The sequence below is a fragment of the Oncorhynchus masou genome, chromosome 31, assembly GCF_036934945.1.
Source record: "Oncorhynchus masou masou isolate Uvic2021 chromosome 31, UVic_Omas_1.1, whole genome shotgun sequence".
Classification (NCBI taxonomy): Eukaryota; Metazoa; Chordata; class Actinopteri; order Salmoniformes; family Salmonidae; genus Oncorhynchus; species Oncorhynchus masou.
In genome coordinates this window covers 42,482,892-42,554,980 of record NC_088242.1, presented here as the reverse complement: position 1 = coordinate 42,554,980, position 72,089 = coordinate 42,482,892, and positions in this window count along the sequence as shown.

Sequence of the window (72,089 nt, the reverse complement as noted above, 5' to 3'; positions counted from 1 at the left end):
CTTTTTGTCCTAGACTTGACACTCTGGTACCGCTTGCTATGCGATAGTAGAGAGAACACTCTATGACTGTGGTGGCTGGGGTCGTTGACAATTTTCAGGGCCTTCCTCTGACACCGCCTGGTATAGTGGTCCTGGATGGCAGGCAGCTTTGCCCCAGTGATGTACTGGGCCGTACGCACTACCCTCTGAAGTGCCTTGCGGTCGGAGGCCAAGCAATTGCCGTACCATGCAGTGATGCAACCAGTCAGGATAATCTCGATGTTGCAGCTGTAGAACCTTTTGAGTATCTCAGGACCCGTGCCAAATTTTTTTAGTTTCCTGAGGGGGAATAGGCTTTGTCGTGCCCTTTTCATGACTGTCTTGGTGTGTTTGGACAATTCTACTTTGTTATTGATGTGGACACCAATGAATTTGAAGCTCTCAACCTGCTCCACTACAGCCCCGTCGATGAGAATGGGGGTGTGCTCTGTGCTCCTTTTTCTGTAGTCCACAATTATCTCCTTGGTCTTGGTTACGTTGAGGGATAGGTTGTTATTCTGGCACCACCCGGCCAAGTCTCTGACTTCCTCCCTACAGGCTGTCTCGTCGTTGTCAGTGTGTTGTCAGCAAACTTAATGAAGGTGTTGGAGTCGTGCCTGGCCATGCAGTCATGGGTGAACAGGGAGTTTAGGAGGGAACTGAGCACGCACCCCAGGGGAGCTCCAGTGTTGAGGATGAGTGTGGCAGATGTGTTTCCACCTACCCTCACCATCTGGGGGCGGCCCGTCAGGAAGTCCAGGATCCAGTTGCAGAAGGTAGTGTTTAGTCCTAGGTTCCTTAGCTTAGTGATGATCTTTGAGGGGACTATGGTGTTGAACGCTGAGCTGTAGTCAATGAATAGCATTCTCACAAAGGCGTTCTTTTTGTTCAGGTGTGAAAGGGCAGTGTGGAGTGCAATAGAGATTGCATCATCTGTGGATCTGTTTGGGTGGTATGCAAATTGTAGTGGGTCTAGGGTTTCTGGGATAATGGTGTTGATGTGAGACATTACCAGCCTTTCAAAGCACTTCATGGCTACGGACGTGAGTGCCACGCGTCTGTAGTCATTTAGGCAGGTTGTCTTTGTGTTCTTGGGCACAGGGACTATGGTGGTCTGCTTGAAGCATGTTGGTATTACAGACTCAATCAGGGACATGTTGAAAATGTCAGTGAAGACACCTGCCAGTTGGTCAGCACATGCCTGGAGCACACGTCCTGGTAATACATCTGGCCCCGCAGCCTTGTGAATGTTGACCTGTTTAAAGGTCTTTCGTCGGCTACGGAGAGCGAGATCACACAGTCGTCCGGAACAGCTGATGCTCTCATGCATGCCTCAGTGTTGCTTGCCTCGAAGCGAGCATAGAAGTGATTTAGCCCGTCTGGTAGGCTCGTGTCACTGGGCAGCTCGCGGCTGTTCTTCCCTTTGTAGTCTGTAATAGTTTGCAATCCCTGCCACATCCGACGAGCATTGGAGCCGGTGTAGGATTATTCAATCTTAGCCCTGTATTGACGCTTTGCCTGATTTATTGTAAGCTTCCGGGTTAGAGTCTCGCACCTTGAAAGCGGCAGCTCTACCCTTTAGCTCAGTGCGAATGTTGCCTGTAATCCATGGCTTCTGGTTGGGGTATGTACGTACAGTCACTGTGGGGACGACGTCCTCAATGCACTTATTGATAAATCCAGTGACTGATGTGGTGTATTCCTCAATGTCGTTGAAAGAATCCCGGAACATGTTCCAGTCTGTGATAGCAAAACAGTCCTGTAGTTTAGCAACTGCTTCATCTGACCATTTTTTTTATAGACCGAGTCACTGGTGCTTCCTGCTTTCATTATTGCTTGTAAGTACGAATCAGGAGGATGGAGTTGCGGTCGGATTTACCAAATGGAGGGCGAGGGAGAGCTCTGTATGCATCTCTGTGTGTGGAGTACAAGTGATCTAGAATTTTTTTCCCTCTGGTTGCACATTTAACATGTTGATAGAGATTTGGTAGAACTGATTTAAGTTTCCCTGCATTAAAGTCTCCGACCACTAGGGTGAGTGGTTTCCTGTTTGCTTATTTCCTTATACAGCTGACTGAGTGCGGTCTTAGTGCCAGCATCTGTCTGTGGTGGTAAATAAACAGCCACGAAAAGTATAGCTGATACCTCTCTAGGCAAGTAGTGTGGCCTGCAATTTATCATAATATACTCTACTTCAGGCGAGCAAAATCTAGAGACTTCCTTAGATTTCGTGCACCAGGTGTTGTTTACAAATATGCACAGACTGCCCCCCGTGGTCTTACCAAAGTGTGCTATTCTGTCCTGCCGGTGCAGCGTGTATCCCGCTAGCTGAATATCCATGTCGTCTTTATGCCACGATTCCGTGAAACATAGGATATTATAGTTTTTGATGTCCCGTTGGTCGGATATTTGTGATCGTACCTCATCTAGTCCAATGATTGCACGTTGGCGAGTAATTTTGACGGTAAAGGCAGCTTTCCTGGTTGCCTTCTGCGGATCCGGACGAGGCATCTGGCTCTTCTTTCTCTGCGTCTTTTCCTTTTGCAAATAATTGGGACGTCTGCCCTGTGGGGTGTTTGGAGAATATCGCGTGAGTCCTGCTTGCTGCTGTTGTTGTTGTTGTTGAAAAAATCTTCATCTAATCCAAGGTGAGTGATCACTGTCCTGATATCTAGAAGATCTTTTCTGCCGTAAGATACGGTTGCAGAAACATTACGTACAAAATAATTTACAAATATCGCGAAAAACCCCACATAATATCACAATTTGTTAGGAGCCCGTAAAACGGCAGCCATCTCCTCCGTTGCCATTTTCACTGTCATTGTGACATATGTTTGGAGTGATAAGCAACAGGATGTTAAGTTACTGTGAACTCATGAACCAAATATCATTTTGGTCAACCTAAAAAAGAAACCATGATACAATCAGTGTCTCCTGTGTTATATAATGATGTGGAATAAAATGACAACAGGTGGAATGATATCTGCTGTCTTGCACAACCAGAAACACTACAGAAACTGATACCAGAAATACACAACAGAAACTGACACTTCACTGACATTTTCAACCTCTCCCTTGCTGAGTCTGTAATACCTACATGTTCCAAACAGACCACCATAGTCCCTGTGCCCAAGAAAGTGAAGTTAACCTGCCTAAATTATTATCGCCTTATAGCACTCATGTCGGTAGCCATGAAGTACTTTGAAAGTCTGTTCATGACTCACATTGTTACGACTTCTCCCGAAATCGGTCCCTCTCCTTATTCGGGCGGTGTTCGGAGGTCGACGTCACCGGCCTTCTAGCCATCGCCGAGCCACTTTTCATTTTCCATTTGTTTTGTCTTTGTCTTACACACCTGGTTTCAATTCCCCAATTACTTGTTCATTATTTACCTTTTTGGGATAGGGGGCAGCATTTTCACTTTTGTATGAATAGCGTGCCCAGAATGAACTGACTCCTACTCTGTCCCAGATGCTATTATATGTATATTATTAGTAGCATTGGATAGAAAACCCTCTGAAGTGTCTGTGTCTGTGTCTGTGTCTGTGTCTGTGTCTGTATAACAGAACTCATATAGCAGGCGAAAACCTGAGAAAAATCCAACCAGGAAGTGGGACATCTGAGGTTAGTAGTTTTTCAAAGCTTGGCCTACCGAATACACATTGAGATATGGATGAGGTTGCACTTCCTAGGGCTTCCACTAGATGTCAACCGTCTTTAGACACTGGTTTGAGGATTCTACTATAAAGGAGGGGCTCATGAGACCTCTTTGAGTCAGTGGTCTGGCAGAGAGCCTCGGTCTCATGATGCGCGCTCCCGACAGAGTTACCTCTCGTTACAATGCTTTTCTGAAGACAAAGGAATTCTCCGGTTGGAACATTATTGATGTGTTATGTTAAAAACATCCTAACAATTGATTCCATACATCATTTGACATGTTTCTAAAGGAATGTAACGGAACTTTCCGAGTTTGTCTGGATAAGGTGCCTGCGCCTCATGAAGATGGATTACTGGGCTGAACACTCTAACAACAAGTGGCTATTTGGACATAAATTATGGACTTTATGGAACCAATCAGTAATTTATTGTCGACCTGGGATTCCTGGGAGTGCCTTCTGATGAAGATCATCAAAGGTAAGTGAATATTTATGGTGTTGCTTCTAACTTTGTTGATTCCAAAATGGCGGATATTCCTCTGGCTGTTTTTGGTTCTGAGCGCCATTCTCAGATTATGCTTTTTCCGTAAAGTTTTTTTGAAATATGACACATCGTGGGTGATTGTTCCTGTCTCTGTGTTTGTTGCACCAGATAGGGCTGTTTCGCTTTTTTCACATTTCTTGTTTTGTAGATTGTTCATTGTTCATCTTTATTAAAGATGTTTACAAGTAACCACGCTGCGTTTTAGTCCGCCTCTCTTTCCCCAGAAGAAAACCATTACAAGAATCCTCTAAATACTGTTGAAGCCTTAATCGAAGCCTTAGGAAGTGAAACATAACTAATATCCCACTGTATCTTCAATAGGGGCTGAGTTGAAAAACTACAAACCTCAGATTTCCCACTTCCTGGTTGGATTTTTTCTCAGGTTTTTGCCTGCCACATGAGTTCTGTTATACTCACAGACATCATTCAAACAGTTTTATAAACTCCAGATTGTGTTCTATCCTTATTTACTAATTATATGCATGTTCTAGCAGATCCTGGCTGACTGGCCGTTCTGGATAGAACAGATCCTGGAGTATAACAGAACTCATGTGGCAGATTGGGAAATCTGAGGTTTGTAGTTTTGCCCCTGAAGATACAGCACTGGGCTTCAACAGTATTTAGAGGATTCTGGCGGCACTGGATGAACAATGAACAATCTACAAAACAAGAAATGCGCTGGACTGACTAACACCTGCCTCTGATTGATATATGAATGCGCCTGAATGATGGTCAGAATGACAGTACCCCCCCCCAAGGTGCGGACTCTCTAGCAGACCCACTCCATAATTGTCTCTGGACTGACTGGGCCCCACTGGACGGACTGAGGGGCAGATGAAGCTCTGGCAGGCGGTTGATGAATCTCCTGGCTGGCTGGTGGTTCCGGCAGATCCTGGCTGACTGGTGGTTCCGGCCGATCCTGGCTGACTGGCAGTTCTGGCAGATCCTGGCTGACTGGCAGACCTGGCTGACTGGTGGTTCCGGCAGATCTGGCTGACTGGCAGCTCTGGCAGATCCTGGCTGACTGGGAAGATCCTGGCTGACTGGCGGAGATCCTGGCTGACTGGCAGTTCTGGCAGATCCTGGCGGCGCTGGACCTGAGACTGGCAGATCCTGGTTGACTGACGGCTCTGGCAGCCTGGCTGACTGGCAGTTCTGGCAGATCCTGGGGGATCCTGGCTGAATCTGGCGCCTCTGGATCTGGGCTCCTGGCGCTGGACTGAGGGCGGGAGCGCCCGAACAGGCGGGCTGGGCAGACTCCACTGGCAGTGCTTTGAGAGGAAGGCTGGACTGAGCAATGCTCTGCGCCTCTGGACTGAGGAGCTCTGGCGCCTCTGGAATGAGGGGCGGGAGCTCTGGCTGCGCTGGAGAGGAGGAAGGCTCCGACAGCGCTTGACAGGCGGTAGCACCTGTAGGGATGAGACGGAGAGACAGCCTGGTGCGGGGGGCTGCCACCGGAGGGCTGGTGTGTGGAGGTGGTACCGGATAGACCGGACCGTGCAGGCGCACTGGAGCTCTTGAACACCGAGCCTGCCCAACCTTACCCGGTTGAATGCTCCCGGTCGCCCTGCCAGTGCGGCGAGGTGGAATAGCCCGCACTGGGCTATGCAGGCGAACCGGAGACACCGTGCGCAAGGCTGGTGCCATGTAAGCCGTCCCAAGGAGCCACCAGTGCCGCCAGTCTGCAAGGGGCCGCCAGTGCCGCCAGTCAGCCAGGGGCCGCCAGTGCCGCCAGTGCCGCCAGTCAGCCAGGGGCCGCCAGTCAGCCAGGGGCCGCCAGTGCCCACCAGTCAGCCAGGGGCCGCCAGTGCCGCCAGTCAGCCAGGGCAGGCCAGAGGCGCCAGGGCCCCTCAGCCCAGAGGCGCCAGAGCCCCTCAGCCCAGAGCCCCTGCCCTTCTGTCCAGAGCCTCCGCCCCTCTGTCCAGAGCTTCCGCCCCTCTCTCCAGAGCTTCCGCCCCTCTCTCCAGAGCTTCCGCCCCTCTCTCCAGAGCTTCCGCCCCTCTGTCCCGAGCTGCCCCTCTGTCCTGAGCTGCCCCTCAGTCCAGTGGGGTCATTTAGTAGAGTCACCGTGGTTAGGAGGCCACGGAAGCGGACAAGAAGGCGGACTAAGACGATGGTGAAGTGGGGTCCGCGTCCTGCGCCAGAGCCGCCACCGCGGACAGACGCCCACCCAGACCCTCCCCTATAGGTTAAGGTTTTGCAGCCGGATTTTGTTTTGGGGGGGGGGTACTGTCACTTTCTGACCTTTATTTCCTTTGTTTTGTCATTATTTAGTATGGTCAGGGCGTGAGTTGGGGTGGGCAGTCTATGTTTGTTTTTCTATGATTTGGGTATTTCTATGTTTCGGCCTAGTATGGTTCTCAATCAGAGGCAGGTGTCATTACTTGTCTCTGATTGAGAATCATACTTAGGTAGCCTGGGTTTGACATAAATGATGGACATTATCGAACAAGCATTTATTGTGGACCAAATCAAATAAAATGTATTTGTCACATACACATGTCCACATGGACCTGGGATTCCTGGGAGTGCAATCTGATGAAGATCATCAAAGGTAAGTGAATACTTCTAATACTATTTCTGACATCTGTTGACTCCAACATGCCGGGTACCTGTTTGGCTTGATTTGGTCTCTGAGCGCCGTACTCAGATTATTGCTTTTTCTGTAAAGTTTTTTTGAAATCTGACACAGTGGTTGCATTAAGGAGAAATGTATCTATAATTCCGTGCATAATACTTGTATTTTCATCAACATTTATTACGAGCATTTCTGTAACTTGATATGGCTCTGCAAAAATCACCGGATGTTTTGGAACTACTGAACGTAACGCGCCAATGTAAACTCAGATTTTTGTATATAAATATTAACTTTATCGAAGAAAACGTACATGTATTGTGTAACATGAAGTCCTATGAGTGTCATCGGATGAAGATCATCAAAGGTTAGGGATTCATTTTATCAAAAGTTCTGCTTTTTGTGACTCCACTTTTTGGTTGGAAAATGGCTGAATGCTTTATGTGACTTGGCTCTGACCTAACATAATGATATGTTCTGCTTTCGCCGAAAAGCGTTTTTGAAATCTGACACTGTGATTGGAGGAATTTCATCTTTATAATGGTGTAAAATACTTCTATGTTTGAGGAATTGTAATTATGGGATTTCTGTTGTTTTGAATTTGGCACACTGCAGTTTCACTGGCTGTTGAGAGGTGGGACGCTCACGCCCCGAACGGTCCCAGAGAGGTTAATGTGTGAAAGGTACATATTTCCCAAAAATATTTGTGAATTTTTTTCAGAGGAATGTTGTCGAGGGGTTCCACTAGCGGAGATTGTGCGGTGGACCCCAAGCCCCTGTGCTAGAAAGATTAACCCTCAGTTCCCCCATGTCTGTTTGTGAGTAATTGTTTCTATGTAGTACGGTCCACAGGAGCTTCTATCTGGCTCTGATGCCAAAGTGCCAGAACCTGCTGATACCTCAACACACACCAACACGCACTGGAAGGGAGAGAGGTTAGTGGAGGGGTGGCGGAGTGAGTTTTGGACCATCTCTGCCCAGGGGATGAACGCTGCACACTCCCCCGGGCCGGGCCTGGCAATATGGCCGCAAAAACCTACTCACATCCTGGTTAACGCTCTCCACCTGAAAACCTAAGGCAAGGCTGACCGAGACCCCCAGGCGTTCCATGAATGCCTTCCAGACCCTTGACTTGACGTGAACTGGGAACCCCTTATCAGACAATATATCCTCAGGCACCCCGTAGTGCCGGAAGACGTGTGTTAACAGGGCCTCTGCAGTCTGTAGGGCCGTAGGGAAACCGGGCAAAGGGAGGAGATGACAGGACTTAGAAAAACAATCCACAATGACCAGGATCGTGTTGTTGCCCTGTGAAGGTGGAAGATCGGTTAGGAAATCCACCGACAGGTGCGCCCACTGCCAATGTGGAATGGGTAAGGGTTGTAACTTCCCTCTGGGCAGGTGTCTAGGAGCCTTGCACTGGGCGCACACCGAGCAGGAGGAAACATAAACGCTCAAGTACGTAGCTAAAGTGGGCCACCAGTACTTCCCACTAAGACAGCGCACAGTCCGACCTATCCCAGGAGGATCAGAGGAGGGTGACATGTGGGCCCGATAGATCAGCCTGTCGCGGACAAGAGACGGAACGTACAGACGCCCAGCTGGACACTGAGGGGGAGCGGGCTCTGCACGTGACGCCCGCTCAGTGTCCACGTCCAGCTCTCACACTACAGGCGCCACCAAACAAGAGGCGGGGAGTATGAGAGTGGGATCCATGGGCCGCTCCTCTGTGTCATACAGCCGGGACAGTGCGTCTGCCTTAACATTCTAGGAACCTGGTCTGTAAGAAAGGGTAAACACAAAACGGGTGATAAACATGGCCCACCTTGCCTGGCGAGGTTTCAGTCTCCTCACCGCGCAGATGTACTCCAGATTGCGGTGGTCAGTCCAGATGAGAAAAGGGTGTCTAGCCCCCTCAAGCTAATGTCTCCAAGCCTTCAAAGCCTTGAGGACAGCCAACAACCCTCGATCCACCACTTCATAGTTTCGCTCCTCCGGGCTGAGCTTCTTCGAGAAGAAGGCACAAGTGCGGAGCTTCGATGGCGTACCCGAGCGCTGAGAGAGCACCGCTCCTATCCCAGTCTCGGACGCGTCCACATCCACTATGAACGCCAAAGAGGGATCCGGATGGGCAAGCACGGGAGCCGAGGGAAACAAAGCCCTCAGGTGACTGAAAGACCTGTCTGCCTCAGCTGTCCACTGCAAGTGCACCAGGCCCCCCTTCAGCAGTGAAGTAATGGGAGCCGCTACCTGACCAAAACCCTGGATAAACCTTCGGTAGTAGTTGGCAAACCCTAAGAATCGCTGCACCTCCGTTACAGTGGTGGGAGTCGGCCAATTACGCACGGCAATGCGGTCACTCTCCATCTCCAATCCTGACGTGGAAATGCGATACCCTAGGAAGGAGATGGACTGTAGGAAGAACAGGTATTTCTCAGACTTGACATACAGGTCATGCTCCAACAGGCGACCAAGCACTTTGCGCACCTGGGACACATGCTCGGCACGTGTAGCAGAGTATATCAAAATTTCAACAATATACACCACTACACCCTGCCCATGCAGGTCCCTGAAAATCTCATCAACAAAAGCTTGGAAGACTGATGGTGCATTCATCAACCCGAATGACTAGGTACTCATAATGCCCAGAGGTGATACTGAAAGCCGTCTTCCACTCGTCTCCCTCTCGGATACGCACCAGATTGTAAGCGCTTATGAGATCTAGTTTGGTGATGCGTGCCCCATGCATTGACTCTATCGCTGTGGCTATGAGCGGTAGCAGGTAACTATACTATACAATACATGATTTAGACCCAGGTAGCAGACCTCCCTTCTCCTTCTTCACACAAAATAAACTTGAGGAAACGGGTTAAGTGGAGGACTGAATGTACCCCTGACGCAGGGATTCGGAGACTTATGCTTCCATAGCCTCCGTCTCCGCCTGTGAGAGGGGATACACGTGACTCCTGGGAAGTGCAGCGTCTATCGCACAATCGCCCCTTCGATGAGGTTGTAATTGGGTCGCCTTAATTTTAGAGAAGGCAAGAGACAAATCGGCATATTCAGGGGGAATGCGCAAGGTGATGACCTGGTCTGGACTTTCCACCGTAGTAGCACCAACAGAAATCACTGCACACCTACCTGTGCACTCTCACGACCACCCCGTGAGAGTCCTCTGTGGCCAAGAGTGGGGGTTATGACAAGCTAACTAATTAACCCTGACCCTAATGGTCGACTATCTAAGGCATTAAATTGGAAGGGCACATCCACGGGAACAATGGGGTCCCAAACTATGAGCTAATGCTCTTTCAATTAAATTCCCAGCCGCGCCTGAATCTACAAGCGCCTCATGCTGAGAATGCGGCGAAAACTCAGGAAAAGTGACAGACACAAACATATGTGCAACAGAGGAATCTGTGTGAGAATGGTGCCAGCTCCACTGGAATTACGCCAAAGTGCCCTGCCTGCTGTCTCAATTCCCAGAGGAACCAACCCGGCACCGACCAGCAGTGTGACCTCTGCGGCCACAGATGGTGCACGAGATGAAAACCCCCTCCGGTCTCCCTGTGCACCGCCCCTCTCAGCTCCATGGGTATCAGAGAGGAGGTGCGGGAGGATGGAACCACCAGCAGCCAGCAGGTTGTCCAGCGTGATGGACAGGTCCACCAGCTGGTTGAAAGTGAGGGTGGTGTCTCTGCAGGCTCCCGACGGACCTCCTCGTGCAGACTGCAGCGGTAGTGGTCGATCAGGGCCCTGTTGTTCCGTCCCACACCGGCAGCCAGGGTTCTAAACACCAGGTCAAACTCCTGGGTGCTCCTCGTCTCCTGCCTCAGATGGTAGAGGCGCTCACCCTCCGCTCGAACCTTGGTGGGTGGTTGAAGACTGCCCGTAAACGGTGGTCCAACACCGCATCTCCCTCTCTCCACACGGCGTTGGCCCACTCCAGGGCTTTCCCGGTGAGGCACGAGACCCTCTCATTGTCTGATGGAGCTGGGTGGACCGTGGCCAGATAGAGGTTTAGTTGAAGGTGGAACCCCTGGCAGTTGGCAGCACTCCCGTTGTACTCCTGTGGCAAGGAGAGACAGATCCCACTGGGCTCAGGCGGGAAAGGGGCACTCAGGATAGACCCCGGTTGTGCTGGTGGAGGCGCTGGAAGAACTCCTTGCCTCTCCCAGCGGTCCATTGTCTGGACAACGCGATCCATGGTGACGCCAAGATGGTGAATTACAACCGCATGCTCCTGGATGCGCTCCTTCACCTCCATGGCCGGGGTACCTTCTCCTGCTGACTCCATAGTTGGTCGGAGATTCTGTAATGGGTGCGTGTTGGTGGCAGGGCAGTCAGGCGCAGGAGAATTGAACAAAGAATAAACAGAGTTGTTTAATCAGTGCTTCACAAAACTCCAAAACTCCAAAATTCCAAAACCAAAATGACAAAATAATAAAAAGTGGGTGCAAAACCCATCGCGCACCAACACATAAAATACAAATAAACAATCAAACAATCTCCGACAAGGACATGAGGGGAAACAGAGGGTTAAATACACAACAAGTAATTGATGGGATTGGAACCAGATGTGAAGAAAGACAAAACAAAACGAATGGAAAATTAAAAATGGATCAGTGACGGCTAGAAGATCGGTGACATCAACCGCCGAACACCGCCATAACAAGGAGAGGGACCGACTTCGGTGGAAGTCGTGACAGAATGGGTCTTTCAAATGGACAATGACCCCAGGCATACTTACAAACTTCTTGCAAAATGGCTTAAGGACAACAAATTCAATGTTTTGGAGTGGCCGTCACAAAGCCCTGTCCTCAATCCTAAATACAATTTGTGGGTCGAACTTAAAATGTGCGAGCCACAAGGCCTACAAACCTGACTCAGTTACACCAGCTCTGTTAGGAGGAAGGGGCCAAAATTCACCCAACTTATTGTGGGAAGCTTGTGGAAGGCTACCTGAAACATTTGACCCAAGTTAAACACTTTAAAGGCAATGCTATGAAATACTAATTAAGTGTATGTAAACCTCTGGCCCACTGGGAATGTGATGAAAGAAATAAAAGCTGAAATAAATAATTCTCTCTACTATTATTCTGACATTACCCATTCTTAAAAGAAAGTGGTGATCCTACCTGACCTAAAAAAGGGATTTTTTTACTAGGATTAAAAGTCAGGAATTGTGACAAACTGAGTTTTAATGTATTTGGCTAAGGTGTATGTAAACTTCCGACTTTAACTGTATAAAGATATGGATGAGTGATGGTCGTGCGGCGTAGGCAAGATGCAGTAGATGGTATAGAGTACAGTATAAACATATGAGACGAGTAATGTAGGGTATGTAAACATTATATGAAGTGGTATTGTTTAAAGTGACTAGTGATACATTTATTACATACAAGTTGTAATTATTGAGTAGAGATTGGCTAGAGATTGAGTTAGTATGTTGGCAGGAGCCACTCAATGTTAGTGATGGCTGTTTAACAGTCTGATGGCCTTGAGATAGAAGCAGTTTTTCATTCTCTCGGTCCCTGCTTTGATGCACCTGTACTGACCTCGCCTTCTGGATGATAGCGGGGTGAACAGGCAGTGGCTCGGGTAGTTGTTGTCGTTGATGATTTTTATGGCCTACTTGTGACATCGGGTGGTGTAGGTGTACTGGAGGGCAGGTAGTTTGCCCCCGGTGTTTTGCAGACCTCAGTACCCTCTGGAGAGCCTTACGGTTATGGGCGGAGCAGTTGCCATACCAGGCAGTGATATAGCCGTCAGGATGCTCTCGATATTGCATCTGTAAAAGTTTGTGAGTGTTTTTGGTGACAAGCCAAATTTCTTCAGCCTCCTGAGATCCAAGAGGTGCTGTTGTCTGCAAACTTGACGATTGAGTTGGAGGCGTGCATGGCCACGCAGTCATGGGTGAACAGGGAGTACAGGAGAGGGCTGAGAATGCACCCTTGTGAGGCCCCAGTGATGAGGATCAGCAGGGTGGAGATGTTGTTTCCTACCCTCACCACCTGGGGTCATCCTGTCATAAAGGCCAGGACCCAGTTACACAGGGTGGGGTCGAGACCCAGGGTCTCAAGCTTAATGACAAGTTTGGAGGGTACTATGCTGTTAAATGTGGGCTGTAATCGTTTATACCTGTTTGGGATAGGGGGCTGTATTTTCACGTCCGGATGAAAAGTGTGCCCAAAGTAAACTGCCTGCTACTCAGGCCCAGAAGCTAGTATATGCATATAATTGGAAGATTTGGGTAGAAAACACTCTACATTATGTCTGTGAGTACCTAGTGCTTGCTCCACTTTCATTTTATCCGCTATTGAACACGGTTTATTCCGTCTTAAATTGTATTGATTATTTACTGTATAAAATACCTAAAGTTGTATTAGGAAAGTTGTTTGAAATGTTTGGACCAAGATTACAAGTAACTTATTACATAATGTGTAGTAATGTTGGGCTAGTTGGAACCTGTGTTTTACTGAATCAAACGCGCCAGATAAATTGACATTTGGAGATATAACGACGGAATTAACCAAACAAAAGGACCATTTGTGATGTAACTGGGACCTCTTGGCGTGCTAACAGAAGAAGATCTTCAAAGGTAAGGCATGAATTATATCGCTATTGTCAGGACCTGGTTACGAACCTGGGTCTCCGGAGTGCGAAACAGTCACTTAACCAACTGAGCCACGAATAGACAGCAGTACCCAGAAGATGAGGCAGACACAGCAGTACTTAAGACGGTGTATTTAATAAAGAAAAAATCCTAAAATACAAAAAATGGCAAATCCAAAAGGTGGTAGGTAAAACACAAAAAGACCTCAAAAGAAACTCACCAAAAATAAACAAAAACAAAAAACAGAATACCACAAGAACGTCACCCGGAATCGACAAGAGCACACAGAACACTAGGGCAGGGTGCTAACATACAAACACAGAGCACAGAACTGAGGGAAACAAAGGGTTTAAATACAATCAGGGGAAAACGAGACACAGGTGCAAATAATAATGGGGATCAAGGGAAAAACATAGGGACAAAAAGCACAATGGGGGCATCTACTGACCAAAACCCGGAACAACCCTGGCCAAATCCTGACAGAATCCCCCTAGGAACGGCTCCTGACGTTCCTACCAGCTCTCTCAGGGTGGAGGACCCTGAACTGACGAATGAGGTCAGGGTCCAGGATGTCTTTGGCAGGAACCCAGGAGCGCTCCTCAGGACCGTAGCCTTCCCAGTCCACCAGATACTGCCAGGACCGCTGCACCCGGCGGGAATCCAGTATCCGGTGGACGGTATAAGCCGGCTGGCCTCCAATGACACGAGGCGGAGGGGGAGGTCTGTCTGCCGGGACAAGGGGAGAAAACAACAGGTTTTAACAATGACACATGAAATGTGGGATTAATCTTAAGGGATCTGGGTAAGTGTAGGCGATAAGAAACTGGGTTAACTCTCCTGGCAACCTTGAAGGGACCGATGTATTTTGGGACAGCTTGCGAGACTCCACCCGTAGAGGTAAGTCTCTTGTGGAGAGCCAGACTCTCTGGCCGGGGCGCAGGGTAGGCCCGGGACGGCGACGTCTGTTGGCTTGTTGTTGATACCTCTGTGAGGAACGCATCAGATTAAGACGGGTCTTCCTCCACATAAGCCGACAGCGTCTGACGAACCTCAAGGCTGAAGGCACTCTGACTTCTGCCTCCTGGTCCGGGAACAATGGAGGAGCATAGCCAAACTGACACTCGTGCGGGGACATACCAGTGGAGGAGGAGCGCAAGGTGTTGTGCGCGTATTCGGCCCAAACAATAAAGGATGACCATGTGGACGGGTTGTCACGAGTCATACATCGGAGGGTGGTTTCCAGCTCTTGATTCATCCTCTCTGTTTGGCCGTTGGACTCCGGATGGTACCCTGAAGATAGACTGGCAGAAGCTCCCATGAGTTGGCAGAAGGCCTTCCAAAACCTTGAGGCGAACTGGGGACCTCTGTCAGAAACCACATCTTGAGGAATGCCGAAGACTCGGAACACATGATTAATTACCAACTCAGCCGTTTCCTTGGCAGAAGGTAACTTAGTCAGAGGGACGAACCTGGCCGCCTTTGAAAACCTGTCGATTATGACTAGGATAGTAGTATTGCCATGGGATGGAGGAAGTCCAGTAATAAAGTCCAATGAGATATGGGACCAGGGTCTGTGGGGAACAGGTAAAGGTTGAAGGAGTCCTTGAGGGCGGAGGTGAGAAGATTTGCCCTGGCAGCACACGGGGCAGGCATTGACGAAAGTGGCAACGTCTTCTCTTATGGTAGGCCACCAGAACTTACGCTGGATGAACTCCAAGGTGCGACCTACGCCCGGATGACAGGTGAGGCGAGAGGAGTGCCCCCACAGAAGGACCTGAGTCCTCACTGCCTTGGGGACAAACAACCGATTGGCAGGGCCTCCTTTAGGGTCCGGTTCGCTAGCTTGAGCACGTCTCACGGTATCCTCAACTTGCCACAAGATCGGAGCCACAATCTTAGCAGCAGGAAGGACAGGCATGTCCGTGTCATCTCGAATGGCAGGAGCGTAGTCTCGGGACAGGGCATCCGGTTTGAGATTCTTCGACCCGGGCCGATAGGTGAGGATAAACTGGAATCGATTGAAGAAAAGAGACCATCTAGCTTGTCTAGAGTTCAATCGCTTCGCCTGCTGGATATACTCCAGATTTTTGTGGTCCGTAAGCACTTGAAATGGGTGAGAAGCCCCCTCGAGCCAGTGTCTCCATTCCTTCAATGCCATCTTAACCGCTAGGAGTTCACGATCCCCCACATCGTAGTTCCTCTCAGTCGGGGTAAGCCGGTGTGAGAAGAATGCTCACGGATGAAGCTTCTTGTCTTCACCCCTCTGAGACAGGACAGCTCCAACACCAACCTCTGATGCGTCTACCTCCACCACAAATGGTTCATCCGTAGTCGGTAGTATCAGGATGGGAGCAGAGAGGACGCGCTGCTTGAGTCCTTGGAAGGCCGTCTCAGCTTCTCTTCCCCAAAAAACCTTGCATTGCCACCTTTGGTTAAAGCTGAGAGAGGAGCTGCCACCAAACTGAAGTTCTTGATGAACTTGCGGTAAAAGTTTGTGAAGCCCAGGAAACGCTGAACTTCCTTAACGGATTTGGGGGTGGGCCAATCCGCTACCGCCCCTACCTTCCTAGGGTCCATTTGGACTCGACCGGGTTCCACTACAAATCCCAGGAATTGTACTGGGATGAATGGAATTCACATTTTTCCGGCTTAACGTACAGATGGCTGTCCAGGAGGCGTTTGAGTACTTGTCTGACATGCTTAGTGTGTTCTTGAAGGGAGCTCGAAAAGATGAGGATGTCATCCAAGTAAACGAACACAAATATGTTAAGCATATCCCTAAGCACATCGTTTATGAGCGCTTGGAACACCGCTGGGGCGTTGGTCAGGCAGAAGGGCATCACCAAGTATTCATAGTGACCAGTAGGCGTGTTGAAAGCGGTCTTCCACTCGTCACCAGGTCTGATCCGCACAAGATGGTATGCGTTCCGCAGGTCAAGCTTAGTGAAAACAACTGCTTCCTGGAGCAGCTCGAAGGCTGTGGCCATAAGGGGTAGCGGGTAACGGTTACGGACGGTTATGTCATTGAGTCCCGGTAGTCGATGCAAGGACGTAATCCACCGTCTTTCTTGGCCACAAAGAAAAACCCTGCTCCCGCCGGGGAGGTGGATGGACGCATGAGGCCTGCTTCCAGAGCGTCCTTGATGTAGGTATCCATAGCAGCTCGTTCGGGTGGAGATAGGGAAAAGATCCGACCCCTGGGGGGCAAGTGCCCGGAAACAGGTCGATGGGGCAATCGTAAGGTCTATGGGGTGGTAGCATGGTGGCCCTCTGTTTGCTAAACACCAGTTTGAGGTCATGGTAACACTCGGGAACTCGGGTCAGGTCGATGGATTCTAAAGACTCGGGAGTAGAACTCGGGGAATTCTGGAAAATACAAGTAGCTTGGCACGTAGGACCCCACTGCTTGATAGTGCCCACAGACCAGTCGATGTGAGGGTTATGGCTGTGAAGCCAGGGGTATCCAAGGACGAGAGGGAACTCGGAACAGGAGATCAAATGAAAGTTCATCAATTCCTGGTGTTGTGAAACTGAAAGTCTCAAGGAGGTAGTGACATGAGTGACAAGTCCAGATCCCAAAGGGCTTCCATCCAATGTAGTAACCCTCATGGGGTCACTTAGAGGTTCAGAGGAACGCCATTCTCCTTCGCCCAGACACCATCCATGAAGTTACCTGCGGCTCCAGAGTCTACCAAGGCTTGAAGGTGAAGCTTGTGGTTGTCCCAGGAGAGGGTGACTGGAATGAGCAGACGGGAGTTGGACGGATGGGAGGAGGTTATGTTTCCCGTTACAGTTCCCCCCGGTCTGTACGGGACAGAGCGTTTCCCTGGAGCCCGGGACACGTGGAACGGAAATGGCCCGGTTTGCCGCAATATAGACAGCGTCGCTCCCTCATCCGGCGGTCTCTCTCAGCCTGGGAGATGCGTCCAATCTGCATGGGTTCCGGTGGAGCCAGCGATGATAAAGGTGGGGACTCGGAGCTGGGACTGATAGGGGCTAGAGGTCTACGGTTGAGTTCTCTCTCTCAGACGCTGGTCAATGCGTGAGGCCAACTTGATCAGGGACTCGAGATTGTCCGGTGGTTCCCGAGTGGCCAGTTCATCTTGGATAGTGTCGGAAAGGCCTTTCAGAAAGCACACCGTGAGCGCCTCGTTGTTCCAGCCACTCGCTGCTGCCACCGTGCGGAACTGGATGGCATAGTCCGTCACGCTGCGCCAACCTTGATGGAGAGTCAGGAGCTGTTTGGCTGAGTCAGAACCACTGCTTGGGCCTTGAAACACTCGTTTGAATTCCTCAGCAAAGGCAGAGTAGCTGGCACAGCAGGAACTATGGGCATCCCACACAGCAGTAGCCCAGGCCAGGGCTTTTTCCGACAGCAGGGTGATGATATATGCGATCTTAGACCGGTCGGTGGGAAACGACGAGGGTTGCAGCTCAAAGGAGAGAGAACATTGAGTGAGAAACCCTTTACAAGCACTTGGATCACCTGAGAACCGTTGGGGAGGTGGAAGACGAGGTTCAGCCAGGGGGTTAACTGCCATGGGTACGTGAACTTGAGGTACTGGGACGGGAACTGTTGCCGGGGTAAGTCGATCAGATATTTGCTTAATGGAAGTCAGCATCTCCGACAGAAGATGAGAATGTCTAGCCATTAAGGCCTCTTGCTGAACCAGGGCGGCTTCGTGGCGTTGGACAGTCTCCTGGTGGTGGGACAGCGTGGCAAAAAGGTCCTGGGAACTGGCTGCCTCTGGGTTCATTTTTGGCTCTGTGTTTCTGTCAGGACCCGGTTACGAACCTGGGTCTCCGGAGTGAGAAACAGTCGCTTAACCAACTGAGCCACGAATAGACAGCAGAACCCAGAAGATGAGGCAGACACAGCAGTACTTAAGACGGTGTATTTAATAAAGAAAAATCCTAAAATACAAAAAAAATGGCAAATCCAAAAGGTGGTAGGTAAAACACAAAAAGACCTCAAAAGAAACTCACCAAAAATAAACAAAAACAAAAAACAGAATACCACAAGAACGTCACCCGGAATCGACAAGAGCACACAAACACTAGGGCAGGGTGCTAACATACAAACACAGAGCACAGAACTGAGGGAAACAAAGGGTTTAAATACAATCAGGGGAAAACGAGACACAGGTGCAAATAATAATGGGGATCAAGGGAAAAACATAGGGACAAAAAGCACAATGGGGGCATCTACTGACCAAAACCCGGAACAACCCTGGCCAAATCCTGACAGCTATTTCTGAGTTTTGTGTCACACCTGGCGGGTTGAAATATGATTGTCATGTGTTTGTTTGATCACCAACAATGATGAGACAATGATGAGACAGCTTATAGGGAGGAGGTCAGAGACCTGGCAGTGTGGTGCCAGGACAACAACCTCTCTCTCATTGTGAGCAAGACACAGTAGCTGATCGTGGACTATATGAAAAGGAGGGCCGAACAGGCCCCTGTTAACGTCGATGGGACTGAGGGGGAGAGGGTAGAGAGTTTCAAGTTCCTTGGTGTCCACATCACCAATAAACTATCATGGTCCAAACACACTATGACATAGGACACAAAATGTTTTCCTCTCAGGAGACTGAAAAGGTCCCCAGATCCTCAAAACGTTCTACAGCTGCACCATCAAGAGCATTCTGACCTGTTGCATCACTGCCAGGTATGGCAACAACTCAGCATCTGAACATAAGGCACTACAGAGGGTAGTGCGTATGGCCCAGTACATCACTGGGGCCAAGCTTCCTGACATCCAGGACCTATATACAGGCGGTGTTAGAGAAAGGCCCAAAACATTGTCAAAGACTCCAGTCACCCAAGTCATAGACTGATATCTCTGCTACCGCAATGCAAGTGGTACCAGAGAGCCAGGTCTAGGACCAAAAGGCTCCTTAACAGCTTCTACTCCCAAGCCAAAAGACTGCTGAACAACTAATGAAATGGCCACCCGGACTATTTACGTTGACCCCCTCTATTTTTTTTTTTTTACATTGTTGCAAAACCTGCTGTTTATTATCTATGCATAGTCACTTCACAAATACCTGTATATCCTGTACCTCCGCATATTGACTCGGTACCGGTACCCCCTGTACCCCCTTGTTGTTGTTAGGTACATTTGTGTTACTTTTAGAATTATTTTTTACTTTGTTATATTTAGTAAATATTTTATGAACTATTTATTGAACTGCATTGTTGGTTAAGGGCCTGTAAGTAAGCATTTCAAGGTAATGTCTGCACCAGTTGTATTCGGCTCATGACAAATACAATTTCCCTTGATATGTTTTTATTAACTACTGCTGTTTAAACATTGAAATGCTGATAGTTATTATGGCTCTATAGATCCATTTTATATGTGCTAATGTGTATAAAGTGTGTATGTGTGTGCGCATATGCTTTGTAATTAAGTGATAATGGCTGAGAAGCCATTGTTTTGAGGATATTTTGGCACATTCCAATATATTCTCCAAACCCCAGCTTCAAGGGCATTATCACTTTTATACAATGGGTTACCAACATATTTAAATAATGATTGAAATATTTTCATTGAAAAATGTATTGATAAATGTATTCATACTATTTCATCCTTCCACAAAATATAGTCCCGACACTGGCTGGCAATGTTCTTATCCCTTGCTTGCTAGCTAGCCAACTACGGCTAGCTTAGTCACTTCAAAAAGTGCAGCCAGAATAGCAGTCAGAGTAGCTGCATTTGCATTTGTTTAATCTGTTTTCTAGTTACGTTAATTTGGATACATCCATAACAATGAGCTAATGAGGTGTGATTTTGTCTGGCATAGAAAATGTGCTCACTCGTCAGGACACGGTTGTTCAGAGGAACTAGCCAACAACACAACACAATCACTTCAAGCTGAAGCTGGAAAGACTGCAAACTCGCTGCACTTCATTTCGTTTGGACTTTTTTCAATTGACATTTCTTTCTGTATATCCATAAAAAATTATGCCAGCTGATTCATGATTTCGAATGGTTGGGAAACGTTGCCTGACTATGTCTCGCCCCGACACGTTCATTACTATGGGACAGCTGGAGAGCTGAAGATTGAATTTGAATAATGAAACAATGTCGCAGAATGTTGGAGACAGACACCAAGGTTTATACAAATCTCCACTGTTGAAATCTAAATATTATCTAATTTCTTTTAGACTAACGTATAGATGCTTTTAATAGTAGAGATCACATTTATAAAGTGCCTGGCTGGGCTGATGAGACAGTGGACTGCTCAGTCAGATGGAACAGAATAAATAGGCTAATTCTATGTGGTAACTTGTGGGATAGACACCGTCTGGAACACGGTTTTAACCAATCAGCATTCAGGATTAGACCCACCTGTTATATAATATCAATTATTCCCCACACAAATCAAAAGTCAAAACATTTAGACCCATGCATGACCATAAAAATGTCCGTAACAGGCATAATGAATTTCCAAGGAGCACAGTGTTGCAAGCTGACCTCCTGATCTCTAAACCCTGCTCTGCAGCAGCCTTTTTGCTGAACTGCTTCAGGTGTTTAACCATATGATATTAAAGTGCTTGTTACTGGAGAGTGAGAGACTACTGTGGCCAGGAAGGTAGAGGGGTGTGGTGCTCCTGATTGTCAGATTGTCTACGGCTGTCTGTCTGAGGTCTAGCTGCCAGAAGACTTCAAAGGCTCAGTCATTCCTTTATACCATCTTTGAACCTAAAACACCCCCCACCCCTTCCTGCATTCTTGACCTACATCAGTTGTAGTTTTCCTTTCATGATGTTAACCATTGTAGGCCTGTACTATGTTCTTTATTGCTTTACGCAAAGTGTGTCTTTTGTCTTTTGAACAATCTCAAACAAACACATTTTTGGGGGACAGCCCACAGCAGTCTAAAACATTCTCTTCCTCAAAAAGCATGACTAACAGCTAAATTGCATCTGATTATCATTCTATGGACTTGAGTTCAACACCATTCGCTAGCTCAGAGGATATGTAAGATATGACCACACTATTCCCTCAGAGAGAAGTAGAGGTGTTCTTGGTATGAGCAAGCCTTCTCTGACAGAGTAGCCCACCCATCAACTGTCAGTCGAGATTGTTGGGTATGAAAGAGTTAGACGAAGGAGAGATCAAAGTCCGGCAGGAGACATACGCCTCACCGTTTAACTCTGTCATCTCAGCCCATCTACGTTGAGTCACAACCCTTCCCTGTCGATCTGGTTGACCCTCAGATGGTTAACAGAGAAGGCACCTGTGCATTCAAATTCAAACAGTGAATGATATACCAGCTAGACGTAACAGTGTTACATTCCCACAAGACAAACTCAAAATGTTGCTCACAACAAAGGGAACTAACAAAGAAATTCACTGACAACTATACAAAATGGATTCAAAGGGGTTTCTGAAAGGCACCCATGTGGGTGCCCACTGAAAGTTGGCAAAGCTACTAGTAAGGGGTTCTAAGAGAGCCACCATGGATGCCCACTAGGTTTGCCTCCACAAAGACAAACTAAAAAACCACAACGACTTAGGATAGGAGGTAAAAAGAATATGGAGCAAAACAAACAGGCAAAAGCAAAACTCAGGCTTCTTTATATAGTTTGAGCTTGACATTACAACTCAGCTAACATGAGCCCAACCTCTCTCAAGCTCAACTGGAGCACTGGGCCAGCCACTCCTAAATAGCAGCTGGGCCAACACAGGTGAAAAACCTTCCCACTAATGAGATGGCAACCAGCACAGGTGTAACACATAATGACTGACAAGGTGACACCAATATGTGCGCCCTCGATGCTATACGTGCTAAAAGTCCAAAACCTGTAACAATAGTAGACTAATATCCGGGACACTCAAATTAGTATGGTATGTTACATTTGGGTTACATAAGACAGAAGGTTACTTAAAAGCAAAAACAAAAGGAGGATGGTTGAGCGTATAATGCAAACGTCTAGCAACCTAAAGGTTGTTTGTTCAAATCTAATCATGGGCAACTTTAGCAACTTTGCAACTACTTGCTACTTTTTAAATACTTTGCAACTACATAGCATGTTATCTAACCGTTCCTCTAACTCTTAACGCTTTAGCCTAACTCCTAACCCTAATGTTAACTTTAACCCCAACCTTAACCTTAACCCCTAGCCTAGCTAACGTAAGCCACCAAGCTAGTGATAGCATTAGCCACCTAGCTAATGTTAGCAAAAGCTAATTGGAATTCCTAACATATCTATTTCAAATGTGTAACACATGTACAAATTTCAATTTGTTACAAATTACAATTTGCATGATATCATATGAATTGTGATTAGTAACACATGGATGATGCACATCCACAATTTAACTCAGACCATACCAAACGTAACATATCATACTAATTTGAGTGTCCCAGATTTTTGTTTACTATGTTACATCTACCCCTGAGTCCAGGTTGGAAACACAGCAACCATATTTATTGAGAATTCACACCATAGTAAGATTCTACACTCAAGTCAATGTAGAGACAAGCCAAACCATAGGATAGGACAAGAGGCAGTCTCATACACCTCAGCTTTCACACCAAGCCATCTATTATACCACAACAAATAGGCTAGTTCAGGTTCTTTGGTGTGGGTCTCTCCTCCTCACATTGGAGGCCTGTATTAGTAGTGTAGGGCTATTTGCATTCCAGCAGTGAGAGTGAGGGCAATTAAGCCATTTCCCCTCCGATCTATTTCCTTCCAGCCAGCCAGGATCGATGGCGGCTCATGCTGCAGCTGCACAGCCCCATGTGTGCCAGGCCCAGGCATACATTTTAACATTTAACATTTAAGTCATTTAGCAGACGCTCTTATCCAGAGCGACTTACAAATTGGACACACAGAGCAGAGGAGAAGATTAGGGTCGAACCCCCGCCTGGTCCTCAGATAGGCTCCATACCTGAGTCACTGCAAACAAGGAAACACAGGTTCTCCCACCCCCATCTGTAAAAACACTACCTGGTCCTGCAGAGCAGCATTTGTTTTCTTAACGATTTGAGTATTTGTGACCAGGCCCCTCAGTAAACATCTTCATTGATGAGAAGGGAAAACACCTGGAGATTCAGACCAGGGATGGTTTTTCCACCTGTGTTGCCTTTGTCATTTTTTGGTTGGAGGGCTACTGGTACAATGTCCATGTCAATTTACACAGTATATGCCACATGTAGAAAAAAATGAAGAAATGCATACAGAGAAATGATCATATTGATCACACTTGATTTTGGAATAACAAAATTGCTATGTAAAGAAAAGAGAAACAAATAGAGGTGGGCCTAGACAACCAACTCCCTTTCCCAACATGTCTCCGTCCAACCCACCACCCTGAAACCATGTTTTCCACCAATTCCCACCCCAGCTACTGTAGCAACACAGGTTGTTTGTCAGTCCCCACTCCCACATATCTCTATCTACCACCCCCACCACCCCCCTAAACATCCAGGGTTGCTTATCAACTGTGGATGCTATTACATTGACCCACTATATTACACAAGTGGGTCAATCGGCTCCCATTAAATTTGTCATGTAGTAGGGGGTCAAACAGGACAGGTGGGAAAGAGAGAGTGGGAAAGATGAGAAGAAGCTGAGATGTGCAGGTTTTTGGGGGACTTTGGTCTTTCTATGTCTTTCTATCCCCAGGGGTTGAGCAATTCTATATAAGATATCAAATGCTGTAAGAGCATATTTATCTTTATCTTTCTTAGCATAAGTGAATGAATATAGAGAAAAAACACTTTTGAGGAATTTGTTTTTTTCACCTCTCTGGATGTGCCACAGTGAATACATTTAACACAACAGAGGAAAAATGCATATACCTTTTCTGATTATAAGGACTTTTGAAAATGACCAAAATGAGTGGGTATTAAAATGACAAGCCAAAATAACTAAGAGTGTGGAACATGTTGTGAATAAGCTATGTGTCAATGGGAAGACTTTAGCTCGTCTATTAATTGAATTCTCACTGATCTATGCATCCACTCACAAATGATTGGCCTTAATTGATTGCTGATTGCCCTTAATTGATTGCATGTGTGCTGTGACTTGCAGATATGCTGTGCTTAATTGTACAAACTTTTTTAATGACCCTCTTCCTGTGCCCTCTGCCTCCTTTATAAACTGCGGTGCGCATGTGTTTGGGGTCGAGTGCCCCTGTTAGGGTGGTGCGGGGATTAGGAACGTGGCTGTGGTGTACAAGATGCAAGCTCTTGGTCAAAGGTCTGAGTTAGCATGTGGTGGTGTCTGTCCTAAATGTAATTCGCCCTGCGTTCAGGGTTGTTATCTGTTTTCTGTAGGTCTTGCTCCAAGTGTCACTCCCCCATGATTGCTGTGATGGTGCTCTGCCAGGTAGATTCGCTATTTTGAGGAAATAAAGTAACTTATTGCTATTAGAGACCGTAATGTTATTGTAGTCCTTGGTATTGTCTTGAGTAGTGTGCAAGCTACCATCTGTGTATGTAATGGTTATGCTGGTAAAGCTAAATGCAAATTGCCAGTTGGGTTTTACTCTTGTAACTGCAAAGATCTTTGTAATGAAACGGTATAATGCGCTGCCTAGGCCATTACAGTCCTTGTGATCCAATAGGTGGCCTGTCTTCTACTGGTTGAGGTGTTCCGCCTCACTGAACAGGAACTGGTGTAGTCCGTTAGTTGAGCCATTTTAGGCACAGTCCCTCTGCCAGGTTGTGACATTTGCTTCCAAGCATATCTTAAGTAGCAACTCTGCTAACAAGTCCCTTAACCACACTGTTGTCTTCCTGCCATTACACAAGTGGGTCAATTTTCTCCCAACCAGCCATACTCTTCACTTGAGGCCAAAACAAGGGATTACATTAAGGAACAACGAAGATTGCATGTCTGATACACTGCTTTGAATATCATTCCAATAATTGGTTGCAAGGTTTGTGGTTATGTGACCCATGATATTGGTGATATTTGTTGTTGTTGACTTACACCTCAATGACAAATGCATCCAGCCATGTTTCATATCACTTTTTACATTTAGTCACATTTTTACGATGTATTAGAATTGGGGCATGATTGGCCATTTTTGTGAATTCATTCCAACACTTAATTGATTGAACGTCTGACCTCTGGTAATATACCAGAGGGTGCAGTCTTTCACAGTAATGCCCTAACATTCCCCCAAAATCATAATTTTCTGTGGCAGGAGGTGGGCAGGGGAATGCAGTCACGCCAACTCCCAACAATCCAGTCACCCATTCACCTTAGGGGATGAGTGTGGTGCTCCAGGCACTGTGTGAGGGAATATGTTGCAGGCTACTGTGATTTATTTGGACTCATCCAAACCACCTCAGTGCCCAGGGGTGAGCGGCAGTTTAAAGGCCTGTCTGGTGCATGAGCTTAGAGTTTCCTATGCAGCGTCTAGTGCCTGCTAATGCTTTGAAGAGCAGGGACAGACAGGGTCCAGTAATTAATTTGTGTATTGTCTGCTGGGAGGGAGAAGAAGCCCTTGGGTGGAGCATCACATCAAAGGAGTTTACACTTTATTGCCTGCACCTTCAGTTCAGGTATTCAACTGGGCAGAGCAGAGGGCAGACACACTGACCCCTCTGAAGCTGCCCCAGCTTCCAGCAATGGACCTGTTTTCCAGAAGGTAAGGTCAATACAGGTACATCAAAGCTGGGACCGTGAGCTTCTATTGCAAGAACATCTGACTGTTAAATAGCTATCACCTCCCCCCAATGCCCTGAACTAAGTCACTGTCACTAGCTGGCTACCACCAGGTTACTCAACCCTGCACCTTAGATGCTGCTGCACTATGTACATAGACATGGAATCACTGGACACTTTAATACTGTTTACATACTGTTTTACTCATTTCATATGTACCGTGGGGCAAAAAAGTATTGTCAGCCACCAATTGTGCAAGTTCTCCCACTTAAAAAGATGAGGCCTGTAATTTTCATCATAGGCACACTTCAACTATGACAGACAAAATTAGAAGAAAAAAATCCAGAAAATCACAATGTAGGATTTTTAAAATTAATTTATTTGCAAATTATGGTGGAAAATAAGTATTTGGTCACCTACAAACAAGCACGATTTCTGGCTCTCACAGACCTGTAACTTCTACTTTAAGAGGCTCCTCTGTCCTCCACTCGTTACCTGTATTAATGGCACCTGTTTGAACATGTTATCAGTATAAAAGACACCTGTCCACTTCCTCAAACAGTCACACTCCAAACTCCACTATGGCCAAGACCAAAGAGCTGTCAAAGGACACCAGAAACAAAATTGTAGACCTGCACCAGGCTGGGAAGACTGAATCTGCAATGGGTAAGCAGCTTGGTTTGAAGAAATCAACTGTGGGAGCAATTATTAGGAAATGGAAGACATACAAGAACACTGATAATCTCCCTCGATCTGGGGCTCTACGCAAGATCTCACCCTGTGGGGTCAAAATGATCACAGGAACGGTGAGCAAAAATCTCAGAACCACACGGGGGGACCTAGTGAATGACCTGCAGAGAGCTGGGACCAAAGTAACAAAACCTACCATCAGTAACACACTACGCCGCCAGGGACTCAAATCCTGCAGTGCCAGATGTGTCCCCCTGCTTAAGCCAGTACGTACAGCCAGTTTGCTAGAGTGGATTTGGATGACCAGAAGAAGATTGGGAGAATGTCATATGGTCAGATGAAACCAAAATATAACTTTTTGGTAAAAACTCAACTCGTCGTGTTTGGAGGTCAAAGAATACTGAGTTGCATTCAAAGAACACCATACCTACTGTGAAGCATGGAGGTGGAAACATCATGCTTTGGGGCTGTTTTCCTGCAAAGGGACCAGGACGACTGACCCGTGTAAAGGAAATAATGAATGGGGCCATGTATCGTAAGATTTTGAGTGAAAACCTCCTTTCATCAGCAAGGGCATTGAAGATGAAACGTGGCTGGGTCTTTCAGCATGACAATGATCCCAAACACACCGCCCGGGCAACGAAGGAGTGGCTTCGTAAGAAGCATTTCAAGGTCCTGGAGTGGCCTAGCCAGTCTCCAGATCTCAACCCCATAGAAAATCTTTGGAGGGAGTTGAAAGTCTGTTGCTCAGCAACAGCCCCAAAACATCATTGCTCTAGAGGAGATCTGCATGGAGGAATGGGCCAAAATACCAGCAACAGTGTGTGTGAACCTTGTCGAATGTCTTCACCTCTGTCATTGTCAACAAAGAGTATATAACAAAGTATTGAGAAACATTTGTTATTGACCAAATACTTATTTTCCACCATAATTTGCAAATAAATTCATTAAAAATCCTACAATGTCATTTTCTGGATTTTTTTTTCTTCTCTTTTTGTCTGTCATAGTTGAAGTGTTCCTATGATGAAAATTACAGGCCTCATCTTTTTAAGTGGGAGAACTTGCACAATTGGTGGCTGACTAAATACTTTTTTGCCCCACTGTATATCCTGTATTCTAGTCAATGCGCCTCTCCGACATTGTTTGACCTAGTACTTATATATTTCTTAAGTCTATTATTTTACTGTGAGATTTGTTTGTTGTGAATTGTTAAATGCTACTTCGCTATTGGACCTAGGAACAAAAACATTTAGCTAAACCCGCAATAACATCTGCTAAATATGTGTATTTGACCAATAAAGTTGGATTTGAACTGAGTAATTTACATGGCAGGCTTCTACCACCAGTTGGAGCCCCCCCACTATGCAGACCAAGCTGCAGTCCGCAGCTCAGGTGTGATTGAGAGTCAAACCATCAGACACGGTCTGTCCCTTCTACTGAGGTCGGTTTTTACATGGGGACTGGACTGTGGAATGCACTGATTGAGCACTGCTATCCTCTCAGCTGGCTCTACGCTGTCCTAGGGCCAGAGTGGCCTCTCTCGGGGTCATTCTCCCATGACACCCAACCCTGACTGGGAACACCCCCTGAGCTTTGATGTTAGAGTGGCCAGGTTTGAATGTGGCATTGACGCAGGTAGACGCAAAGGGCTGTACACCTGAGTGGAACTAAAGGGGGGCGGGTCAGATTGTCGCACTACGGAATGTGTTAAACCAAGCAATATTATAGTATGATGCACATGTCATGAGTTCGATGGAGGCTTTGACATGACAGCAAAATTAGCTACCAATTAGCTACTAGTAACACTACTTCATTTGTGTTATTTTCCATGCCATGAAAGTTAACCTGCGTCATAAATAACAGGATAGCATCAAGGTCGTCCCCCAAACCCCAAAACAGACACTTTGAGAAAGTCTCCCAGCAGATGCCTATATCCTGTCATAGTGACAGAGAAAATGAGAGAGGAGATGATAAACAGATGGGAGCCACAGTGTGGTCTGACTGGTCTCTGTGCTGAGAACAGAGCAGCCTCTCTCTGGTCCCCCTTCCTTTTTTACAGCCATGTCTTTCTCACTAGCTGAAACGTCTGCTCTGCTCAGCCACTGGCTTCTAATGTTATAATCATCCCTGCTCCACTGTCTGCCACAGGGAGAGGGCACAATGGGTAGCAGCTTGTCAGACTAACGGTGAATAAGGGACAAAGCGAACTGGGAGGGTTTCTAGAATCCAGATGATTCTCACACCTACTGTTCTCACCGATGCACTATGAATGGCCATCTGTGACTTCCACTGTGGAGGAGGGAAGGTAAGTAAAGGCTCTGTGACTGGGCATGTTTTACCCGAACACAATCAAGAATGTAAATATAGACAGAACATAGCTGAGCTGTTGAAGGGACTTCTGAATTCAGATGGGGAAGACTTTAATCTTTAGTTAATGTTCTGATTTTAGAATTGAATATGAAAATATACATTATTTTCTTCAAGTTGTGTGTGGATATATAAATATATCTATTGAAATATTACAAAAGGGAGATACGATGCTAATGCCATTAATGCAACACCCCTTAAAGCCACAACACCTAACCACTAGGAAACCACCAGTATGTCTTAAGAGATGGAGAAGACCCAGGCTTTCCAAGTCGCAATCAACCTTGATGACTTACCTAGTGGGAGCAAGTGTTGAAATCAGTCACAGAAAGTATTGTCAGGGAGAGGGAACCACAAAATAATGATTACTGACTTAGATAATCTAACTGTTGTGAGCTATGACCACAGGGGGTTCAATGAGGCAAGCAAGAGGTGGTAACAAAATATCAGTACACATGTCCGCAGCTAGAAAGGTGGCTGGTTGTATATTAAACATTGTACCTATAGCAATATCAATTGTGGCAAATAAAAGCCTCACATCAAATTCCTGCCTCTATATTCACTTCAGTCACTACAGTCCCTGGTTTGAATCCAGGCTGTATCACATCCGGCCGTGATTGGAAGTCCCATAGGGCAGCGCAAAATTGGCCCAGCGTCGTCCAGGTTTGGCCGGGGTAGGCAGTCATTGTAAATAAGAATTTGTTCATAACTGACTTGCCTAGTTAAATGAAGGTAAAAAAAGAAGTAATATCTGGAGACTTAATCACCGATTTGTGGTTAGCATGTTGAAATCAACAGTAATGCTGATGGAAAAGGGTATTGGAGTCTGCATGGAAATCCAGAGACAATAACAATCTAAATATGTTGTACAACCCCATTTTACATCACTAATTATGTCTCTATCACATCTCCAACATTTCCATCTTTTCCATATATAACTAGGCTCTGAGCCTTTGTCGTGGACGTGACCAGGGTCAGTCAGTGATGATGCATTTCCTGTGGGTTTGTCCCCTCGAATCTCCCCCGCCTAGTCTGGCTCAGGAAAGATTGGCTGATAAAGTGTAGGGCCCGACTACTCCTCATCCTCGCCAGCTGCCTACTTGGGTCACGTTAACATGGCTCCATTAGTCATAATCTAGTCCCCAAGGCCGGGCTTGGAAAACCCTGCCTGGCAACTGCAAAATAGTGCTGAATAAAAAGCTCTTTGTATTTCCCTTTTATTTCAACAGGGAAGTCATATTGAGACTAAAGTGTCTTTTGCAAATGAGCCCTGCACAATACAAAAACATCAATAGGCAAGTATGGATAACCATAAGTTTACACAATATACATATTAAATACACATGAAATACAAAACACATCATCATAAAAATCATCTGTCAGCTGTCTGAATTGGCCTGAGTGTAACCGATGTGAAATGGCTAGCTAGTTAGTGGTGGTGCACGCTAATAGCGTTTCAATCGGTGACGTCACTCGCTCTGAGACCTCGAAGTAGTTGTTCCCCTTGCTCTGCAAGGGCAATGACTTTTGTGGATTCTTCGTGGGTGTCAGTTGTTGATGTGTGCAGAGGGTCCCTGGTTCGGGGCGAGGAGAGGGACAGAAGCAATACTGTTACATAAGGACACCAAAGCATCCACTCGAAAAATGTTTTGCAGATTATTCAAAACATAGGTTGCAAGGAACCTAACGGCTGATTAACCTTACTCTGTAGACGCCAAAGGAATCTCCAGTGTAAACCAACCCTTAACAGGGAAGTTAGGTAAGTTGGAATCTTGTGGTGCAGCGCTTTGTAAACAAAAAAGAGCTTAATGATGTGATCTACGTGACTTTATGTGCATGACCTAAAGGGGGAAAAAAAGAGAACAAAGTTTTATCTGATTGACTGACCTAGCTTTGGCAGTTCCCTGCACTGACTGCTAGCAGGGAAAGGAAAATCACTCTCACGAAGTTGAGCTTACTGTGTCAGAAATAGCTACTAAAATCTGTGGCGTTAACAAATATTGTAGATTGAAATCAGTGGCTCCCTACAGTACTGTATGTGCAGCACATCATCCAAGTCATTAACTTTATCACCTTTTTGTGAGTGTGTGGTACTTGTGATTATGTATGAATGACTACACCTACAATTAGTTGAATAACTGTGGTATACTATTAAGGTTTTCATTTGCTAGCGCACCACTGCACAGTTATGCATCAGCCTTTTCAAGACAGCCAAAGAGAGCGAAAGGCAAGCAATGACCTGAGGACGGCAATCTAGGCCGACTGACTCGGAGCGGAGGAAATCTGCTGAGGTTTGGCAGACATGATGGACTGGGGCTGATAACACTGTCTGACTGATCTCCCTCCTACCCCAAACATGTTACCTCTGTGTCAGCTGTACAGGGGCTACCTACTTCAAACGGCATCCATATTTCAGTGACAAGAGGCTCCAGGAAAGAACAACCCATTTACCTGGAATGTGCTTTAAAAGTCTAAGAAGGGGACCAGAAGACACAGGGAAGATGTGAAGTATGAGCAAGTGGTCTGGAATAATCCAGTAGCTAGCAGGGGAGACCATGTCAGTGACTGTGAACACAAGACAGATAAAAGGGCAAAGAGGTGAACCATAGGTGAACTTTCAATTGACCAAAAGTTGACATCTTTTGTTGTTGACGAGTCACCTCTCACTAACTGGTGGATTGACTTGAGGACTTTGAACGATTCTTGGTTCGTACACACCTGTGTAGTAAAGGTCAGGCTCTGCCCCCTCATGCCTTCGCAATGAACAGAATGGCCCAAGGAGAGTTAACCAAGAGCTGGTGAGAATGCACAGACAATACCTAGTATTAACATAGCCTGTTTGGTCTCCTAACATACTCAGGTAGCAGGTAATACATGATCTCCATTTCTGATACTGGTGAAGCATGTAAGCTAAGCATTGGCTCTCCTCTGGCATGAGTACAAAGGAAGGGACTTGATTTTAGAATGTTATGGTCACAGCAACTTGGTAAAAACACTGATTCTCCACTTGACTTAAGCTCGGACTGATGTTGACGCTTGAATATTATGCATTACAAGTGTACACTTTTTTTTGTCACCACACTCATAACAGTTTAGAGTAGTTCTCGTTCCATGGAAATGATTGTTTCATCATTGTCTGCAATGTCATAATACATTTCAGGACTTGTTGAAAGATAACCTTTACCTCAAGTAAATCCCTCTGTGGCACACACCTGAGGATACCTTTTCTACTCTACCTATCTTGGAACTGACTCATTGTCATGCACTGCTCAGCTCGGGGCCCTAAGGACCTCTAAGGGCCCATATGGCTCAGGGAGTCACCCGCTATTGTCTCCCCCAAAGCCTCCGCAATTTACAAACCCAACTTCTTCTCCATCCCATCCCCCTACCATCCCACCATCCCACCACCCTGCCAACCCCCTTACAGCTACCTAGCTCCAGTGTACCCTCATAATGCCGCCAGAATGGAATGTGTATTATAAGCCCAGTTGACAATGACAACAAAACACATCAACAAAAGGAATGGGCCCAGCCCAATTGAGTGGCCGCCCCTCAGCAGACAATGCTACTGGTTCACCTCAATGCTTAACCCTGCTCTCCATCTCGGCCCAACCCTTGACCCCCTGCAAACTTCAGAATGCTCCGAGACACTGAGGGGATAGCCGCATTTCCCTTAACCAGCATCCCACCTTGGATTTCTCAGGAAGATTACCAATTGGAATAGGGGAGTGTCCCAAGCTGCTAGCCGTAGCTCCCTCCCAACACAGTTTGAGAGGATTTCGGTAAGACGTCAAGACAGAAGGACCAGATGCTTGGTTTAGCACAGGCACATCTAGAATTTCATGCCAGACTGCAAAAACTTTTCAGGGTTTTAACTTCTCATTGGTTTGTCTATTATTCAAGCATGAAACCAGATGACGTTACAGCCTTTTCATATTACTTGGGGTTACGTTTCAAAAACTCAACAGAGACTGAGACCTAGAACAGCTGTACTATGGGTGGTAACAGTGGCCCACCAGCTGGTGACATCACCAATTAGAAAGAGAATCAACATTTTATTGGTTCTTGATTGGCAGTGAGCTGATGACCATCATCTGTTGGGACAACAGAGGCCCACGTCAACACAATTAAGATCTGAGCATGTGAGTACAATGTATTTCATCTTTACACAAACCCATTCATTAATTAATAGGCATTTGGCATAACGCCACTACATTAATAGTTTTGGTAATTGTCAATAATTTGTTCAATAAAAAAACACATTTGGATAGCAAAACTGCGTTTTGGCAGAGATGAGTTGATTTTAATGTGTGAATAATATTCCATGTATCCATTTCCCATAAATGTTATAGGCTCATGAAATACTTTCTTGAGTACTCCTGCCAAGACATCTCTTTAACTGTATTTATAGAAGATCTGATTATGAATGGTATACACTTTGAGGGCTACTTACTATCCAACAAAACTATTTGTATGTTGCAAATATGAACTCATTTGTCTTAGGAGAACACGAGACCCATTTTGCAAATGAAAGTCTTTACGCTACAAACTGTGCCAGAGCCTGGACAGTACACCTTACTGTAGATACATGTGCACAACACATTCTCAGGATTAGTCTAACCGTTAACCATCGTAAAGTCTGACCACGTCACAAAGGGAGAAACAAAAACCAACAACAAAAGTGACAACAAAGAATGCCAGCCGCACAAACACACAGGAAATGAAACACGTCTGCGTGTTCAGCGTTTGGGTGTTACTCGAACAGAAGAGACCAACACTGCGTGTGCAGCTTTTGGGTGTTACTCGAACAGACCAACAACAAAAAAAAACAACTCTGAATTTTCCACAATTAAGCGTTTTAAATGGCAGAAAGTTTCAAATTCCAAGCCAAAGATAAAAGAGGAATATACGTAAAACACACTCCTGATAACCAGGGTGAACAGCCATTATTCTAAAATGTTACCAGATGGTTCAATAGCATGGTCACAGAGAGGTTATCGTATCTTTACGCTTTATTTTCCACACATCACATCTACCCCATGCTCCATTGCCTTCAATGGGCAAGTAAATCAATATTAAACCCAACCTATTTTGGACAACTCATTTTGGCCCTATTTTCATACTTGAATTAAAATTCCAACTATAGTGGATACTACCTGTTTTGCTGGTGGACGAATCCTAGACTCTCATTTAACGTTGCATAGCTCTAATTTGAGAAGATTATTCTCTGATCCCATTTCACTCTATTTATATTATAAACAGACCCGGCACTGGGGCTGAGGCTCTCTACATGCCCATCAGTTTCCTATAGGGAGCATCTATTGTACCCCCCCCTTTGTTTTTACATTTGTTTGTGTATATTTTTTGTATTTTTTTAATTGAATGTTTAAAACACACAATATTCTTGCAGTGAAGCCGCTCAATAACTACATCACATTGTTAGATGACTAGACTCCCATCCAGAGCGGCACACACAAGCAACCAGGGTCAACGCCCTGCTCAAGGGCACGTCAACAGATCTCCCACAAGGTCAAAAACGGGGACCCGAACCAGCGATCCATCAGCCACCGACCCAAGCTCCCAAGCGCCAGCCCTCCAAGATTCCCCAAGAGCATCCCCTCAACCATTCGAGCCCCCCCAATTTAAAAAAAAAATAATAATTCCATTCCCCACCTCCAAGACTCCCAAATGCACCAACAACCAACAAAATTAACAAAATAGAAAAAGAGAAAGACAAAGGAAAACAACAATGCAAAAAACAAAGACATGAAGGACAACAAAAATCATAACAGCAAGACCAACTGAATATGTTTGAATGCATGTGTGGCACTATTTACCTGTGCGTATGTCTGTGTATGTGCACGTGTGTATGTATGCATGTGTACAAACACCTGCATGGCATCAGCCTCACAGACTGACTACACCGCTCGTGTCGCGTGCGTTGCAAAATAAATTTAGAAATCTGTTATTCAATTATTGCACCCACACTGGTCACGCGCGCCAACGAGCGTCTGTGTTGCCAAGGGCTAAAATAGAAATCAGTTCTATTTCTGACGCAGATCGAGCTGCAAGTCCTGCCTCTCCCATCTCCTCATTGGTTTATAGAAGCAGTTACCCACGTGCCATCTCCTCATTGGTTATATCCACGTGAGTGACTGAAAGACGAACGAGGCCAGTGTCGGTAATGCACCTAATTTATGAAAGTTGCCAATCCCAATATAAAGTCGAGAAGAAAAAGCCTGGAAGGAATAGAGATGACTAAAAATGATTCGGTTGACCGTTTTATGTGTGGATTAATTGGATAAATTAGCTAGCAACAGCAAGCTAGCTAAATAGGACAAATTAGCAAGCAAGTTCAAGCTAACTAGCTAAATTGCCATAAATGTTTAATGCTTTTCGACCTGTTTTGATATTTTAACCTGCGTGTCGTGGTCGGGTTTGGTGTGGGGGGACAAAACACATTTATGCAGGATGGCGCATATGCGCAGCCGGTTTGAGTTCCGTGTCAGGCAAACCGGCATTCGCTGTAAAAACACTGCCCCTCAGTGTCATTCAAACTAACTACTTGTAATGTTTTATTTTGACTTTATTTTTTTTATACTTTTATCTTTGACCGTCATTCCATCCCCCACCTAGCAACTCCCCTCCCACTTGTCTCATATTCCACATCCCAACCCTCAGCTTCCCTCAGCCCAGCCCATCTTTCTCTGCTGGCCACCTTTTTCAGATTTCTATACACCATGTATCTTTCAACTGTGCTGTGATGTTTAACATCCAATTTCTATCTAATCGAATAGAATCCACAGATTGCGAGTTGAAGGTAAGTACTTTTACTAACAGTATTAGTATATTAGTAATTGACTGACCCGGTCTCTCCAGATCTCCCAATAGAACTAATATTTCTAGGGTCAATTTTAGATCCATGTTATGCATTTTCATCCATTCCTGAACCTGAGACCAGAAAGAGGCTACCTGAGGGCAATACCAAAATAAATGGTCTATTGATTCCTCACAACAAAATCTTCAGAGTTTCGATGGTTGTATGCCCAAAATATAAAATTCTTGGGGGAAAGAATTCTATATTATAATTTTAGCTGAAAAGCACGAAGTCTTGAATCTTCCCTCATTTTACATATCAACTCATACACACTGTACCATGGAATCGGTAGATCAAAAATCTCTTCCCAACAATTTTTCAATCTGTATGGCACAGCTGTCAACATCCTGGTACTCAAATGAAACTGGTATACTTTCCTATGTATGCTATTTTTATTCCTCCGTAAGTTTGGATCTTTTATATTGGGCAGACAGACCAGTTCCGTACCTCCTCCCGCTGCCACCTGCCTCCTCCATTTTTGGGGTAATGCTGTAATCAATTGGTTGTACTCTTGGATTGAGAAGACCTTCCTGTACAATTCTGATGACTCCATGAAAGACATAACTCTACCATTCCAATTTACAATATAGTTTAAAAACAAAATACCCTTTTCAAACATCTTTCCCATAAATACAGGTATTTTATCAACCAGCACATTTGAGTTCAGCCATAATATTTGTTGTATTATTTGTTCTATCTTTTCAGGGGGATGAAATGTACCTCCCTTTGTCTGCATGCCTAACAAATGGGTCCTCAATATGACAAATATAGAGACTTTGCAAGAAGATCCTTCTCATTATTTGCATTATACATTTAGCAAACTGACAGCGGTGAAAAGATTTAAACAACTCAAGAAAAGACATGGTTGTGACAGGGTTGTTGTAAGTGAGACTATCTATGCTCTTCCCAAGGGAGGTGTTGGTCACACTCAGTTGAATGGGGCCCACATGTGACTGACCAATCTGGGGATCTTGTTTGTATCAAACTGACTGACAGTTGGGTAGGGGCACAGCCCAGGGGAAGGGGATTGAGAGAGTAATAACAGGGTAATAACGGGCCTAAAGCCCCCTCCCCGTCCTCCACCCTCCATCGCTCAAAACCACCCCAAAATCTCTCCAAGGCATCTGGAGGCCCCGTGTCTTAAGCTGTCAGGAAAGAGGACTGATGAATGAATAAGGGAAGGGTTTGGGATCACGACAAGTAATTTTTTAGGCAACCAAGCATGAGAGGGAGTGATTGTGCCTCCTACTTCCAATGAAGAAAGGGTGCATAATCTAAAACTGAATTTAGAAGATCACATTTGACCAATGTCGATTTTGAATGTTGGAAACAAAAGGATTCCTGTAGTTTAAGTGGTCAGTTAGCTGTCAATGCCACGATCCTGTTTTAAAAACATTTGAATTAGTCACGTGGACTCTAAAGACTTGGCCAGGGGTATTTAATAGCTTGTCCATTGGAGAGCCGTGCCCATGGACCACTACTGTAATACTTAATTAAGAGCCTAGACAGGGTCGTACAGGAACAACACCATATACTATCTCTCCGTATTCATAATCTACAGCTGAGCGACAGCTGTACATGGATAACATTACACTGTGGACAGGGATCTGGATTTCAAGGTGTACAATAGGGTATTTTCCTGTGATGTGGTAGCTGTTCTGAAGACATGTTTATATGCATACAACAGTCAGAGAATAAAACTCAGCATGTAGCAGGTTAGTAGCGCGTAGTAGATTTTTTTCCCCCTGGTATCTCTCAAATGCATTACGCAAAGAAGCTAACGAAAATACAGGATTTTCAAAACCTTTCCAGGAGAGCAGCTTCCAAGCCAGGGACGTGACCACCATGGCCTTTCATAGTCAGCTCTTGCCACAGGAGGCTGCTGAGGGGAGGACGGCTCATAATAATGGCCAGAACGGAGCGAATGGAACGACGTCAAACACATGGAAACTACGTGTTTGATATATTTGATACCATTCCACTTATTCTGTTCCAGTCATTACCATGAGCCCATCCTCCCCAATTAAGGGGCCACTAACTTTCTTGCATATATATATATATATATATATATATATTTTTTTATACACACTGAGTGTATACAACAGACTGACCAGGTGAATCCAGTTGAAAGCTATGTGATACCTTATTTGTGTCACCTGTTAAATCCACTTCAATCAGTGTAAATGAAGGGTAGGTGACAGGTTAAAGAAGGATTTTTAAGCATTGAGACGTTTGAGACATGGATTGTGTATGTGCGCCATTCAGAGGGTGAATGGGCAAGACAAAAGTTGTAAGTGCCATTGAACATGGTATGGTGGTAGGTACCAGGCGCACCGGTTTGAGTGTGTGAAGAACTGCAACGCTGATGGGTTTTTCATGCTCAACAGTTTCCCGTGTGCATGAAGAATAGTCCACTACCCTAAGGACATCCATTCAACTTGAAACAATTGTGTGAAGCGTTGGAGTCAACATGGGCCAGCATCCCTGTGGAACGCTTTCGACACCTTGTGGTCAATGCCCCAACGAATTGAGGCTGTTCTGAGGGAAAAAAGGGCTGCAACTCAATATTAGGAAGGTGGTCCTAATGTTTTGTACACTATATAAAAAAAAATATATTCTTACAACCTTTTTGCATGAATTCATTGCTGTCTAGTTTCTATTTTCTTCAATGCTAGTGATTCATGAAGTTGGAGGATCTAGTAAGGAAGCCTCAGGATGGTTGCTGCTCCGCTAGGTGGGGAGGGAGGAAAAACCAATCCATCAGGTCAGTGTTAGCTGCTAGCTAGGCGGGTGGGCCCGGGGTGTCTGAAGATAACCAGAAGCCTTACACACACACACACACACACACACACACACACACACACACACACACACACACACACACACACACACACACACACACACGTACGTGCTACCAAAAACACAGATTAGGACTAAGGATAAAGGAAGCATATAGAAATCTGAAGCAGAATGCTGGGTAGACAGACAGTGTCTTGCATTTGGATTTTGAAATAGATCTGGTTTGATTACATACTTTGAAAGAAATGGAACAAGATCACATTATCTAAGCGATTCCACAAATATGACAAAATCCAAATAGGAAAACAATAACTGATGACCTATACAGAAACCTGGCCGTGAGGTACCAGGACAACAACCTCCCCCTCAACATGATCAAGACAAAGGAGATGATTGTGGACTACAGGAAAAAGAGGACCGAGCACGCCCCCATTCTCATCCACGGGGCTGCAGTGGAGCAGCTTGAGAGCTTCAAGTTCCTTGGTGTCCACATCACCAATAAACTAACATGGTCCAAGAAGGGCCTTTATTCAGATTACACCGGCCCACTTTCGATTGTTTGAAAAGGAAATAATCTCCAAAATATCTTTATTTTTTAAACAAGCCTTAGAAAGTTGGTTGCAATTTCAGTTTAATCCACCTGAAAAGACGGAACAAATAATACAACAAATATTGTGGTTAAATTCAAATATACTTATTGATAAAACAGTATACAATATGTGAATGATATCATAAATAGGAGTTAACACAGACATATGGAAATATCTGCTCTACCCAACATTGCAACCAATTAATTGCAGCATTACCACAAAAATGGAAGAGGCAAGTAGAAGGGGGAAAAAGTAAGGAACCTGTATGTCGGCGCTGTATTAAAGAACATAAATGGTTAAAAAAAGTGTGATAAATAAAAACATATACCAATTTCATTTAAGGATCAAAAGACTGACAGCTGTGTCATATAAATTGCAAAATAGTTGGGAAGAGAGTTTTGATGTACCTATTCCTTTGCACATGGTTTATGAATCGTTACGCAAAAAAAAACTATTTAAATTACTATACAAAATTCTTGCAAATAATAGAATGTTAAATATATGGGGGATACAATCTTCCCAGCTCTGCAGATTCTGCTGTGAGGAGGCAGAGTCATTAGATCATTTATTTTGGTATTATCCATATGTATCTCGTTTTTGGTCACAGGTCCAGGAATGGCTGAAGAATTGCATCATTTGCCTAGAACTAACGCTGCAGACAGCAATACTGGGTGATTTGAAAAGCCATAGTCAATAATCAATAATATAATAATTATTTTAGCAAAAATGTTTATATTTGAAGCATCACAGCACAGTTGAACAATAAAGTGCCTTGCGAAAGTATTCGGCCCCCTTGAACTTTGCGACCTTTTGCCACATTTCAGGCTTCAAACATAAAGATATAAAACTGTATTTTTTTGTGAAGAATCAACAACAAGTGGGACACAATCATGAAGTGGAACGACATTTATTGGATATTTCAAACTTTTTTAACAAATCAAAAACTGAAAAATTGGGCGTGCAAAATTATTCAGCCCCCTTAAGTTAATACTTTGTAGCGCCACCTTTTGCTGCGATTACAGCTGTAAGTCGCTTGGGGTATGTCTCTATCAGTTTTGCACATCGAGAGACTGAAATTTTTTCCCATTCCTCCTTGTAAAACAGCTCGAGCTCAGTGAGGTTGGATGGAGAGCATTTGTGAACAGCAGTTTTCAGTTCTTTCCACAGATTCTCGATTGGATTCAGGTCTGGACTTTGACTTGGCCATTCTAACACCTGGATATGTTTATTTTTGAACCATTCCATTGTAGATTTTGCTTTATGTTTTGGATCATTGTCTTGTTGGAAGACAAATCTCCGTCCCAGTCTCAGGTCTTTTGCAGACTCCATCAGGTTTTCTTCCAGAATGGTCCTGTATTTGGCTCCATCCATCTTCCCATCGATTTTAACCATCTTCCCTGTCCCTGCTGAAGAAAAGCAGACCCAAACCATGATGCTGCCACCACCATGTTTGACAGTGGGGATGGTGTTTTCAGGATGATGAGCTGTGTTGCTTTTACGCCAAACATAACGTTTTGCATTGTTGCCAAAAAGTTCAATTTTGGTTTCATCTGACCAGAGCACCTTCTTCCACATGTTTGGTGTGTCTCCCAGGTGGTGTGTGGCAAACTTTAAACGGCACTTTTTATGGATATCTTTAAGAAATGGCTTTCTTCTTGCCACTCTTCCATAAAGGCCAGATTTGTGCAATATACAACTGATTGTTGTCCTATGGACAGAGTCTCCAACCTCAGCTGTAGATCTCTGCAGTTCATCCAGAGTGATCATGGGCCTCTTGGCTGCATCTCTGATCAGTCTTCTCCTTGTATGAGCTGAAAGTTTAGAGGGACGGCCAGGTCATGGTAGATTTGCAGTGGTCTGATACTCCTTCCATTTCAATATTATCGCTTGCACAGTGCTCCTTGGGATGTTTAAAGCTTGGGAAATTGTTTTGTATCCAAATCCGGCTTTAAACTTCTTCACAACAGTATCTCGGACCTGCCTGGTGTGTTCCTTGTTCTTCATGATGCTATCTGCGCTTTTAACGGACCTCTGAGACTATCACAGTGCAGGTGCATTTATACGGAGACATGATTACACACAGGTGGATTTTATTTATCATCATTAGTCATTTAGGTCAACATTGGATTATTCAGAGATCCTCACTGAACTTCTGGAGAGAGTTTGCTGCACTGAAAGTAAAGGGGCTGAATAATTTTGCACGCCCAATTTTTCAGTTTTTGATTTGTTAAAAAAGTTTGAAATATCCAATAAATGTTGTTCCACTTCATGATTGTGTCCCACTTGTTGTTGATTCTTCACAAAAAATACAGTTTTATATCTTTATGTTTGAAGCCTGAAATGTGGCAAAAGGTCGCAAAGTTCAAGGGGGCCGAATACTTTCGCAAGGCACTGTATATGGCAAATAGAAATCCAAAATGGATGATGTTGAGAGATAGATGGGAGGTGTTGAATGGAGCTGAAGGATGGGACTAATAGCAAGGTAGAACATGTAGAACATACGGGGTCTGTAAAATGTGTATATGTTCAGAACCTTTGTGAAATCGCACAGTTACAAATAGAAATCAAACTGGATGGACATCAGAAATAGAAGAAGGACTAAAAACAAACAAAATATAACTATTGTAAAATAGACTGTGAATGTAAAATGTGTATAAATTGAAGGTAAAAGCCAAAGTGTTTATTTGTTCACTCCAATTGGGGGATCGGTGGAAGGGTTTGCGGGAAATAATAATAAAGGCATATTCTTTTAAAAAGTTTATATATATAATATGTATATATATATATGTATATATATATATATATGTATATATATATATATATATATGTATATATGTATATATATATATATATATATATATATATATATATATATATATATGTGTGTGTGTGTGTGTGTGTGTATATATATATATATATGTGTGTGTATGTATATATGTATATGTATATATGTATATGTATATATATATGTATGTATATATATATATATATATATGTATATATATATATAGGTATGTATATATATATATATAGGTGTATGTATATATATATATAGGTATGTATATATATATATATATAGGTATGTATATATGTGTATATGTATGCATGTGTGTATGGATATATATATTTACCAAAAAGGTATATGGGGGATTGCAAATGATGCAGACAATTACATTGATGGAACCAATATTCTTTCCACAATATTTAGCTGATCCACCCCTTTAGAAAAAAAAGAAAGAAAAAAACATGGACCAAAGCACTCCATGAGAGTCATGAAGTGAGCACAACAAAACCTATTCCCCCTCAGGAGACTGAAAAGATTTGGCATGGACCCTCAAATCCTCAAAACGTTTGACAGCTGCACCATCGAGAGCATCCTGATTGGTTGCACTGCCTGGTATGGCAACTGCTTGGCCTCCGACCGCAAGGCACTACAGAGGGTAGTGCGTACAGCCCAGTACATCACTGGGGCCAAGCTTCCTGCCATCCAGGACCTCTGTTGTGTATTTAACCCTCTGTTTCCCCTCATGTCTTTGTCAGAGATTGTTTGTTATTCAGTGTTGTGTTTTGTATTGGTGAGTGACGGGTCCTCGTACCCACTTTGTTTATTTGTTACATTTAGTGTTTGGAGTATGTTTCATTTATTTGTTATTAAATACCTCCATTACACTCAGCTTGATTCCTGCGCCTGACTTCCCTGCCACCTATACACACGACTCTGACAGCAATGGCCCAGTGATAACTGCTCATTTGGTTTATTTGTTTATCTCCTTCTCTTCCTGTACAGCCACATCCACATGTGATCTGCAGACATTTCAATGACTTTTGAAGACACTATTTTTGGACGTTTCATATTGGATTTTGAGACGATTATGAAAATCTTCAGAGGTCTCCCTCCTTCTCCCATGGGCCAAATCCTTTTATAAAAGAAACATGTTTAGCATTTCAAAGACAATAACTGAATATGCATTTTTTTATTTACCTGTTCTTCACAAAGGTAACATTTTCAGTTAGCAACCTGATAAAAACATGACAACGGAAGTGTCTATTAATTGATACAAACTCACTTCTCTGAGAGAGACCCCAGATTGTGAGTTCCACTTACCAAAAAAAGGTAAGTGGGAGACAGAAGGAATAGGGGAGACAGGGTAGACTCTCTCTGGTAGCATGTGGTAACAATCGGTGGGAAAGAGAGGGGTCTGCCTGGCCAGTGGTAATTAGACGGCAGTCCTCATGTTCATGTTTCTTTAATAGCTCCACATTTCCCTGTTGCGACTAAAAATAAACAGGCAATTAGGGGGCGGAGAGGAAGCCCGTCATTTTAGGGGTCTGACCTTTGACCTTTGGGTTTGAACCCCATAGAGGTGTCCGTGTGGGCCACCTGCCCCCAACTAGGACCCAGTCACAGGGGAATGGATCTATGTTGCGTTTACGCTAGGGGTCATGGCATAGACTGGAGCATTGTAAGGAAAGCTATCGCAAGTGTCAATTATTATCTAAAGATCGAAACAGGAGTATACTTTGAAATAATTTACCCAAGGTGCATTGCTGGGATCAGAGCTTGCAAGAGGCCTTGGTGGTTTCCCATCAAAGCTCATCCTCCAAATAAATGTGTGTCAACTTTTTGGTGGGTCTCCAACAGCATATCAAGTTGTATGAAAAAGGGAAAAAAATATGAAAGGAAAATATGATAGTGAGTTTGCTTTAGGAACCAAAAAGCTTATTCTTAACACTGGGCCTTTCAATTCCCCAATCCACCTCCCCACCCAAAAAAAGCTTACTTTTGCTAAATTACTCTCCTTGTTTCACTGGAATTTGCAGCCAGATTCAGCTTGAATCCATTCCACTGAGCTGGCTAGATGTCCTGTGCAGATGTTCAAATAAGCCCAAGAACAACAAGGAGACCCTTTCACACCTGGAAACTCTCAACACAGAACTTGGCACCAAAGGACCTGCAAGGTTGTCCTGGATCGAACTCTGACCCCTGGTGATGTCAATGTATCTGCCAGCCAATCACAGGGCTCGAAGCTGCCCTTGGCTTTGCCTGGCCCAGACACAAAGACAAATGATTCGTTGAGATTATTAAATGTTTTTTAATGGCAGGCACAGACCAAATGTGGGCTTTGCTGGAAGAGAAGCCATGTGAGCATTTCTCTGATTATTATTCCAAATTAGACTAATTTGTAGCCAATATGTGAATGGAGGGTTAAACTCCAACTGAGCTGGGCCAATATGAGGTAGAGTTGTTTGTTGGTCCAGGAACAACACAGACACAGACCCACAACATAGAAAATACTATTGTCAATATTGCTTGACCATAAACTAAATAGAGCCAAAGCATGTAAAATAATTGTTCATTTAAAATGTGAATTCCCCAGATAAGCTAGAAGGACTATGAATTATATCATGTCATGTAGCACATGAAGTGGATTATGAGCAATATGTTCTGACCTCAAGCCTCTAGAAGAAACAGCAAACCAACAGCAAGAAAAACCACATATCCAAACTGCATTGCTATTTTCAACTCAACTTGGACTTGGAGAGCTTGGCGCAGGCCACAGCAAAGGCTGTTGGAGCCTTCATCCATACGAACACAAAGAGATATTCATGTAGCTGAGGTTAGCTGAGGCTTCAAAGGAGCACCAAGGTCAAGTTCTGTATTTATAGTTCTTAGTGAACTAAATCTAATAGACACTGTCTAGCCAGAATGGTATCATTAGGACTAGGCACTCAGCAAGCAATGATTGGAGTGTCTTAATTAAAAAAGCTCATGGAGCTGTCTCTCTCACTCTCTCATGCCCTCACTCTCTCACACACGCACACAGGCACAGGCCCGCACCCATAGCTGGCTTGTTGTGGCTTTTTAATTGTAAAATTCTGTTCGCAGTACAAAAGAATTGTAGCCTCAAGAAGGATGGGAGTTTTTAGGCGACTGCCACCAAGAATAAACCACACGCACAGACATATCTTACCTAGGATCAAATCAAATCAAATCAAACCATTTTATTTGTCACATACACATGCTTAGCAGATGTTAATGCGAGTGTAGCAAAATGCTTGTGCTTCAGGTTCCGACAATGCAGTAATAACCAACGAGTAATCAAACCTAACAATTTTACATCTACCACCTTGTACACACAAGTGTAAAGGGATGAAGAATATGTACATAAAGATATATGAATGAGTGATGGTACAGAACGGCATAGGCAAGATGCAGTAGATGGTATAGAGTACAGTATATACATATGAGATGAGTAATGTAGGGTATGTAAACATGTAAAAGTGGCATTGTTTAAAATGGCTAGTGATACATGTATTACATCAAGATGGCAAGATGCAGTAGATGGTATAGAGTACATACATATAGTATATACAGTACATATGAGATGAGTATTGTAGGGTATGTAAACATTTTAAAGTGGCTAGTGATACATTTTTGTACGTCAATTTTTCCATTATTAAAGTGACTGGAGTTGAGTCAGTATGTTGGCAGCAGCCACTCAATGTTAGTGGTGGCTGTTTAACAGTCTGATGGCCTTTAGATAGAAGCTGTTTTTCAGTCTCTCGGTCCCTGCTTCGATGCACCTGTACTGACCTCACCTTCTGGATGATAGCAGGGTGAACAGGCAGTGGCTTGGGTGTTTGTTGTCCTTGATGATCTTTATGTCCTTCCTGTGACATCGGGTGGTGTAGGTGTCCTGGAGGGCAGGTATTTTGCCCCCGGTGATGCGTTGTGCAGACCTCACTACTCTCTGGAGAGCCTTGCGGTTGTGGGCGGAGCAGTTGCCGTACCAGGCGATGATACAGTACGACAGGATGCTCTCGATTGTGCATCTGTAAAAGTTTAAGTGCTTTTGGTGACAAGCCAAATTTCTTCAGGCTCCTGAGGGTGAAGAGGCGCAGCTGCGCCTTCTTCACCACGCTGTCTGTGTGGGTGGACCAATTAAGTTTGTCCGTGATGTGAATGCCGAGGAACTTAAAACTTTACTACCCTCTCCACTACTGTCCCATCGATGTGGATAGGGTGTTGCTCCCTCTGCTCTTTCCTGAAGTTCACGATCATCTCCTTTGTTTTGTTGATGTTGTGTGTGAGGTTTTTTCCTGACACAACACTCCGAGGGCCCTCAGCTCCTCCCTGTAGGCCGTCTCATCGTTGTTGATGATCAAGCCTACCACTGTAGTGTCGTCTGCAAACCTGATGATTGAGTTGGAGGCGTGCATGGCCACGCAGTCTTTGGTGAACAGGGAGTACAGGAGAGGGCTCAGAACGCACCCTTGTGGGGCCCCAATGTTGAGGATCAGCGGGGTGGAGATGTTGTTACCTACCCTCACCACTTGGAAGTGGCCCGTCAGGAAGTCCAGTACCCAGTTGCACAGGGCGGGGTCGAGACCCAGGGTCTCGAGTTTGATGACACGTTTGGAGGGTACTATGGTGTTAAATGCTGAGCTGTAGTCGATGAACAGCATTCTCACATAGGTATTCCTCTTGTCCAGATGGGTTAGGGCAGTGTGGTTGCGATTGCGTCATCTGTGGACCTGTTGGGGCGGTAACCAAATTGGAGTGGGTCTAGGGTAGGTAGGGTGGAGGTGATATGGTCCTTGACTAGTTTCTCATAGCACTTCATGATGACGTAAGTGCGTGCTATGGGGCGGTAGGCATCAGTTACCTTAGCTTTCTTGGGAAAAGAAACAATAGTTGCCATCTTGAAGCATGTGGGGATAGCAGACTGGGATAAGGATTGATTGAATATGTCCGTAAACACACCAGCCAGCTGGTCTGCACATGCTCTGAGGACGCGGCTTGGGATGCTGTCTGGGCCTGCAGCCTTGCGAGGTTTAACACATTTAAATGTTTTACTCACGTCGGCTGCAGTGAAGGAGAGTCCGCAGGTTTTGGTAGCGGGCCGTGTCAGTGGCACTGTATTGTCCTCAAAGCGAGCAAAGAAGTTGTTTGGTCTGTCTGGTATCATGACATCCTGGTCCGAGACTGGGCTGGTTTTCATTTTGTAATCCGTGATTGACTGTAGACCCTGCCACATACCTCTTGTGTTTGAGCCCTTGAATTGCGATTCTACTTTGTCTCTATCCTCACGCTTAGCTTGTTTGATTACCTTGTGGAGGGAATAACTACACTGTTTGTATTCGGTCATGTTTCCGGTCACCTTGCCCTGATTAATAGCAGTGGTTCGCGCTTTCAGTTTTGCGCGAATGCTGCCATCAATCCACGGTTTCTGGTTGGGGAATGTTTTAATAGTTGCTGTGGGTACGACATCACTGATGCACTTGCTAATAAACTCGCTCACCGAATCAGCGTATTCATCAATGTTGTTGTTTGACGCAATGCGGAACATATCCCAGTCCACGTGATCGAAGCAATCTTGAAGCGTGGAATCAGATTGGTCGGACCAGAGGTGAACAGACCTGAGCACGGGAGCTTCCTGTTTTAGTCTCTGTCTATAGGCTGGAAGCAACAAAATGGAGTCGTGGTCAGCTTTTCTGAAAGGAGGGAGGAGGGGGGCCTTATATGCGTCGCGGAAGTTAGAATAACAATGATCCAGGGTTTTACCAGCCCTGGTAGCACAATCGATATGCTGATAGAATTTAGGGAGTCTTGATTTCAGATTAGCCTTGTTAAAATCCCCTACCACAATGAATGCAGCCTCCAGATATGTGGTTTCCAGTTTACATAGAGTCAAATAAAGTTTGTTCAGGGCCATCGATGTGTCTGCTTGGGGGGAATATATGCGGCTGTGATTATAATCGATGAGAATTCTCTTGGATGATAATGTGGTCGACATTTGATTGTGAGGAATTCTAAGTCAGGTGAACAGAAGGACTCTAGTTCCTGTATGTTGAAATGATCACACCATGTCTCGTTAATCATAAGGCATAACCCCCCGCCCCTCTTCTTACCAGAAAGATGCTTGTTTCTGTCGGTGCGATGCGTGAAGAAACCAGCTGGCTGTAACGACTCCGATAGCGTGTCTCGAGTAAGTCATGTATCCGTGAAGCAAAGAGCGTTACCGTCTCTTATGTCTCTCTGGAATGCTAACCTTGCTCGGATTTCATCAACCTTGTTGTCAAGATACTGGCGAGTAGTATGCTCGGGTGCGCGATGTGCCCGTCTCCGGAGCCTGACCAGAAGACCGCTTCGTCTGCCCCTTTTACGGTGTCGTTGTTTTGGTTTGTTGGCTGGGATCCGATCCATTGTCCTGGGTGGTGGGCAAAACACAGGATCCGCTTCTGGAAAGTTGTATTCCTGGTCGTAATGATGGTGAGTTGACGTTGCTCTTATATCCAGTAGTTCCTCCCGATTGTATGTAATAATACCTAAGATTACCTGGGGTACCAATGTAAGAAATAACACTGGCGGCGCCGGAATTTAGATCACCCAGACATAGCCCAAATATTTGGGGAAGGGGCTGGGGGTTACAGGGGGCACCTGCACCCTGGCCATGCAATGACGTGGTCACTCATCCATCCGCCTGTGTGGACCCTGTCCCTGGCAAGCAGACCCCCATGCCACTTATTAAACGTTTGTTCTTCCTGGCAGGCCCCAATTCAGGATAATTGTCTCTTTCAGATGCTAGGGCTCTGTGATCTCCCATCCATTAAACATGAAGGAGGCAACAAGTCTCTTTGGGGAAGGTTTGGATTGTGTTAAAAATAAGTAATAACGTACAGATTAAAAACTGTCCGTTTAGACTTGATTTAGTAATGTCAATATGTTGATCTAATGTCATAGATAAAGGTTAACCTTGAGAGTTTACAGTTTAAATGTTCTGTCACATAATATCAGTCACTGACGAACAGTGCAACATCCATGGATTCAACAGGGTTCAGTCATGCAGGTATTCAGGCCATAGCATATTCCACGTCACAGTTCAAACGACTATATGCAAATTCGGTGGGTTCACTGTGTGTTCAGTCAAGCAGGTATTCAGGTCAAGGCATATTTCACGTCAGAGTTCAAACGATTATATGCAAAATATGCTCCACTCCGTGGTGATGGGAAATGTGTGGGATTTATTATCTTCTATTGTTTCTGTCTGTCACTCTCTCCTTCACACACACACACACACACACACACACACACACACACACACACACACACACACACACACACACACACACACACACACACACACACACACACACACACACACACACACACACACACACACACACACACACACACACACACACACACAGGTGAAGATTAGACAGGCTCAGAGAGTACACACACACACAACCTGCGCAAGCGCACGCATAGCACACGCATGCACACACACACACACACACACACATACATACACGCACATACACGCACACATGCACACACCGGACTGGCTCTAGCCTTTTCGGAAGCCCTAAGCGAGATTTGGTTGGGGGGGCACCCCACTTCGCGGCAAAACATTTTAGTGGCCCCCCTCTTGACAATGGAGAGAAATGTTTTCGTTTTAAAGGTAATTCTACACATTTTGCCATGAAGAGTAGAGGAAATGTTGCAATTTTATAAAACATGTCATGCAATTCTACTCATTTTTCCATGGGATAGAAATTTAGATAGTATTTTAGAGCTAATTTCCTGCAATTCTACACATTTGTCATGACTTATATGATATCTGAGTGAGAATGACTAACAAAGTCAATGGGGTCCCCCTTGATATCAGGGCCCCTGAGCATGTACTCTGCATGCCCGGTCAGTATTCGGCCATGATTAAGTTTAGAAAGCTTGCTAGACTAACTACCATTCAAAACATTGTTTGCTGACAGGGCTAATTAATCTGTTAGACAAGGGTGGATTTTTCTTCTGTCAAACTTTCCTTATTGCGACAAATGATGACTTAAACTGTTATTTTTTTTATAGATGATTTTTGAATAATTTTTAAGGAACGCAGGGCACGTGATGTCATCAAGTAAGTATAAGCTCCAATCCACATTTAATTTAAAAGCTTACTCCTTGCGAAATCAACTTTTTAAACCATAAAAAACATAATTCAACCATAATGTTTCTTTGCAAGATAAGGATTGTCCCAACTTTCAAGAATAGCTGAATTGCTTTGCCATGCTTTTCAGGTTGCCTGGATGCAAGTTTCACCATCCAATTATTTCAGATCTACAGGAATGCAAGTTTCACTTGCCATGGCATGGGCCATGGCGATATGTTGGCACATGAGAATTATCACAATGTGACAAAATATTAGTAAATTCATGCATTCTATCCATGCTGGCTTTCGCGGGCTACCTGAGACATGAAACAGTTAGGTGGCAAGGCATACAAGCTGTCTGCAATTTTTTTATGCGCAATTTGCCTAAATGGGTAATGGAAAAACTTCAAACACATCATTTTATTCGACACTTGGTTTTTGAGAATATGTTTTTTTTGGGGTTGCTGTGATGTCATTACGTCCAGCTGTTTTCATCAACACAAGATAGTTAAATGGAAACGCTACGTAGAAGGCAATTGTCGCATCTATTTTCTATGCAAACGTTCTAAATATCGACACAAACCTAGACAAAGTTTATTTTTTGGTCGGGGGCCCCAGAGCGGCTAGGAGCCCTAAGTGACCGCTTATGTCGCTTATGCCTTGAACCGGCCCTGCACACACACACAGACAATCACAGCCACCACACACACCTACTCTGTACAATGTGGAAATGGTTTGTGTTGGAATTTGCATTCAGCCGGATAGACGTCAGTGGGCTAGAGACGAGAGATTTCCCTTCCTGAATTTCCTCTCCCCTCCTCAACACCTACAGCTGGTCAGATAATAGACTCCCAACAAGAGTCAGTTAACCCACCAGCTGTGTGCTGCACCACCAACCAGTGCAGCATGTGTGAAATTAGCATTTGCCAGGTACTTTAAACCTACTGACATCAACACACTATAACACATAGTCAAATAATGTATAGTTCCCAGGCAAACTGATGGATTTATGTCTTGTGTATATACTGTCAACCATGAAAGCTGCCATTAGCGTTGGGTTCCTCCACCCCACAAATCCACTGTACAGTCCACGCCTAATGTGTCATGTATTGACTCCTGATGCCATCCCATACATTTTTGACTCCACTCACCGACCACATGTGCTTGCACGTATGCATGCACACGCACACAAGTCATTCCCTAAGTTCTAGAGCTCAGCTGAATCTGGTAATTAATGGTGTGGCTGTTGAACAAGCTGAGGAGACTCAATTACTTGGTGTTTCCTTAGATTGTGAACTGTCATGGTCAAACATATCGATTCAATGGTTGTAAAGCTGGGGAGATGTCGAGCCGTAATAAAGAGATGCTCTGCTTTTTTGACACCACACTCCACAAAGCAAGTCCTGCAGGCTCTAGTTTTGTCTTCTCTTGATTATTGTCCAGTCATATGGTCAACTGCTGTAAAGAAAGACCTAGTTAAGATGCAGCTGGCCAATTACAGAGCGGCACGTCTTGCTCTTCATTGTAGTCAGAGGGCTGATATTAATACAATGCATGTCAGTCTCTCTTGGCTCAGAGTTGAGGAGAGACTGACTGCATCACTTCTTCTTTTTACAAGAAACATGAATGTGTTGAAAATCCCTAACTGCTTCCATAGTAAAATTACACACAACTCTAACATAGTACACTTATCCCACCAGACATGCCACCAGGGGTCTTTTCATAGTCCCAAATCCAGAACAAATGACAGAAAGCATATAGTGTTATATGGATCTCCTTTGCATCTCATATTGCTCAAATGAACGGCAAACCTGGTTTCAAAAAACAGATAAAAGCAAGACCTCACCGCACAACGCCTCTCCCCTATTTGATCTAGATGTTTTGCGTGTATGTATTGATATGTAGGCTATATGTGTAGTTCTGTCCTTGGGCTGTTCTCTATTAACGTTCTGTATTATGTGATGTTTCATGTTCTGTGTGGATCCAGGAAGAGTAGCTGCGGCTTTCGCAACAGCTAATGGGGATCCTAATAAAATACCAAAATACCACTACACACGCACATACACACACACATCCCCCAGCACACATACACACACAATGAATTGTCCGGGCCCATCGGTCGGCCGTGCCTCATGTGGGGACAATGTGTTGCTGTGGTGTAAGTACTGTAAAAGGAGGAAGTCGAGGAAGAGAGGGAGGGCTGCTGTAGCCTGGAGGAGGCCAACCCAGTCCCAGGGATAGACGGAGGGAGGGAGGAATGTTTATCCTTTCCACCGCCTTTGATCTCTTACTGTTAATCACTTCCTGAACACTGTACATGAACTACAGCACCGTGACACAGGGGAGAGGAAGGAGGAGGAGCGGCCATCTTATAATCTCACAATCCTGCCCTACTATGACGATGAGGGGGGGGAACTCGACTTAAGGCTTAGTGGGATCCCCTCCAATGACAGGATGCATGGTTATCTCTAAATAGTGCAGTAGTGCTTTTCTTATCTGGCATAGGGCTTGATGTTTTATTGTGATTATTCAATTTTTGATGAATTGCATGTGTAGTATGTCCAAACAAGCTTTCTTTGGCTGACAAGGAGGACAATTTCTTACAGTAAGCCAGCTTGCAATGAGTTTACATTAATGCACATCTATCTGGCTCTATGGGTCTGGTTCCGACCCATGGCTGGCTTGTTGTGACTTTTAATTGGAAAATTCTGTCAGTCTTACAAAAGTCTTGTAGCCTCACAAAGGATTGGAGTTTTCAGCCGACCCCCACCAAGAATACACACACACACACACACACACACACACACACACACACACACACACACACACACACACACACACACACACACACACACACACACACACACACACACACACACACACACACACGCTCACACACACACGGTACACCATTTAGGATTTCCAAGACCCAAGGCACTATCCCTTCTCCCCCCCTCACCCAAAGCATATGAGAGCACTTACGCAGGGTAGGAACCGGTCTGGGAGACTACCCCACGCCTGGCAGATGACATGGGGGATAGAGCCAAGGCCTTTTGGGGTTAAATGAACAGAGCATGCCCAAGACCCCGAGACACAATCACTGATTCTTCGCCAGCTAAATGCCATAGAAGAATACAAAGCTGACATGACACGTTCACTCCGTGTTGACTCTATGCCAGGAACAACAAACGCCGCCCATCACCAGTGCAACGCCCATACCACACAGGCTGCCGCTGGCAGTTGGCGCATGGCAGGCCTGTTGTGTGCCCGTGGCTGGATGGACGATGAGTGCTGAAGAAACCAGCTTTTGTCTCCATGTGATTGACGTGAATTATTTTGGATGGGTTTAGTTTTCATGAGAACATTTACATTGGCCTATTGGGCTGTGAACTATTGAGCTAAAAGTTCCCAATAATATCTACCTACTGTGATGACTGCACAAGACTAACTCAAGACAGACATTATCATCAATATTTGTACACAGGTCGGAAGGGTTTTCCAATAGGTAAAAGTGTGTGAGTGTGTTGGTGTGTGGGCATGTGTGTGTGTGTGCAGGCACTTGCGTGGGCCTCCATGCTTGCGTGTGTTTGTGCATAATGTGTGAGTATGTACAACATAAATGTGTGTGTGTCACCGCAGCGGTGTTGAAAAGGTTAACATCTCTCCTATCAGTCAGTCAGCAATGCCCTGCAGCATGTTCCCAGCCTGTCAGTTTGACTGGGGCTGGCTGCCTGTTTGTGTGTGTGTGTGAGCAGCTCTTCCTACCCAAGCCCTCTACTCCCTGGCTCCAGCCCACACTATACCGCCCAGCCAGCACAAAACTTTGGACAGGAGCAGGGAAGTAGTGAATACCAGTGGGAGGGTCATTTATGTGGCTCTAATTCATCATCTAGTATTTGGAAGTTTCTGCCATTTTCAAAGTTTGAATAACATTCTGTTGATGTTGATATCCATTTGAGGGTCTTTTTATTTCACTAAGTGGCGTGGCTTTATTGTCTATAAATGGAGTTCAAAACTCAGACTCCTGCAGTGCAAAGAGGAGTGTTGTTATTTCTCTCTCCGGATTTTACATTCGATTGAATAGAGACTAAAGCCGCCAGTGTGAATTTAGACTGCAATATCTATACAAGTAACAAAACAGTTCAACATTCTCACAGAACCTACATTAAACTACAGTACATCCGTTTCTGACAACGACATGAAACCACATTACGCATCAGTCTATCCAGAGTCTCCTCTGACTCATATGCTGCGTATGTGTGTCTGCATGCCTGCTCTGATGAGGTTGCGTGACTTGAGAAGGAGTTTCAGTAGGAAGTCAAAAGGTTCCTGTCCTGCCTCAGGGAAATAGCAGCAAGCTAAACTCTTTTAATCCCAAAGAACCTGTAAAAAGCCATGTACATGTAGGATTACAATGGTGGCTAGCCCAGTTCAACGCCAGAGTTCACTGGTAAATTTGGTGGCTAGCCCAGTTCAACGCCAGAGTTCATTGGTAAATTTGGTGGCTAGCCCAGTTCAACGCCAGAGTTCACTGGTAAATTTGGTGGCTAGCCCAGTTCAACGCCAGAGTTCATTGGTAAATTTGGTGGCTAGCCCAGTTCAACGCCAGAGTTCATTGGTAAATTTGGTGGCTAGCCCAGTTCAACGCCAGAGTTCATTGGTAAATTTGGTGGCTAGCCCAGTTCAACGCCAGAGTTCACTGGTACGTTTGGTGGCTAGCCCAGTTCAACGCCAGAGTTCATTGGTAAATTTGGTGGCTAGCCCAGTTCAACGCCAGAGTTCACTGGTAAATTTGGTGGCTAGCCCAGTTCAGCGCCAGAGTTCACTGGTACGTTTGGTGGCTAGCCCAGTTCAGCGCCAGAGTTCACTGGTACGTTTGGTGGCTAGCCCAGTTCAACGCCAGAGTTCACTGGTAAGTTTGGTGGCTAGCCCAGTTCAACGCCAGAGTTCACTGGTAAGTTTGGTGGCTAGCCCAGTTCAACGCCAGAGTTCACTGGTACTTTTGGTGGCTAGCCCAGTTCAACGCCAGAGTTCACTGGTAAGTTTGGAGGCTAGCCCAGTTCAACGCCAGAGTTCACTGGTACGTTTGGTGGCTAGCCCAGTTCAACGCCAGAGTTCACTGGTAAGTTTGGTGGCTAGCCCAGTTCAACGCCAGAGTTCACTGGTAAGTTTGGTGGCTAGCCCAGTTCAACGCCAGAGTTCACTGGTACTTTTGGTGGCTAGCCCAGTTCAACGCCAGAGTTCACTGGTAAGTTTGGAGGCTAGCCCAGTTCAACGCCAGAGTTCACTGGTACGTTTGGTGGCTAGCCCAGTTCAACGCTAGAGTTCACTGGTATGTTTGGTGGCTAGCCCAGTTCAGCGCAGAGTTCACTGGTACGTTTGGTGGCTAGCCCAGTTCAGTGCCAGAGTTCACTGGTAAGTTTGGTGGCTAGCCCAGTTCAACGCCAGAGTTCACTGGTAAGTTTGGTGGCTAGCCCAGTTCAACGCCAGAGTTCACTGGTACGTTTTGGTGGCTCGCCCAGTTCAACGCCAGAGTTCACTGGTAAGTTTGGAGGCTAGCCCAGTTCAACGCCAGAGTTCACTGGTAAGTTTGGAGGCTAGCCCAGTTCAACGCCAGAGTTCACTGGTAAGTTTGGAGGCTAGCCCAGTTCAACGCCAGAGTTCACTGGTACGTTTGGTGGCTAGCCCAGTTCAACGCTAGAGTTCACTGGTATGTTTGGTGGCTAGCCCAGTTCAGCGCCAGAGTTCACTGGTACGTTTGGTGGCTAGCCCAGTTCAGTGCCAGAGTTCACTGGTAAGTTTGGTGGCTAGCCCAGTTCAACGCCAGAGTTCACTGGTAAGTTTGGTGGCTAGCCCAGTTCAACGCCAGAGTTCACTGGTACGTTTTGGTGGCTCGCCCAGTTCAACGCCAGAGTTCACTGGTAAGTTTGGTGGCTAGCCCAGTTCAGCGCCAGAGTTCACTGGTACGTTTTTGGGCTGTGGCATCTGTGATATTTCACACATAAATCCCATTGTGTAGAAGTATGAGCATGTGTGGTTCAAAATGGCCTCATATTCTGTAACTTACAGTAACATATTACATTGCAGTTCAATGGTCAGTCAGTCAGTTAGACCAAACAGCAGGGAAGTGGCTCACACCATCATCATCACATCCCCACTGCCGGGTATAACCGCCATGCTGGACACTGGTGACTCAGACAGTCATGACCAAAATGATTGGCACCCTTCAGAAAGATGAGCAAAAAAGACTATCAAATAATAATACAAATACTGAGCTATATTGAAAATATTCAAAACAATTAAAAATATGTCATTTAAACTAATACAATTGCTCAGAGAAATACATTTTGTTTAACAAGTAACATTTTTTTAAAATCACAAAAATAGAAGGGTCAAAATTATTGCCCCCACTGTTTTTAGTATCTTTCAATACCTTTCCTTGCGAGCATAACGGCACTGAGCCTTTTTCTAAAATGTTTTACGAAATTGGAGAACACATTGAAAGGGATATCTGTCTGTCTATGGACTGCCCTCTTCAATTCACTGAGACTAAGATAACCATTACAAAATGTTGGTTTTGTGGTCAATTAACAATTTCGTTGTGGAATTTGATGTGTGCTTGGGGTTGTTGTCTTGCTGGAAGATCCAATTGCAGCCAAGCTTCAGCCAGGTTTGGGGGTTGGGGAAGGAAGGAGGAAGAGAGGGAGGGACCCAGCCGGTTCCCAACCCAGGTGACAGTACCAACAGGTGGAGGAGGGTTGGCAGGGAGTATGGTGGATGGGTGGGGGACAGAATGGGGAGACCAAGGGGAGGTTGCAGCCAGGGGGTGGGGGAAACGACTCTGGCTCCAAGCCTTGTCAGGCAACAGGGACAGTGGGTCTCACCTGTTCCACTCATGTCTGGACAGGTAGCCGCCCCCCGTTCACACACACACACACACACACACACACACACACACACACACACACACACACACACACACACACACACACACACACACACACACACACACACACACACACACACACACACACACACACACGCACACAGAGACACACCTCCTGTGCACAACAGCTTCTGGCCAGTACTCTCTCTGCTCCTACATGGGCCAACATCTCTTCGCACACGGGAACATGACGCTGGACTTAGAAAGGTTCCCATCTGCCGGCATTCACTAGCTGCCAGAGGAGCTGGGAACTGCTGGAAGAAATACAGGGAATGCATTTAGTGCAGAATACAGATGAGTGGATTTGAATACTGTTGCATGAAATTCAAAGTGTGGAGACACTGTACCTTTGCAGTGTTTCTGCGAATGTATTGATTTTTCCTACATTTAAAATGGTGTCATTCCACCTAGTAGTTCATAGTAAACAAAAGTATGAGTTATTGTTATATGATGAAAACCACTTTTTTTGCATGCTGCACATACGTTGCTAGAAAGCTGTTCCAGTATCCTACACAGGGACGGATGAGGAAGCAAGACATCTCACTCACTCCTTTTTTCTGGTTCATATAAAGTCAAAGAACTAAGCAGACCAGACCAGACCCAGCTGCTATCACAGTGGTAAGCAGACCATAACAGTGACCACACATCATCACACAAAACGCAGATTGTTTATGCTCCAAAGTGTAGGGATTGAGTCCTGCTTGTGCAACTGCCATATCCATTACAATAGACAGATAGAACAGATTGGAGCCTTCATAATATATAGGTTATGTTTTGGAATGTTCATCGGAGCCAGGTTTTTATTGCAGCTGTTCAGAAATATGAGGCAGCTACATTTTGGTGGTGCCAAAAAGGGGGAGTAAAGAGAGAACCGCGAAGGGACGGGGAGTGTGAGCAGCAGCTACGTTAGAAAAAACAAATGTGTGCGTAAAATAACATGTGCGCAAAACATGATCCGGATCCTTAGCTTTCAGAAAGAGGATTTTGGATGCGCAAAAACCCTGTATCTGTAGCCGCTGCCTTTTTTTTAATAGTAAATGGCCTGAGTAAGACATCTTCATTTATCCACCATCTTTGTCCTACAGTTCTATGGTATTATTCAGCCAATAGGAGTCTGAATTCAGCTGAGGTGTCAGCGTGTGAATGGACCTCTCTTTGTGTTCCTCTGTCCACTCTGCATACCTGCCTGCTGGGTGTACGTGACAGTCAACTGGTGGCCATGACACACACAGGACCTTTGTCTGTGGGAACTGGCCTCAGGTGTAGATGACCCCTGGCCTCCAGAGCCTGCAGGTGGAACAAAGGGCCTTTATGGTAGGAGAAGGCATGTCAACACTGCAGGATGCAGACGACTGATAGAAGTTTACGGGAAGTGTTCACTGTCCACTTCAGAGGGTTCTGACTTCAGAGAAAACAAGGAATGGACATGAACCAAGTTGAATCAATTCAAATGTGTTTAGTAGACGAGATGGGTACATGAGCATACGTGTGCCAAGCAATATCAGTATCTTTTGACTCCTTCACCGTCACACTTGTTTTTCTTCGTCTCCTTTGCAGCCCAGTATCACTACTTGAACATTCATCTTCTGCACATCTATCACTCCAGTGTTAATTGCTAAATTGTAATTATTTCACCACTAAGGCCTATTTTTTTATCCCTAATCTTACTACATTTGCACACACTGTATATAGATGTTTTCTATTGTGTTATTGACTGTACATTTGTTTATTCCATATGTAACTCTGTGTTGTTTGTGTCACACTGATTTGCTTTATCTTGGTCATGGTCGCAGTTGTAAATGAGAACATGTTTTCAACTAGCCTACCTGGTTAAATAACGGTGAAATAAATTGAAAATTAAAAATACTTATACTTGTAACTGGCTATGCCAAAAGGTTGCCCTATTCTTCCCACACTACTAACCACTAGGATCTATGTGACAGTCACAGTCGCCCATCAGAGAAGTGATGATGTCAACCATCAACACCACTGAATCCAGACTGGGTCATACAATGATCATCAGACCGTTCAAACAGGCTTCCTTTGAAAGTGCGGAGATGTGGCTTTGTGTCCCTGGGATGGTGACAGACAGGTGAGTCCCCTGGTGAGTCCACTGGTCACTGGTCAGGGGACAATGCCTCTAATCTCTGTGGGCGCTGGGCACATTGGGAACAATGGGGTCACTCAGTTACAATGGGGGGTAAGGGGATACGAGGGGAGGTGGGGACATTCTATATTCCCCTGAGTGCCTTTACACATGGGTCGTTCCAGCAAAAGAGTGCCCTTTGCCTCCCTTTGGTATAGAAAGTTGAAATTGTGCTCAAATATTTACATTTAAACGCCTGTTATATTAAGTTAAGTGCCCTTCAAAAAAGACCACATGGTGAATTCAATAAAACAGATTTCTAATATGAATAAAGGGCTTGCTAAAGTGCCAAGATGAAGCATTTTCACATGTCCATCTGTCTTTATCACTACTGGGAAGATTTTTACCAGTTAATCTCAAAATGTTTCCACATTTCTCATTGTAAACCCCTATTTATGTTGTTGCTTTGACAAACTCATTCCTGAATATTATTTGTTGATTGATGTGATTAGTGAATCATTTACGTCTTCCTTCTCATTTTAAGGTCAACCCTGTTATGTCAACTGAACTCTCGTTTTAACATGGGGAAACTATTCCTTAAAAAAAATATATAAAGAAACATTGAACATCTAATAGTTAAATCATAGAGTAAGAGCAGGTGAGCTGGTTCTACTATTTTTGCAGTGGAAAACTGAGCGGGTCGTCAACCCTGTCACCCATAAATAGACAGGCTAGAAATGATTTAACACATTTTAAAAAATGTTATGCTGAAGCTTCCATTCAATTGCCACTCCCTGTTGCACACAACAAGCTTCCATATCCCCTGTCACAAGTGGATTTATGGCTTATTGAAAATGAAATCGTCAACCCTGTTACGGTCAACCCTGTTACGGTCAACCCTGTTACTTTATTTGGCACATAATAGGCACTTAATAGGCACTTACTATTGTCCTGTGCTCAATGTGCTCAATTGGCGGAACGTCACACTTAAATGCAGGTGGTTGTTGGGTAAATAACACATTTTGACCCCAGTGGCTTCCTCTTTTGGAAAAACGTAATGTCTACCACTACCAGTATGTAGTGCCTTGAGATTAACTGGAGAGAAAAAAACAGAGTTATTGTTTATGTTTCTTTGTTCGAAGATGTGATGAAATGCACTGTTAAGTTGGCCCAATTATCTTTGGGCTAGATACTATATTCCACATGTAGATCATCCACATCGCCGTATTCTTCTCCTTTCCTTACTTTGCTTTACTCTGATCTACCATACAGTACATCTCATACATACTGTAGGTCCTAACTGACTCAACACTCCCTCCTAGTGGTAAAACACTGAACAAAATATGGCTGGGAGAGTTGATGCCTGAGGGAGTGTGGCTTTCTCCTGCCTGGCTGTGTTGTGGTTAGGCTCACAAGATGAGCTCACTGGAAGGGAAATACACTCTGTAGGACAGCATGGGATTTTCCATTGCACCCTGGAGGGAGAATGCTTAGGCCCTTATACTCTACCCCGCAAGGTAATAAAGGGAAGGGAAACAGACCGAAACATAAAATTGGATACCCCTAAAAATGCTTCAAGGTTAAAATAGCATACTTTTTTTGAATGGATGTGTATTATTTTGATTTCTTGCACTGGAATATCATTTTGACAGTACTACAGGTCTATCAGTGGAGGTCAGCGACATTTAAAATGAGGGAGGACAACATGTTTTTAATGAGCATGGCCTTATTTCTATTACAGCATATTGGATGACTGTCATTCACATTCCATTCACCCAGCTTAATGTAACGTTGAAAGGTTTAGGCTACTACATGATACTCAAATTTTCCCTACACTCATCATGAGACCGCTACAACTTAGCCTATGAATGAAAGTTAATAACATAGGTGCAAGGGTTGGTAGAAAAATGTGAGTAATCAAGATGACAGAGGGTGACACATTCAATACCGCCTTGCACACTATTGCCTGCATCTAGCTGATCTAGGGTGTAATCATTAGTCCAATAGCTGCAAACAAAAGTTTCTATTGGAGAAATTCAGGTATGTTTATCCCCGTTTCATTTGCTTCCTTTTAAGAAAAGTTTTTATACAGAATCAGATGAATACACCCCTGATCACACACAAACACAGTTCACTTTCATAGCAGCCGCATACAAACAGCATGATCATTTTGCTCTTTGTAGAATTCCTTCTTGAATCTACACGCTCTCATCCTCTCGCCTTTCCTTTTGCATGTGAACTTCAGTGCACATTACATCAGCTATCTGGGACCAGGCAAAAAAAAAATCAAAGCAAAACCTTTATTTCATAACCACTACACACAGCCTACCTACATCATTGTAGCTACTAGAACTAATGCTTTAGTAAACTCGCTACAATCATGCAGTGCAGTGTAGTCAACAAGCAGTTAAACAGGCAGGCCCTGGTGGCAATAAATATATAAAACCAAAAGCTTACCTTGACATGGTAGATTTCCAGTGTTGGATTGCCATAGCCAGCTAGCTAACATAGCATCCCTCTGTTTTTGAGCCAGGTGTTTGAGTAGGCTAAACTAGCTAGGTGCATTATCTAGCTAAGTGAAAGTGAACAAAAAATATTGCGAAATATAGCTAACTCTCTCGCTCGCTCGCTCCCTCTCTTTCTTCGCCTTCATTTTTTAAAATAAATTAATTTGTTTAAAACTGTTCAACTATTGTATTTCTCTCTCTTTGAGTCAACTACTCACCGCATTTTCTGCACTGCAGTGCTAGCTAGGTGGAGCTTTTGCTTTAAGTACTAGATTCGCTCTCTGATCCTTTGATTGGGTGGACAACATGTCAGTTCATGCTGCAAGAACTCTGATAGGTTGGAGAACATCCTCTGGAAGTTGTCATAATTACTTTGTAAGTCTATGGAAGGGGATGACAACCATGAGCCTCCTAGGTTTTGTATTGAAGTCAATGTACCCCGAGGAGGATGAGAAATACTCTAGTTGTCCTCCGGCTACACCATGGTACTAACCTACAGATTGCTGTTCAGGCTACTGTAGAACTTCATTGCAAAACCGTTTTAATCAATTATTTGGTTACATGTAAATATATTTATCATAGTTTTATTCTAATAAGGATCACTTTTTTAATGTTTAACCATTTTTATTTTTATGAAATTCACTGAGGAGGACAATCCTCCCCTTCCTCCTCTGAGGAGCCTCCACTGAGGTCTATGAATTTATTAATCGATGAATTTGCCGCTAAATCATTCAGACACTGAACAAACTAGCTGTTTCATTTCAAAAGTGCTAGCGATCCATGCCAAGTATGAGGTCTTTGAATAAACTGTACCATTTCGGACACACACTATGTGAGTGGTACACACATTGAGTTGGTGCCATTCTACTTGTAGGGGACTATCATGCTAAACCTTAGTAGCCTATGATATCAGCTTTCAAACAATCAATCTTCACACAATACATCTTTCAGTTTTAGACAAGAGTCACAATGAAAATAAAGTTGCTGCAAGAGACATCCCAATCACAATATATTGTGTGGGGAAACAAACTTTAGAAACATTTGTGAAGGTTTGTTATGGTGTGGCTATTATTAAGCTTTTTTCTGTGTCATCAAGGCAAATTGTGGCTACTTTGAAGAATCTGAAATATAAAATATATTTTGATTTTGTTTAACACATTTTTGGTTACTACATGATTCCATATGTGTTATTTCATAGTTTGATGTGTTTACTATTTTTCTACAATGTAGAAAATAGTGAAAATAAAGAAAAACCTTAGAATGAGTAGGTGTCCAAACTTTTGACAAGTACTGTATATATATATATATATATAAATATATGTATATATTCATATCATACTGGGGGGAGGGGTGCCTATAGGCCTTTGCATGCAATGCCCTGATACATTTTGTGCTCAAATCTCTGACAGCTGAAACAGTTTCTAAAGGAACTGGCATATTGTTTTATTGTGGATTTTAGAATATTCACATGAAAATGTGTTGCCAATTGAATGAAAATCTGGACATCGACACCCTAAAGACTCTGGCAAGTGTGATAGTTCAGTGTCACTTTGATTATGCTGCACATCATGGGTCACATCAGCCCCAAACATCTAAAGAATAAGCTTGTAAGAATTGTACTTAAACTCCCCCCTCATACTCAACTGGAGGTTGAGCATTTTTTAATCTCTATTTCTGCCATGTGTCTGTATCTATGTAACTGTATATGTACACTACAAGTCAAAAGTTTTGACACCGACTCATTCAAGGGTTTTTATTTAATTTTACAATTTTCTACATTGTAGAATAATAGTGAAGACATCAAAACTATGAAATAACACATATGGAATCATGTAGTAACCAAAAAAGGGTTAAACAAACCAAAATATATTTTATATTTGAGATTCTTCAAGTAGACACCCATTGCCTTCATGACAGCTTTGCACACTCTTGGCAGTCTCTCAACCAGCTTCACCTGGAATGCTTTTCCAACAGTCTTGAAGGAGTTCCCAAACATGCTGAGCACAAACCATTTCAATTGAGTTGAAGTTTGGTGATTGTGGAGGCCAGGTAATCTGATGCAGCACTCCATCACCCTCATTGGTCAAATAGCGCTTACACAACCTGGAGGAGTGTTTTGGGTCATTGTCCTGTTGAAAAATAAATTATAGTCCCACTAAGCGCAAACCAGATGGGTATCGCTGCAGAATGCTGCGGTAGCCATGCTGGTTAACAAGTGTGCCTTGAATTCTAAATAATCCCAGACAGTGATACCAGCAAATCACCCCCACACCATCACATGCAGAGCCACACATGCAGAGATCATCCGTTCACCTACTCCGTGTCTCACAAAGACACGGCGGTTGGAACCAAAAATCTAAAATTTTGACAGATTTCCGCCGGTCTTATGTCCATTGCTCGTGTTTCTTGGCCCAAGCAAATATCTTCTTCTTTTTGGTGTCACTTAGTATTAATTTCATTGTAGCAATTTGGCCTGATTCATACAGTCTCCTCTGAACAGTTGATGTTGAGATGTGTCTTTTTTTTACTTGGAAAACAAGATGGCAGCAGGAAAGTTTGGCATGTTGGCAGCGTTTTAAATTTATGTTTTTATATTAACGTTTATAGATACTGGCCCTTTTCGTACATCAAGTCGATGTCCTTTTGACAAAGTATGTGGTTTTAATCAGAAGATCGGGCTCAAGGACCAGATTGGCACTAAGCATTTTGGCCACGGGAAATACACCCTGTTTTTAACACGTTTGCATATTCTAGCTGGCGATTAAGGTCGGGGGTAAATGCCAAATAGATGGTGGAAACCTCATTATTACTCTATGCCTGTTACTGTCTGGAGATGTTCATCAGAGCCCCGGCCCGATTTCTAGCGATGAATCCATTGAAGCAGCGGCATGCTATAATAGAGAGGGTCAGAAGGGACAGAGCAACGACCCTCTCTTTCGAGTATACATATTAAATAGACCTTGATCATGACAACCAACTTAATCCTCCTGCTTCAATCTACTGTCCTTAGCGAGGTGGGGAAACCAGGAGAGGATGCAGAGGGAGGCCCCAGTCGAGACACTCAGTTGTGCCGAATGGACGTGGAGCGGCCCAGGGATAGTGGCAGGGGAAAGGGATCGGAAAGGCAATCCCCTGGTCTGACGCCAGTGCGAACCCTGGATGGAGCTTCACTGCTCGGATTGGACTGCATGAAGTCGACATGAGGAGAACTTGACTTTAGAAAATGTGTTTTCTACGAGAGGACCGTACATCCTTCATCTCAACGTTAGAAGTCTTCTTCCCAAGATTAAGGAAACTTGCCTACTCTCCAGAAACTGTAAGGTGGTTGTGCTTTGCTTTGCTTTAGAAAAACATAGTTAGATGGTTCGATAAACAACTATGAGATTGAAGTTGAAAATTATGCAGTAAATTAGAGACCGCAATCGAAAAGATGGCGGAGTTTCTATTTATGTAAGATCAGATATTGGGTTCAACTATAGATCAGATTTAAGCCATGATGAGATTGAAGCTGCGTGGTGTGACATTTTATTACAAAAATGCAAACCCATTATTGTCGTAACCTGTTACAGACCACCAGGCCAGACCAGTGTTATGAATTGTTGGAGAGACTTGCTCCAACTGTGCAGATTTTGGTCAATCAGAGGTTATTGTTACTGGTGATTTTAACACAGATATGCTCAAAAAGGGCCATGCTGCATTTAAAGCTCTTAAGAATTTTTGTAATCTGTTTGCCTTATACCAGTTGATTAATGCTCCCACCAGGATCTGTCCTTCTACCCAAACCATCACTAACCTTGTGTTGGTGTAGGATAGATCAACGATAGAAAACAATGGGGTTGTACACTATGGGCTCATACCATGATTTCTGTAGTAGGAAGGTTCAGAAAACAGTTTTGAATTGTCATATCTCATAAAAAATTGGTCTATGAAGAATTATAGTGCAGATATATTTGTTAATTGTTTGAGCAAATTGGACTGGTCTGCTGTATTGAAATGCAATGAGGTGGGAAATGCCTGGGGCAATTTTAAATAATTGTTTTGTGATGCTGTAGATAAGAAGGCTCCAGAGTTGTTTTTTTTTAGAATTAAGCAAAGTACAGAACCATGGATAAACTATAACATTTTAAAGGCAATGAAGTGTAGAAATGAGCGCTTTCTGCAGTTCAGGAAATCGTGGGCATATTATACATTTATAGACTTTAAGAAATTACGAAATAAGGTCAAGAAAGATGATTTTAATGACCAAATAGTTGAACATAGGAACAATCTGTGTAAAATATGGATGTGTCTGAAGCTGTTAGGTAACAGAAACAGATTAAAGACCAAATCTTAGCTTGGACATTGGATGAAAGGTTACATCAGACAAGACCATGATTACAGACAGTCTGAATAACTATAGCTAATACATTATTTATCAATTACCTTGTCAATCAGGTTGCCATGCGGAGAGTCATCCAACAGTTTTACTCACAGCAGGGGATTCAAATAGATGCCTTTTCATTTGAAGAGGTGTCTGAGTCAACTGTGCTGAAGAAGCATAAAGAACTTGACCATTCCAAGGCAACTGGTCTTGGAAAATACTATGTTAATTATCTTGGATGTGTGCTAGATAACCTTTTGTGCCATGCTCTCCCCTGTCAGATGGTTCTCTCCAAAGTGAACCATAAAATGTTGGTTCTGGAAAGAACCTCCAAATATCTGGATAAGAATGCAAAGGGGTCATTGGCAGGGGCTCTTGTTCAGTACCACTTTGACTATGCATGTCCTCCTGGTACAATAGTGCTCCCAAGATAATAAAAAATGAATAGCAGAACAAATTCATCAGGATTATTCTTAAACGTTCAGCACTTACGCTACTTTTTTTGTTTAAATGTACCTTTATTTAACTAGACAAGTCAGTTAAAACCAAATTCATTCTTATTTTTACTGGTGGCCTAGGAACAGTGGGTTAACTGCCTTGTTCAGAGGCAGAAGGACAGATTCTTACCTTGTCCGCTCAGGGATTTGATCTTACAGCCTTGTGGTTGCTAGTCCAATGCTCTAACGACTGGGCTATGTTTACTGCCGACTTTGAACCAATCCCACGTTGAAAGCCATGGACGGCTCAAAGTGGAGAAGAGAATCTCTCAGATTAATTTGTCTCTTGTATATAAGATTGTACACAGTATGGTCCCCAGGTGCCGACAGTTGAAGTCGGAAGTTTACAAACACTAAGGTTGGAGTCATTAAAACTTGTTTTTCAACCACTCCACAAATTCCTTGTTAACAAACTATAGTTTTGGCAAGTCGGTTAGGACATCTATTTTGTGCATGACACAAGTAATTTTTCCAACAATTGTTTACAGACAGATTATTTCACTTATAATTCACTGTATCACAATTCCAGTGGGTCAGAAGTTTACATACACTAAGTTGACTGTGCCTGTAAACAGCTTGTACAATTCCAGAAAATTATGTCATGGCTTTAGAAGCTTCTAATAATTTACATAATTTGAGTCAATTGGAGGTGTACCTGTGGATGTATTTCAAGGCCTACCTTCAAACTCAGTGCCTCTTTGCTTGACATCATGGGAAAATCAAAAGAAATCAGCCAAGACCTCAGAAAAAAAATTATAGACCTCCACAAGTCTGGTTCATCCTTGGGGCAATTTCCAAACCCCTGAAGGTCCCCCGTTCATCTGTACAAACAATAGTACGCAAGTATAAACACCATGAGACCACACAGACGTCATACCGCTCAGGAAGGAGACACGTTCTGTCTCCCGGAGATGACCGTACTTTGGTGCGAAAAGTGCAAATCAATCCCAGAACAACAGCAAAGGACCTTGTGAAGATGCTAGAGAAAACAGGTGCAAAAGTAGCTATAGCCACAGTAAAATGAGTCCTATATTGTCATAACCTGAAAGGCTGCACAGCAAGGAAGAAGCCACTGCTCCAAAAACTATACTTTGCAACTGCACATGGGGACAAAGAATGATAAAATATGTTTTGATTTGTTTAACACTTTTTTAGTTACTACAAGATTCCATGTGTTATTTCATAGTTTTGATGTCTTCACTATTATTCTACAATGTAGAAAACAGTATAAATAAAGAAAAACCCTTGAATGAGTCAGTGTGTCCAAACCTTTGACTGGTACTGTATTTATGTACAAAATAGGGACAAAAATGGAAATAAGCCCCTGACTTTATTGTGCAATCCGGGTCACAATGGAAGGAGACATCTGTTTCAAAACACCAAAAACTTTAATGACATTCGGAGATGGTCAAGCCAAGCCTTCGATACTGGGTAAACCAACAAGGTAGGGAGGGATGTATTTTCTATTTGACAAGAGAACATAGTCTACTTATTGTGGTGTTGAAAACTCAAACCATGATATTGAAGTGCCCGAAGTCGGTATGCTTTGTTTATTGGTTGTGTGGTGCTTTGGCACAGAAACCTGTTGGTGTAAAATTAGTTGCATATATTTTACACTACATGACCAAAAATATGTAGACACCTGCTCGTCAAACAGCTCATTCCAAAATCATGGGCATTAATATGGAGTTGCCCCCCTTTTGTTGCTATAACAACCTCCACTCTACTGGGAAGGCTTTGCACTAGATGTTGGAACATTGTTGCAGAGACTTGCTTACATTCAGCCACTAATGAGCATTAGTGAGGTTGGGCATTGATGCAGAGACTTGCTTACATTCAGCCACTAATGAGCATTAGTGAGGTTGGGCATTGATGCAGAGACTTGCTTACATTCAGCCACTAGTGAGCATTAGTGAGGTTGGGCATTGATGTTGGGAGATTAGTCCTGGCACACAGTCGGCGTTCCAATTCATCCCAAAGGTGTTCGATGGGGTTGAAGTCAGGGCTCTGTGCATGCCAATCAAAATCTTCCACACCAATCTCGACAAACCACCTCGCTTTGTACATGCTTTCATGCTGAAACAGGAACGGGAACGGGCCTTCCCCAAACTGTTGCCACAAAGTTGGAAGCACTTTGTCTAGAATGTAATTGTATGCTGTAGCGTTAAGATTTCCCTTCACAGGAACTAAGGGGCCTAGATGAACCTTGAAAAACAGCCTCAGACCATTATTCCTCCTCCAGCGAACTTTACACTAGGCACTATGCATTGGGGCAGGTAGCATTTTCCTGAACCCAGATTTGTCTGTCAGGCTGCCAGTTTGTGAAGCATGATTCATCACTCCAGAGAGCATTTCCAATGCTCCAGAGTCCAATAGCGGCAAGCTTTACACCACTCCAGCCGACGCTTGGCATTGAGCATGGTGATCTTAGGTTTGTGTGCGGCTGCTCGGCGATGGAAACCCATTTCATGAACCTCCCAACGAACAGTTCTTGTGCTTCCAGAGCCAGTTTGGAACTCATTAGTGAGTGTTGCAACCGACGACAGACAATTTTTACGTGCTGCGCTACCACTTCGAGGCTGAGCCGTTGTTGCTCCTAGAAGTTTCAACTTCACAATAACAGCACTTACAGTACAGCTGACCGGGGCAGCTCTAGCAGGGCAGAAATTTGACGAACTGACTTGTTGGAAGGGTGGCATCCTATGACGGTGCCACGTTGAAGGTCACTGAACTCAGTAAGGCCATTCTACTGCCAATGTTTGTCTATGGAGATTGTATGGCTCTGTGCTCGATTTATACACCTGTCAGCAACAGATGTGGCTGAAATGGCTTGTTCCACTCATTTGAAGGGGTGTCCACATGCTTTTGTATATATAGTGTATATACATATAAATGACATCAAAATGTTGGAAATCTGATTTCCCTCTCGCTGATCATTGTTTGCAGGGAATGTGAGCTCATCTGTGGTGGTCGGTGAACCCTCAAACTTCTGGCCTGTAACCCTGCATGGCATCGACTGTGCCACAAAAGCCTACAGAAGTGGCAAAGTCGATATCCACATTTATAAACGCAGTTTTTGATATTTGTGGTCGTAAACATTATTTGGAGTTAATTCTATGAGGGGGGTGTTCAATTTATTTTACAGTACCAGGGGAGGGTCATGTGAAAATATTTTTAACCATAGGGAGGGGGGGTGCATTTTTGTTTTTTGACATCTTGAGTTGGAAAGCCCCCCCCCCACCACCTTTGTACAACTGACTAGGTATCCACCTTTCCCTTTCCTTTTCCCCCAGAAAATGTTGATCCATCTCTAATATACTGCATTTCCATCTCTCAACTAAATTTAAGTGAAGCAACTAACACAATGTACAATATTGAAATGCTGATATAACACCACTATAATATACCACACAGACTGGTCTTATACCCTCAATACACAGTAACATTGACATCCTCGAACTCTCCTCTCCACATACAGTTGGGGTCAAATATATTGGCAACCTTGCACTTTACAATGCAATGCAATAGAGCACAATGTTCTATTTTCTCTTTTTCAAACTAGTTGAATGGCCTTTTTATTTTTACCCTGTAGGGACCTGCAACTTACCACAGGTGAGATAAAGTACACAGTAAACAGGAATCCCTTGCCTCCAACCAAATTCATTTTTAATTATGTCCAGGCCAAAAAATGTGGGGGTCCTGTCCAGTTCTAAATCAAACAAAAGTTTTCTCAACTTCAATTTATTTTAGAAGACATAGTGAATTGTGCAAGGGTGCCAATATATTTGACCGCAACTGTAGGCACCATTCACTTACCTCTAGAATGAGCCATTTTGACAATGAACTTGACTTGGTATTATTGCACCTCAGAAGTCATTTGAGACAGATTTACAAAGCTTGTGTCTCGCCCCAGAAGTCCTTTAGTGCATCATTTTCTAGTATTATCCAATAGAGACAAGAGGCTTTCCTGAGAAGGCTGGGTTGTACAGTATTGAGGTAATTAGTGCTGAAGAGAGAGAGAGAGAGAGAGAGAGAGAGAGAGAGAGAGAGAGAGAGAGAGAGAGAGAGAGAGAGAGAGAGAGAGAGAGAGAGAGAGAGAGAGAGACCATCACACATAGAGGAGACCTGTGATACTGGGAGAGGGACTGTTGAAACATTTAGACAGGAGAGCTGGGTGGGCAAGGCTGCCTAGCGCTATCCCCTCAGCTGGAAATACACACAATCATGCTAGAATACATCCGTGCGCACACACAAGTACACACACACTAGCCTCTCCACTATGCGGCTCCTCCAACAAATTGTGTATAGGGATTACTGGTGTTGTCTTTCTTTCCATCGTGCAAAAGGAATGCAGAGCCTTATCTTCCCTCATGCGTGTAGAGCACAGGAAACCTGATCATATTCAATAATTCACAGCAACACTAAAAACCCCTTCACCTCTCTCTCTCTCTGTCTCGATTAGACCCTCTAAGACCTCTGGCCTAATGCTGCTTTGTCACTTCAACACAACTAAGTGTCTCTCTCTACATGGTAGAGATATGGGTCTATCTTATAGCCGATCGAGTTAATGGCATACCAATTCAAACTCAACAGATCTCAAAGTACAGTAAATAGATGCGAAGTGATCATAGGTGATAGATAGCACGGCATGAGACATGCAAAGTGTGTGTCAGTAAGTAAGTGGAGTCAGTTAGCCAATGTGCTTCCATGTGCACTTTGTCTCCATTTCCTTAGTTAAGCCGTGTGTGTGTCTCCTAGAGTCCCGCAGCTAGGCTATCTGCTAGTTGCTGGGGCATAAATCGTTGTTCCTGGCGGAGTACAGGGGACATGATGCAACACGACAGGACAGGGGAGCTGCTGATGAATAATGGATGTCCCAGTGGTTGCTCAGAGCATGACTAATCCCGGCACATGACACGTCCTCTTGACACGAGAGGCTGAGGCTTAGCCCTAACATTAGCCCTCTGAGTGCTGACCCTCCCTACTTCTACGCCGGAGGGGAATGTCCTAGGTGTGTGTTTCTGTGTGTGCGTGTGTGTGGGTGCATGTGTGACTACCTGAGTGTGTGCAATATTGGCATTTCCCAAATTTGATATAACCAGGTAGCTTGCTGTTGAACCAGTTAAGTTGAGAACATGTTAAGTAACGGCTTGCCAATTCAACACTCAAGTTTGTCTACAAAGACATGAACCCTACATAAAAACTCAAAGAATCAGAGTTCATCTAAGGACAGGCTCAGAGTACAATATGTTCCCATCCCTTCTTTTATTGGCAGTGTAGCAAGTGAGGCCTCTTCTATGTCACACTAGAAACACCACACCCGCTCAGACCATAGAAACGCCTTTAGAGGTTTGATCATGCATTTGTGTAAGCACACATTGTAACCGATCTGCTGTA